General features: G+C 46.1%; 1 protein-coding gene across 7 annotated transcripts; it reads left to right on the top strand.

Annotated features, from left to right (window-relative positions):
• The first annotated feature begins 24,006 nt into the window (after positions 1-24,006).
• RNF152 (ring finger protein 152) lies at positions 24,007-70,366 on the top strand. Of its 7 annotated transcripts, XM_030041887.2 has the most exons (4): positions 24,695-24,741; positions 37,471-37,551; positions 62,688-62,819; positions 65,454-70,366. In XM_030041887.2, the coding sequence occupies exon 4, from the start codon at positions 65,870-65,872 to the stop codon at positions 66,479-66,481; it is 612 nt and encodes a 203-aa protein (XP_029897747.1). In that variant the 5' UTR covers positions 24,695-24,741; positions 37,471-37,551; positions 62,688-62,819; positions 65,454-65,869; the 3' UTR covers positions 66,482-70,366. The 7 variants fall into 7 exon arrangements, with proteins under 7 accessions (XP_029897754.1, XP_029897747.1, XP_029897745.1 ...); XM_030041885.2 differs by lacking the exon at positions 62,688-62,819; XM_030041894.2 differs by lacking the exons at positions 24,695-24,741; positions 37,471-37,551; positions 62,688-62,819 and adding an exon at positions 24,007-24,026.
• The last annotated feature ends 615 nt before the right edge of the window (positions 70,367-70,981 follow it).

The raw sequence follows: 70,981 nt of genomic DNA, 5'->3' as shown, positions 1-70,981 counted from the left end.
CTCTAGAGATCACAGAATATTTTACAAGTCTTATTAGCCTCATTTTCACAGACAGAGATGCTGCGGTGAAGGGAGGGGGTGCTTCCCCCACAGGTATGTAAGACAGTGTCAGGGGCTGTCCAGAGGAAGAGGGCTCTTCACTGAGATTTAAGTCCACAGCAACGTTATACAGATTGAAAGCACAAACTTGCCATTAGCCTAATGTAAATAGCTCTTCCATATGTTTGGTCTGCTCATCCAGCATGTTTTAAGTTACGCCCATCATGCTGCTAATGCTCAGCAATGTTTGTAGAAAAAGCTCAGAATAAAAACAGTGCTTCTCTCCTTGCCCAGGCCCGGGATGTTTCTTTCACGTTCCTCAGAACTGCTCATCGATCTCTAGGAATCTAACTTTGATTCTTCGTCCTGCTCAGGAAATGCCTTGTCAAAAAGGATTGTCTATCGAAGTGGTTTATATCTCATAGTAGAGTTTACAGAGGTCTGCTCTTAAATTGCTTTATTCCAGATGCTCATGTTTGACATCCGTATTTCTAGAATTGGTAAACTTGTATTTCACAGTAGTTCCTAGTGTGTCCTGCAGGTAAAAGTGAGGATTTCGGCGTCAACCCCGAAGCAGCATTGTGAAAAGGGAGCACATTGGAGAAGCAGCTTCCACCACAGCCACTGTAGGCTGTCCTTGCTGGCAGCGTAGGGTTGCCTTCACAGTGGCGATGTTCTTAACAGCGATATTTTGCAGTGTGGGCAGGGTGCCTCAGTCGTTCAGAGTAATGAGTTTATAGCTGCTCTCAAATCCCTGGGTGACTGTGTGTCTCGGAGTATGCATGCTGCTCAGGTTTCACAGTCTTTCTCATCCTTGCTGAGGCATTGTAGGGCGGTTGCCCGCGCTTTCCCCACAAAGCATCCTTCAAAAGACAATTGGGCAACATGTAAGTCACAAGAAATGTTGCAGAAAATTTCCAGCAAAATCCTTCTTCTGTGCTTCCTCTCTAACTATAGACCCAATTGCCAGCATAAGACAAATTTTAAAGTTGATGGGGGTTTTGCTATTGTTTTAATGGTTTTCCAGCCCTTGTTTTAAGCCAGATGCTGTTGTGACCATTTACACACGTGTGGCAGACAGGACCATGTAGTTGAATACTTGCATATGCCTTCATGCTGCCTTCTGTAACAGTAAGGTGGTTTTTCTGTGCATTGATCCAATGGAGATTCTCTCGTCACCCCTTTTTGGTGTGCTCTTCTTCCCTGCCCTTCTGCCACCCACTCGGCAGACCCGTGTGATTCTTCCTTCCCACTCTGGTGCACGCCGCAGCAACCCACCAGCTAATTGCCCTGACCTTGCTTGCACTGCTGGGACCTGACTTGCAGATTCCAGCCGTCTTTACTCGAGGAACGGCAGCCTGGCAGCCCTCCAGTCTGCCTGCTGGATCTGGGCCAGCTATTTATTGTGAAACTTTTGCTCCTCTTGGACTTTGCAGCAATTTTCATCCCCCTGGGTGATTTGCCTAGTACCAGGTAGAGAAATCCAATAAAAAGCCCTGGGAATTTGCTCTGTGCTCAGCAACACATAGTTGCTACTGACTCGAATCCTGTTTCTTCTACAGCAATATACAGGGGACTGTAAAACCAATAAAAGGTACTTCAACGTGTGACTGCAAATATTTTGGTGGGACTCTGTGGCAGGAAAAAGGCTACATATGCTGGGAATTGAGCCAGGCTCCAGATTTGAGTATCAGTAAGAATCATTGGAAGACACGTAGAAGAGCAATAATTTTATTCTCTGCTTCACTTTTGGACCAAGACTGAACTTCTTTCTTTCCCGTGCTTTGCTGAGACTCCTTTCCTTTCCTTTTATTTATTAAAATGAGCCAAACAAGCTGAGTTTGTCTGTTGTTCACACTAGCCTCTGCTGTTGCACCCTGTGCGAATGCTTTCCCCACAAAATGGGGCCATGCTGCCTGCTCTTTGCCTACCCTTTATGGTAGCATAAATGGCTTGAGGGGGTCCTCACTGGATAATTCCCAAGGCAATGGGAGCCAGTACTTTAGATGCATGTACACCAGGTTACAGAAGCAGTGTTTTCTTCGCGCAGGAAACATCCATTTCAATACAGCTCCTCTGACAGAGGAAGCAAGTGTGCGTATGAGCTGTTCCTCAGCATGGAAACTGCTGATGATGATCTATGTCACCCCGCGCACAAGCCACTGTTTGCTCGTATATATATATATAGATATTTTTTTTTTTTATGTGGAATGTGGGAAATTGGTCTGAGGCTGCGGTAAAATGCAAACCTTTGAAGGTAGTGGGTCAGCTGGAAAAACACCTCCCTCCTACATTCCCTAATGCCCGTGTAAAGAGGTGACCTTTTGCCTTGCACTAACCTTTTGCCTTTGCAAATGTGCATTAGGTTGGAGGTGAGGATTCACTCGATTCCCACAGCATTCTCTGTTCAGCCCCTGTGGCTGAACAGTCTGGCAGTCTTGTGGGACCGAGGGCGGCTGTGTGGTCTCCTGCGTAACGGAGACCAAAGATCGGCGTAAGGGTCAGGGCCAGCCGCACGCAGAGCTGCCACGTCCCCGTCCCGAGCCAGAGGCTTGCTGAGAGCCCGCAGACGTGATCCCCGGCTGCAGCTCTGCCCTGCAGGCGCCGGGGTCGGGTCTGCAGAGAGCTTCGGGGTCTGCCGCGGCACGGGAGCGCAGCGCTCCGTTGGTGCGTTGGCTTCTCTTGCGAAACACCGAGCTGGAATCTTTTTAGGGTGTTCTTGGGCACCTCAGTCCCACTCAGGTTCACAGTGCTTCAGAAGCAGCGAATTTGCTGGCACTTTTTACTGCAGCTGTGTTCCCAGTCTCACCCTGAAAGCCGTTTGGAGGGCAGAGGGTTGACACACCTCTGTTGTTTCTCTTCCCGAGCTGTAGTTGGGGGGTCTCCTAAGGGACACCCTCACGTAGGGAGGGGAGCTGGCAATCATTGCAGTGCTGTCCTTCTTGATCGTATCTTGCCGTGATCTTAGACCTTCTTAAATGAAAGGTAGCAATTACCCCTTCCATTACACTTGATAATGTTTTATTAGTAATTGCTGTGATTATCTATAATTGCCTGTGTTAATAGTGTGCCATGATTGGCAAGGTTCAGCGTAAGGTTGATTTCTGCTTTGGGGGGTGGGTGGGCAGGAAATGGCTGTTTAGTTTGTCACTGCCGTCTTGTGTAATAACGCGTTTCAAGTCAACTAAAGCCACAGGTTAGGATGAAGTAGTTGTATTTAGGATGTTGGACTAAATTTCACTTTCCAAATTAAGTCGAATTTCTCTCTTAAGCCAATTGAAGGCTACAAAGGACTTCCAGAAATATCTAGGACCCCCAGGGAGTACATGCTGCATTATTCAACCATGCCTTGAAGAAGTCAACTGTGTTCAAGAACGTGCCCATCACTAACTGTGAGCCGAATTAAGTAACACTCAAGTACCAGAAAGCTTGCCTCACCTGCATGGGGAAGGAATTGGTTCCTTGATTTAACATTTTTATAGAACCAGCCCCAATGTCATCCTAAACTAAGAATTTCTATTTCAGAAAGCCTAGGCAGAGAAAGACGTAGGGCAGCTGTACAAGAGAAGGACTGGCTATTTATCACTGTATGGGATGGAAGAAATCCTGTCCCAAAAAAGGGCTCCATGGATTGGTTTCCTGACAGAAAGCAGTGCACCCTGTGGGCCCCCAAACAATATGGGAATTGAAATAATTGCTACTCGGTTATTTACCAGCGGTGTTTCTGGATCAAAGCCCTGCTACAGCCTAAGCTCAGGGAGTTTCAAGTTCAGATCTTGATTCTCATCCTTGCATTTCTCCACTGCGCTGAACCTGCTGCTTTGAAACTGCTGGAGTTTTGGGTGTGTTAGAAGGAGGGGTTTTTCAGGAGAGAGATGAACATAAAGGCTGTGCAGAAAGGAGTGTGAAAAATTGCATAGATTCAGATGCATTCAGTTCCCTTTTATTTAGGACTTAAACCTGCAGTAATTTAGCATGTATGATGCATTTCTACATAATGTCCTTTCATAAAGTCTGATGGGCACTTTTGCTGTATGCAGACTCACACACCTTTCAAAGCTCTGCTCTCCAGATTTCCCTCCCAGGTTATTGGAACAAGGTGACCCTCTGTGGTTACTAGTCAGAGGTGAGCGACCTGCTTGTTTATGGGATTGAGGAGGACCCAGCACACTGATCACTACTGGAGTGGGATCTGGGAGCAACTAGTTTAAAGCCACTTTAAACTAGCTTTTTTTTCTGCCTGAGCTGACCCAGAGAATAGGGAGCAGTTTTGACCCGTTGTACATAGCCTGGTGCATCCTGACAGTAGTAACACTCTATATCCTGTCCTGCTGGGGACGGGATGCGACTCAAAGCCATTCTCGCAGGAAACAGCCTTGTGCAGCCATCATGTAAACAACACAATATACATTATTTTTGAGCAGGCACCACTGGCTGAAAAGATTTTTTAAAAATCCTTTTCCTGTGTTTATAGTAACAACAGGACTTATTGTGAATGAAGAAAATGTAAAAGAGTTGAATTTGACACGTATGTATTTGCCGATCTTTTTGCATGTTTGCTTTTAATTCTTTTGAGGGTTATTCAATGAAATTTGGCTTCCTTTTCTAGCTACTAGTTTTACTTTCAGGCCCTAGGACAAAAAGGCAAATTTTAAAATATTTTCCTTTATAGTGTTTGTTGGGCTTGAGAAAAGGACCACAAGCATTAGGAGTATTTTTGCTTTTATGTATATTTGTGTATGCATTTGTTGTTTGTATAATATTTGTATTTTCAACCAAGTTTGTCCCTCTGGTGTATCTTTCATCCTATTCAGTCAAACCTGTTTTTTTCTGGATTCTTCTTGTGGTCGTACGGGTGTGTGTGGTCTGATATTTGAAAAAATGAGTCCTTTAGCTGGACATGTATACTAGGATTTCACACGGCCTTGGGTAGATCTGCATTGATGGGCTCAGTCTAAGACACTGTAAAGGAGGCTTGAGCAATTTTAGGAAGTGCTGAGGATCCTCCCTTTGAAAAGCCTGCCTTTTATTTAAGGATGGGTCGGATCAGATGCTTGGGAACTAATGAATCCCTCGTGCTGTACATCTCAAAGCCCCTGGCTTTCCATCCATGACATGTGGTTTTCCCTAACAACAGGCAGATAAAACCTGAGTTAATGGTGTAAGAGCTAAATTAGCTTACAGATATGCGCATTTTATTTAGATAATTGTAGGAGATGCAATATGCTCACTAAGAAATGTGAAGACAGCTGAGATTTACAGGCATGCCTTATGTTCATGTAAAGAAAAATTTGGGGGTAGGGTGTTTAATTTCCTGAAAACAACGACATGAGTTGGAAGCTGAACATCAGAGTAGCTCATGAAGGATCTCAAAAGGGAAAACAAATGCCCCGAGGAACAAATATTCTGTATATATCTTTTTTTTCTTTCTTTCTTTTTTTCAGTGGAGCTTTTATTTAAGCCTCTCTTTGCATCCTAGCTTCTTCACTCAACAACTCTGAAGTGGATTTTAAATTTATACTCTTTTATGAAAATGTCTACCTTAATTTTACTCAGAGCAATTTAAGAAAGAAAATTCCCTGACATCCTTTGATGTATAAAGCGCCAGACTTTCAGGTAATGTTTCTCCCTAATGGCAACAGAAGAGTGCAAGGGCCTTTAGCCAAATCCACTCTGGGAAACCCTGCACCACCAAGGCGTTTGCTAGCACACAGTGGCCCCAGAGAACACCTTACCCCCGCCTCCCCGAAGGAGAAGTTTCTCAGGATCCCTAGAAGGAAACCCTTGTCCCACTGCCCCACCCAGGGGAATTTTTCCCGCGCGCTGGCTGCCCGGAGAGCAGCGCAGTTGGGATGCTGGCTCTCCCCGGAGCGGCCCCGGTGCCGGCAGCCCGCTGGCTGCCCACGCTGAGCGCGGCGGAGCGCCGCCTCGCACGGGTACCACCGCCCCGCCACCGCTGCTCTCCCCAGACATCCCGCCCCGCTCTTCGCAACGCCGCCTCACCGCTGCTCCCCGAGGCGCTGCCGCCGTTGGCCAGGCACGTTAGGTGACAACGATGTTGCTCGTGACTTTTCATGCTCTTGGATCTCGGGCTACAGGTGAATTGCTGCTATCGTCCTGATTGCCAGCGTGCGAAGCGCTGGCGGGAGGGAAGGGGGCAGTGGGGACAGCCCTGCTGGCACTGCCGAGCGGGCTCCCTTCCCAGATGGCTGACCCCGCCGCAGCAGAAAGGCGCATTTATTCTTGATTGATGCGGGTTACCCCTGGAAAGCCATAATACTGCTATCAGAGATACCATTTATCACCACAAAACACGAGATGGCTACTATTACGTACTTTACCTGCCATAAAAAGATGTTCATCTCTGTTTATCAAGGTTTATAAGCTAATGATACTGTTGTTGGCTGCTGCGTGACTTGCGTGACGGCGGCTGCGTGGCCCGGGAGGTGCGTGCCAAGGACATGGCCCCTGGACCCCAAAAGTCATGTGCATCCATGTGACTCGGGAAGGCACCCAAGTCTGGACGTGTTTTAGTATAAGACATACCGTGCCTTTGCTTGTAGGTCCGTTTTGTGCTCTGGGGCCCCTGTGGGAAAGGGCAGTCAGCCCAGCCGTCACACCAGTTCTGGGGGAGCTGATAAACCCCATGGTGTCCACTGGGTCTGGGAACATGTTTATTGCCAGCGTGAGGCAGAGACCAGACAGATGGGGACTGCGGGGTTGGGAGAGAGGGTGGGAAACAGTCCTTTACCCCACTAGTAAATTCAGAGTCAGGTGTGTGGCGAGCTTGTGTTCCTTAGTGGTGTCTCCCTCAATTTTCTGAGGTATGTACGAGCCAGGTCAAACAGTAATAATAAAAAGTATCAAGAATGATTGATTTTTTTTTCCTCCTGCTGAAGAACAAAGCAGGAGGACACTCCTTTCTTGCTAAGCAGGCAGAAGAAGACAGTAAGCTGTATCTTTTTGTAGTACAGTCTAGGCTAGATGAAACTGCTATGTATATTTTCCTGATTGTCTGACCAAGGCCCTGAGATAGTGCTGTGTCTTCTGGCAAGAATAATAATAATAATAATAATAATAAATAGTTTTTTTGTCGCTGGGTATTTTATCAATCTCTTCAGCAAGCTCTGACTTTTAAAGACACGATAATAGGTTTTTGGCTTTTTTTAAAGCTTTCTCCTACCAGTTATTTGGACCCAGAGCCCTGGGTTCAGAGCATTCCAGAAAGAGCCACGCACAGAAAACAGGGCAAAATAACAGTTGAAATGCTGTGTCTTCATGCAGAATTTGTGGGTAAAGACACTGTGAGAATGACCTGAGCCCCTGTCACTGGGGTAAAGCGTTATGAGCCCAGGACTCATAAATACTCAGGCCTTGACAGTATTTGTCCTTGGGCAAGTCATTTGGCCTTTTTGGCTTCTCTAAAGAGATAGCATGATAACACCTCACTTCCCTCACAGGTCTTAGTGTGAGCTCATTACTTAGTGTTCGTAAAATACCTTGTAGATGAAAAATGCAATTGACAGCAAAGGCCAAATTCTGTTCTCATTTATACCAGCCCAGCCGCTATTAAAGTGAATTTAAGCTGGGCCAGGGAAACCCGGAGGAAGATTTGGCTGTAGGTGTAAAGTACCGTGATTGATCTGTCTGCGCAGAGCTCCTTGAGGCAGCTCTTCCGGCAAGCTCTCTGGCCTCTGCTGGCACAGAAGCCCCGTGCTTAATTTATTTTGTTGCTGCTTCTTTTTTAAATTGGCTACTAAGGACCTGGTGCTGCTCTTGCTGAAGCTGGCAGGCTTTGGCTTGGGTCAGCTGGGTGATGTGCAGACGGACGCAACTCCCCAAGTTCCGCGGTGCGGCAGGCGTCACCTTAGGGCAGGCGATACAAAAGTGGCTGGGAGCCACCCGCGTCTAACCCAAACTCCTCGGATGAACCAGCACCAGCGTGCAGAAACAAGCCCTGGAGAAGCCCCGTGAGGCTGGGGCGACCCGGGCTGGCTGCTGTAGTAACCATCTGGTAATGGTCCACTGGATGTATTGAGGTGCAGGTAGGCAGGGTGTGATGGCCAGGGCCATCCCCACAAGGGAGATAAAAAAAAATAACGGGAGACTCTGTCAGCAGGGTGAGGAGGCTTGACTTTTGAGGCTCTCCTCTGTGTTTTTGGGGAGGGTGGCACTGGGTCAGGCAGGGCGAGGGGAAGGAGCCCCCTGCCCCAGCCAGCCGGGTCGCTCTGCAGGGACCCCTCAGCAGCACGCAGCCAGGCTCCACCGCCGCTTCTGGGGTATTTCGATTGTAGTGAAAGGCTGCAAGAGCAAGGGAGAGGAAAAGCTTGCTCTATGCTACATTGACATTTGAATTATGAAATGCTTCTAATAAATTGCATCTCAGGGAGGGGCTTCATCTGACCGGCGTTTGGATGAGTCTGATACTGAAGGAGGTGGTATCCTATAATGCACCACATCTGAGCGTAGGCTACGCTGAACCAGCTTTATTTCATGGCAGTTCATATCCACAGTTTATTGAAGTTGGAAGGGTGGAGCCCAGATGTCTCTTGCTGCTAGAGCACCTGTGTTCTTTGACTTCCTTTACTCCCACTCCAAATGCAGCCTGATGCTTCCCGTAACATCTTCCTTAATTACAAGCAAGGGCTTGAAACTCACCCGTGATCAAAGGCTGCATTTTGACAGTTCAGGTGCAATTAAATGTGAGTATCAAGTAGGGTGCCTGCAGTTTAATATTAAATCTATGCTCAAGTGTGGGCATAAAACTAGAGCCGCAGCACCTTCTTGCAGATCACGTAGTTAGATATCTAAATGGGTGCACTTGCAGACAGAAAATTATGCTTAAGTCATCGGAGGCCTGGGCAAAACCCAGCTAACGCTGAATAGCCAGCCACTCCTATAACAATGTTTTTCATTGGACACAAGTCTCTTAACTTGCTAAAAGGGAGCCAGGGGCAAGCATTCAACAAAAAAATGTCTTCACTCGTGGACCAGATATAAAGGAGCCAGACAGCTGCTGGCTTTAAAGTGGTTTTGAATCAAGTACATTTGCAGTATCCTTGGTATTTACACTCAAAGGCTTCTCTCAGAGCAAATATCTACCTGACCGTGGAAAACGCAGATCAGATGAAATCTGTGCTCTGGTGGATTAGAAACAGAAATGTTTAATCCGCTCTTAAATGGAGTTCCTCTACTTTTTTTTTTAAGTAACGTGTCCAGCGGGATCCAGACAGGATGAATACCAGAAACCTCTTCAAATGTTTGTTAAGGTAGAGAAGAAAAGTAGCTGTTCTCTAATTTCCCCAACTCCTGAAAAAAGCACTCTCAGCTTCTGTTCTTCTTTTATAAGGGATCTTTAAACACGCTCAACTACAAGAGAGTATTGATGAAAACTCCATTAATCAAGTCATTATTTCTATGGGGTTTATACTTGGACATGCTTGGACACTGGAGTGACAGGCAGGTTTCCCCCTGGAAGAAATATGTGGTCTGCTCCATGGCTGTCCTAGCCACTGTTCTTCCTCCTCGTGTCCCATCAGAAAATAATAATTTGTAGTCTCTTGCGAAAGTAATGAAAACCTTTCGTCTTTTGCTGCCACTTCTTATCCTACTGGATCGATGGCTATTACGGACACCACTGATGTATTGTCTGAGGCTAAAACTCAATAACAAGCTCAAATTAGATTTAAGGAAATGAGTCAATAAGCAGAACAGGAAGGAAACACACCAATTTAAGCCTAGAAAACCACATACCGCAGTGTAGCGCAGGGGTTTAATACCTTTCTTTTTAATGTGAAACTGGGGACATGAACTTTCAGGTGCAATGTCTGTGAGGGGCAATGTTCCTACTCTGTCTCAAGTCAAAACATATTAATTACAAAAAAATCAAATTGGCATGAGGCAATTGCTCTTGACGAGGTAAGACAAATGTTAAAACACCGCAGAAAGAAAGCCTGATGAAAAATGTGCTGAAAGGCCAGAGAAGACAGGCAAAGGGAAGATGAAATCGGGACCGAGAGAGTGAAGTGCCAACACCACGCAGAGACCACGTGGCTGGAGAACATGGGGAAGGTGGAAGGGGTTTAGCCCTGTGCTGGAAGTTTCCACCTGAAGTAATAAAAAAGGGGATAGTGTGTCCTGGAAGGTTTTAAATACAAATTCCTGCTCAGCCCATTGCCCAAGAGGTGCAGCACTGCCTGTAAATATTGAAACATAAATTGCCCAAATGGGCTGGCTGAAATGCTACTGCCTGAATACTGTGAGAAATGTGTTTGTCAACATTATTGCAGGGGAAAGTGAGCCAAACTCACAACAACTGCCACAAAAGTAGGGCAAAAAAGGTACGCTTTCCCCTATGTGTCAGAGGCTGACTCCGTGCCAGGCTCTGTCAGAATGTGAAGGGAAACGTGCCCAGAGGCAGCGGAGTCCCCCAACAGACCTTCATTTCCTGCTCTTGGTGTTTTACCACGTTTATATTTGGCCAAGCGTAGGGGGACGGCGATAAGGATAGATCCATTCTTCCATGGAGCAAGGAGGAAGATAAGACTGCTAGAAACATCTCTTTATTGGGATGTGGGGCCTGGAGGCCACTTTGTGTTCTCATGGTCCCAAAACCAGCCATGGGAGCTGCGGGAAACCTCATGGAGCTTCACACCCCAGCGGTACCTTCCACGCAGGGGTTGAAGAAAGCTTAGAAGACTATAAACAAGTTTTCGAATGCACCAGGAGGTAGCTTTTATTCTCTCTGGTTTGCATACTGTGAAACTGGAGCACTGAAAAGGTGATTTTCACAGTTTCCTACTGCTCGACACCTGCATGAAAGGCTGGGGTTTCAGAAGCGCTTGGGGCACTCAGGAGGAACCAAGGGCAACTGCTCTTCCTCATAACTTTGAATAGCAGCCACTTCTTCGCTACATTTGCTAGCATGCAAATGCTGGTGGAAGTCAGCACTGAAGTTGACTGCAGCAGAGTTCTGAATCTGTTCTCTCAGCACTAGATAATGCCTCTCATTATCACTGTGGTTTTACCCTCCCTAATGACTACTGCGCTAGGAATAAATCTGTGACATGCAAACTGGCACGTTTTTTGGCAAGCACAATCGCCCATGAAATTCGTATTATTTTTCTCCTTTTGCCCAGCCTGCCCACTTAGCAGTGTTCCTCTTTCCCTGGGAAACTGATCCTTAATTGGGAGAGTCATTTACAGTACTGGCAAATGACTCAAAAGAAGAGAAGCGTTATGGACCAAGATGTCGCAAAAGGCCAGTTTCATCGCCTGGCCTGTGAATAGGAGACCTGGTTGCTCAGGTTGGGGTTTTGTCTCATGATGGCTCTGGGCAGGGCAGAGACAGTGTTTCTTTGACCCATGATCATGCTAGAATCATCCCAGGTGTAAGTGAAGAGCTGGAGCCACAGTCACTGAAAAGGAGTCGGTGACAGGGAATTTCACTTGCTGTATCTGGTAACGTTTTAGAACCAAATTCAAGCACGCAAACGGCTATGTACTTACTGCATAAACATATATAGGGCGCTCTAAATTTTGGACAGCTGCAATAAGGTGTGTTCTGCTGCTGTAGCTTTGACAGTGTTAGCTCCGTGAAATTACTAATTGCACTTGATGTGCTGAAAACAATACAGCCATATGTGTAACTGCCGTGTGTACTTCATAAATGAGATGGTGCCACCATAAACTGTGAAAATAATGCAGCTGTATAAAATTAGAGTGATGAATATGCATTGGCCTGCAGTTCTACTAGTGCAAGCCAACGCCGGTACCAAACTGTTCCCTCAAAACTGCGGGCGTTTAAACCTGCTTTATAGGGAGGCATTGCTTAGTGTGCCCTTTGATTATGTGCAGAATGCAACACCGGTGGTTTGGTTTTTTTCCTTCCATTCAAATTCTTGATTTTGGTGGAAACGGGAGTGTTAATACTGACATTTCTGTTATGTTGGTCGCCCTCCAAGGTAGGTGGACTTGGCTTTAGTTTTGGAGAAAACCACCCATTCTGGCCCCTGACCAGCTGGTGTGGTCGGCAAGCTCCCAAGTGGAGGGAATGTGAGAAATGGGGCAGAGCGGAGTACGGCACCGGGGAGTGTTTGTCCTTCCAGCGTTGCTTCCCACTTCTAAGGCCAGAGAAAATCCTCGGCTGAGCAGGTTGTCACCACCGCAGCGCATCTGCATGCAGCTCCTCGGGGATGCAGTCTGGGCAAACAAAGGACAAGCTAGAACAAGGGACCGAACAAAGACCTAGGCCATTAAGAGTTGAGGGCGGAAAGACAAGGAACAGGATTACAGTCAGATGACACCCGAGTAAGGAGACAAAGGACCGGGAGTGAATCCTAATGACTCACGGAGGAGGGAGAGGAGACAAAGACCGTGATGGCTATCAGCTCCTAGAGGGAACATCCCAGCCACATCCCAGCCTTCCCATGGTTGCCCCGAGGGAAGAAGCTAGGAGAGATGCTGAGGACTGGTTAGGGAGTGAAACTTGTCCTCCTCTTGGTCACTGGGAAACCTGGCCAGCCTGCAGGGACATTACCTGGAGGAGATAATGGTGATGAGAGCAAATGAATTTTTTTTTCTTTTTTAAATAAAATAATCCGCGGCTGCTACAGTATTGCAACATTGAAGATGAAGGTTTAGAAGCAATTAAATCTCTGGCCAGTGTGACTACACTCCTGGATGTTTCCCGAAAGAGGCACACTCGGGATAAGGGTAGTTAAGCCATCAGCAGATAAAAGGAGGTTTGTCAGCTTCCACATCCTGAGCAATCTCTGCAGGCGTGGGTGCATCACTGGGGAGTGACTGCCGCTGTTTATCGATCTTGATAAGTATACAGAAACCTCTGTGGATAAATAGCAGCCATGGCTCTTATCACCAGGGCCATAAACTGGAACTCCCCCTCTGATACCACTCAACAAAAAAACCCCCTACATCCCAGAAGTGGTTAGCAGTGTGTGAGAGACTTGTCGAAAATACTGGTGGGTCCATATGGAAAGCCCTATGCCATGGCACACTTTTCTTACCTAATAAGCTGCAGGTGGCCGAATGAAATGAGACTGTGCGCTACATGTACTCTGCAGAAGAAGACCACACTTCACAGATAGCCAGAATAACCTCGCTCTTTAAATATTCACTTTTTAAACTTTCATTTTTCATGCTGTGGCAACTCCATTGCACCCCCCCATGCCTTAAAACAGCGTCAACAAGAACGAACCCGCTGGTGAGGCTGCGATGGTTCTTCAGCTGCAGACATGACTACATAGCATCAGCTCCAGAGAGAGGTTTGTCATGCTGCCATCAGCACTTTCTTGTTATATGGGATGTCTGGACAGGTAGGAGAAATATTAGGCTCTGGCAAGCAGCAACTTGCAACTGCAGCTGTTTTCACAGCTCAGAAATAATCCAATGCGAGGCAAGAATTGGCTGCACTGAGAGCAGCAGGAGCAAGGGACCAGAGGCGGGCTCCCTCCTCCCTTCAGATTTACAGCTTGGTCCTCCTCGTTCATTTGAGCATTTCCCCCGAAGCCACCTGGCAGTCTCCTGGAGCCACTGTTGCATGTCAGAGAAGTTTTCCTCATAAAATGAAGGGTAGAGCGAGCCAGCTGGGGTGGATCTGGCTGGAGCAGGGTGCTGTATTTGTAACACGTCAATGATGAGGAAGGTGGTTATGAGAGTTCAGGCCAAATAATATACTTTAGAGTGGCAGGGAAGGAATTATGGCATGTGAGGTGAAAAGAAAAAAAAAATAAATTCTAGCATTGAGAATGACACTGCTCGATCTGACTTTGATAAAGCCACAGCAAACAAGATCAAAACTACCTGGGCCGATGAGTGTCCCGTGGAGAGCAGCCCACTTTGCTTAAGACAGCTATGATGGCTAAGAAAGGCAAAATCCCAAGCAGGGCAAGGTTTCAGTGAAGTTGATCTCTCTCTCATGATTATGTTTGGGCATTTGCCTAAAAGATGTTGATCCTGAATTTAGAGCCCGCAGACCACTGGATTTTTCCACTCCTGCTATAGTCGTATCACACGGAGTAGAAAATCTGTCTCCTGTCATCTGTCACTAGCAACACAAAAATCAGCATAAAAACACATTCAGAGAAAGCAAAACCCTTCCGACTTTGAGATGCAATTTTGCTCTGCCACACATAGGTGAATCCTGCTTCGGAAAGCTCTGCCTATAAATATTTTCTTTGTATTCATTTGCCACATTTTTCTTTAGGCACCATCGTCATGTAATTTGGAAGAGCCAGAGTCTGCAGCTTTCAGCCAAACTCATAGTCCTTTAGCAATGAATTTCCTAGCGTGTGTTGACTGCTATAGTCATAACTTACCCAGTAATATCCTTATTCACTGTAAGGGTTGGGCACTTGTGATCTAAGCATGGAGCTATGTTGCTGTCACTTCTCCCACAGAGGACCTTTCCCTGCATGGAACCTGCCCTTGGGTCAGTGGCAAGCAGCCCGGGAGGGACTTCCAGAAGAGGGTAGTTGCACCTCTGCCTCCAATGGTTTTGGAGTCAAAAGCTTTTTCTTTGTTAAAAGTTGGGAAGATCAAAGAAAACATTTGCAGAGAAAAGAGTGAGACAAAAAAAGAGGCTCAGAGGTCTGCAAAGTATTGTGGAGCTGTGTCAGAATGGTTTTAAAAGAAGACTGAAAGAGAGAAATTAGTAGAAAATTAAGCAATGGAGGGGAAAGACATGCAGATAAAGTGAAAAAATGGACAAGCTGATACAGAATATGGGGAGAACATGTGAAGACACCATGGGAAAGAGAGAATGAGAAGGCAGAGGATGCTGCTCTTCAAAGAAAAAATGAGGACAGAAATATGAAGAATAAGGAAATAATAAAAGAAACATGGGAAATGATAGACAGACTGGCAGAGAAACAGAAAATGGTTGGAAGGGAATTAAAACATTAGAGGGAGAGCGTGAAGAAAGCCATGTAATATTAGGACTAGCAAAATGTATTTTATTTATTCATGTTCCTTCTGGATTATTTTTCCTTGGCAGCTGCTGAGGGTCCAATTGCCATGCACTCCCCTCCCTCCATGGAGGGCAGCCAAGCACTTCTCTTTGAGGATGATGAATGCCCAAAACAGTCTTGAGTGCTTCAACTTTAAACAAAGTGCTCTCCAAAGCCCCCTTCTGCCTTGGGCAGCTTCCCCTCCAGCCTCCCTGGCAGAAACCTGGCAGCTTTGTTACAACCCGCATGTAGGCTCCCATGAGCAGCTTTTGCATTTTGGTCCATTATTAATGCTGAAATTGGGATGAAATAACTGAGAATCAGGCTAACCTTCCTTGCAAAAAGGAGAGACGTAATTTACTCCCTCCTACACATCTCTCTTTACCATTGGTGTGCACAGTGCATACACGTTCCTTGCAGATGGGCTGGGACGTCAGCTCTAACAGATATTTAGCAACTTCTTTGTGGGACCATCCAAATCCTATTGGAGTCAGTGGAAACTCCTCCACTTGTTTTAATGGGAATTGGTGTGGCCTTGCAAGGCTCACACCCTTGAGACTCGCACCCTTTGGCCTCTTCAGAGAATTTGATTTCCTGAGCAATTTAATCAGCGGGAAAGTTGAGAAAGGCAAGATAAGGCCTTAAATCCTTTTCTTTCTTCCCCTGAGTAAGGGGAGGCCTTTTCAAAGCCTAAAAAGGTATATAAAAGAAAAACCTTTCTCACAGGTAATTTTTATCAGTCCAGACAGTGACACAGTAAATTTTTCAAAAGCTTCCTAGTGATTTAAGGGTGTAAGTTGCATCTGACTTCAGAAATTAGGCTTGGGCTATTTTTTGCCCTTCAGCCACATCTTCTTCCTCTTCAGCCAGATCTCTAAGGAGGTCTGCGCTCCTTTAAGGGAGATGTGAATATGGGGTTTTAAACAACTCTTTTTAAATCGGGGGCATATATAAGAGCTGACATGTCACAGGACTGACATTAGACACATGGATCAGGCAAGTCTCACAGCCCAGAGGTCTGAACTAGGAATCTCCATACATATTTTCTGGCAGCAATCTTAAATGTGATATAAGTGGCATTGTGCTAGAAAACATGAACACACTTGACTGGTGCTCTAGGAGAGCGAGTATTAATGAGATGGATCTATCAGCTTAATAAAAAGCTTATTGCCTCTTGGACCATAAGTAGGTTGTTTGGAAAAACACATACTAACTGAGCAAGGCTGGGAAAAGACGGAGTGTTTTAGAAAGCTCTCCCACTGCTGTGGTAGAAAGGATACGGCTCTGCCACATTAGTGGGAGCCCCAGCAGTAGGACCCCTACCAGCAAGGGTGTCTGCACCGCTGCAGCCGCAGTGGCTTTCTACCTGGTGAGGTCTGAAATGCTCTCAGCATCGTCTTGGTTTTAGGAGCTATGGACAGCCCGTAAGGACACACAGCAGCAACTGCAGTCCACCGGACTCTATACACGCTGACATAGGTTTGAATGCTCTTGCGTTGGCGGGTCTGGTCCTGAAGACGTTTGCTTGTATGACTAGTCTTCAAATTAGACACTGCTGAAATCCCCCAAGCTTCTTCCAGGGGCGCGAGGACTGCGGGATGGGGCCCTGAATGAGAGACTGCTGTGCAAGGGTAGCCTCAACCAGGGCAGTCCGATCAGGCATCTCTTGCGGGGACAGCATTGTCTTTGGTGTACTTCCCGGCCACCACCAATGCCATCCCCTCTGCTGAGGTGTGGACAGGGTGCTCTCATTTTCAGAAGCCCCAGTAAAAAACCATATTTACTTCATATTCATATACTTAACTAGCCATACTGTCTATCCCAGGAAATCCATAGGATTTCCTAAAGAGCTTTGTTACTTAATTCATTTTAAATCGTGGTGAATCTGCAGCTGTAGTGTTAATTATAAATGATGTCATTTTCAGGAAGCGTCAGGATGAAGCACGTTCACTGCCATGCTAGTGCTGAGCACATGAACATCCCAGCGTGCTTTTTTTTCCATCCGTGCTTCAGATCTGACACTGAAATTCCAGCCCTCGTCCTAATCCTATTAACACTTGACTATATGAGTAAAGTTACTCAGCTGACGATGCTTCAGTGTAGCTTCTGGTGCAGGTAATGGCTGGCAAGATCAGCCAGCGGTTTGCAAATGTGTAGTATAAACAAGTCAAGCAAACAAGTCTGCATAAACAGAGACTTCCACGCCTTGCTGTATTTTCTCTGCTAAAGTACATGGTGGGACCTGTCTTGGTGATTGCTGGACTTTCATTGTTGGACAACAAATTCTGCCTGTGGTAACCATAGGTTTTATAACACCAATCAAGGGGTGTAAAACACCCTGAAACGGCTGGTTTGTTTGGTCCTAATGGACTATGTTTAGAGTGTTTACACAGCGCAGCACGATTTCATCTTCTCAAGGCCTGTAACATGAACTGTGGACTTATACTACCCTAAGGGTAATATATGTGGTACTTGTGCTAGGCTAGAGAAAATGACCTTTCTCCTACTCAGTTCTCTTTAATTAATGTCGGAGTTGAGTTGCACCACTTTTTTTGCATATTCTGTGACTTGTTGAAAACTTAACCTTTTGGGCTAACATTTTCTGTGCCAGATGCCTACCTCAGTCTGATTCTGGAGGGATATTTCTGGCTGTTCAGCTCTTTCTAGGAAATTTTTTCCCAGAACAGCTTCTTGTGTAAGATGTAGCACCATTGCACTTTGGAAAGGGAAACCACGATCAGGCAGTGATAACGTTATGTGGAAAATCTAGTTTCATTCATGCGTCTGCAAAAAATACCTAGATTCAGCCAAGTTATAAACCCTTGGAAAATTGCAGTTTGCATGCACCTGGTAGAGGCTTGTAAGTTTGGCTGCTGATCTCTTTGATGTTTCTGTCTGTGGAGACCGTGCTCTAGTCTATGGCTGCAGGGACTGAGCGGGAAGTTTTTGGCAACGCTCTTCTTGGTGCCTCCTGGCACAGGCACAGAGACTCGTGCTCTGTGCCATTCACCTCCCGGACCCCAAACGGCAAGGAGGAAGGGTCCTGGCCTTTATTTGTGGAGGTGGCGTAAACAGGTGGACTAAAGCAGCCTAGAAAGATTGAGGCTGGGGACTAGGAGTGGAGAAGATACTGGGGCCCCGCTGTAAGAAACCTGGTCTGGGAGTTGGGGTGGGAAACGGGGGCTGGAAACTGCTGGAGTGTAATGTGACCAACAGCCTGGCAAGGAAAACCGGGGAGATTGTGTTGAAGAGTGGAAAGTGGCCTACCAGGGCTGGAGACCGGGGGCGAGGGCACAGGGAGCCCGCGACATGGAGCGGGGGTGGTGGCACAGGGGGAGGTGACGGGGGAGGTCAGCGGTGGGGAGCGGGATGATGGGGTCGCGCTGTCGAGATCCCACGCGTCGTGGTTTAAGCCCAGCCGGCGGCTAAGCACCACGCAGCCGCTTGCTCGCTCCTTCCCCCCGCCCCGGCCGTGCTCCCCCCCAGCTTCTTGTGCACCTCCTCGCTGGCAGAGCATGGGAAACTGAAAAATCCCTAACTTAGGATAAGCGCTACTTAGCAACAACTAAAACATCAGTGAGTTATCAACATGATTCTCCTACTAAATCCAAAATACAGCACCCTACCAGCTACTAGGAAGAAAATTAACTCTGTCCCAGCCAAAACCAGGACAACCACCACGCAACTGCAGGGGAGCCCAGGATGCTCTGAAAAGCAGCATACATTCATGTAACTGAAGCGTATGATTACGTCAGGAGGGACTAGCCCAGTCAGCCTTAATTCGGGGCGTTTTCTAATTTTGAATGCTTGTGTTTGCAGCTTCAACTTTCTTTTTAATGGAGTTTTTTGTCAGCGATAGGACTATCTGTAGTTATTCTGTAGTGAGCTAGTGCCAAAGGGCCATCATGATGCTCTAGTATGCAAGTCCTGAACAGTGATTGCAGTAGTTGTTGCGCTCGGTAAATTATGATGAAATATCTCCATGTCATTTATTTGTGTTGTGTTTGTATATGAGGACTGCAATTCTCTTAAACCTCGGCTACTTCAGAGGAGGAGAGTGAATTAACATGGATGAATGAGGGGCTGTCTAACTAATGGACTTTCAATATAGTTAATGCCCAGCAACAAATTCAACATTGCTTTGGATAACAGAAGAGTTTTGGTTTTTTAAATAATCAAGGTTTGGTAATTGAAATTCACTGATATGAGAATATTTTTCACATAGATGTTTACTCTTTTGTTTAATATACAGTGAGCTATTAATTATTGAGAAGATACAGGTAATGGCTCTTTCCTGATGTACGGTAAAAAAGCAAAGGATCAAGGTTTGATTCATATCAGTGTATTTTTCTAAACAATGCCTTGTGATGGGGTAAGGGGAGATAAAAGTGCAGCTCTGCAGAGAATTGCCAGAGCTCATAAACACTTTTTTCCCCTCTTTCATTTCTTGACAACTGCAGCAGCAGAGACAATATCCAGGACTGTACAGAGAGTAACCGCTGCGGTAGCACCCCTGGTGTGTTTATCCAGCGCTCTGCGCTGGCAGTAAACGTTCAAAACGCAGCAGGAGACAGCCCTGAGCGCCCTGCCGTTGCTGACCCTGCTCTGAGCCGGCCAGGAGGATCTCCGGAGGTCCCTTCCCACCTCAGCCATGCCGTGCCGGGCCGGGCCGGTGGCCGGGGTGCCAGGTTGGCCCATCTCAGGCGCATCCGCACGGGCTGCCCAGGGGCCGGCGGTGAGGCAGTGCCGCAGAAAAGACCCCGGTTGGTGGGACACAGGGTTTGTGGCTCCCCCGAGGTGGCTCCCTGAGACTGGTTTAGGCTGGACCACCACTTTGAAGGAGGCAAAGGGATGCATCAGCAGGCCCAAGTGCTCTCCTGGATTGGGAGCCTCAGGGGACTATTCGCGCTGCCTATCTTTGGGCACTAAACTTCAGTGCAGGAAGCTTTTTCCCCTGTCTTGTCTGCGGAGGGAGATTAGCTCAGGCAGAAGGTGACCCAGAGCATCCAGGCTGGATTCCTGCTCTGAATCATCTCCTAGGACATCTCCCCATTGGTTGTAAAGGCAGTGTGCCAATACTGAAGGAGCAACTTCCCTACATTTTGTACCTAAAGATGTCAATGCACCTTCACTTTTAAGGTTATAGTTAATAGATGAGCATTTACAAACTATTACAGGAGAAAATTATTGGTCAAATTTCTGTGGCCAACCCAAGGACAAAAAGTGGGCTGAATGGCATACAGATGAATACAGAATTTGTTGCTCTTCCATGGTAAGCACATTGACCATCTTCTCCTGCTTGAAGCCTTTAATGTTAGCACAGGGGCGAAGGCTCTCCTCCTAAGTAGAGATTTTTTTTGAGAGAGAGAGAGAGAGAGAGACTGGGGGTTCAAAGCAATTTATTAAACTGAGTTACCACAAATATGTGGCCTTTTTACACGCCAATTTTCAGGTTAGCAATCTGTAAAAATACTCACTCTGCTGAATATTTTAAAGCATGCAATAAAACAGTGTTTTATGGAAGAGAACAGCGGAATGTGTGTGAGCCTGTCAGATTTCAATGAGCCAAAATGTTCGTTGTCATTTTATCACAGGGTATCAATATGAGGAGTGACAATTACCTGTGATCAGTGGGGCTTGAACCTGCTTCCACTGATAGATGCCTTTTTAATCTCTATGGGCTGCACTTTTGCCTCACAGTTTTAGGCAACAGCCTTCTGTGAAGTTTTTGTGCAAGGTGTGAGGTTTGACAGGCCCTGATTCAGTAGAGATTTTAATGGTCAATGTAATTTTTTCCCATTAGTCCCAGAGGTCTTAGACTGTAGAAGTCTTCATTTTTTTCCACTGAAAGATGTCTACGTGAGCGGGGGTTATTATGAAGTTTGGTTCAGTACTGCTGTCTCACGCATGCGTGCTTGCTGGCTGCTGGACCGAATGGAGAAGCGCTGAGCTCTCCCTGCCTCTTGCTTGGCAGGGGTTAAAGAAGTTTCTTTCCTCTATCCCATTAGTGATTTTAAAAAGAAAAAAAAAAAAAAGAAAAGACTAGGGACATTACTGTTCCTGATTTGTCCTCATCTGACAGCTTGGCCAAGGGTTTCAAAAGCAGCTGAAGGAAAACAGGAAGACAGGAAGATACACAGACAGCATGATATAAACTTTGTTTCTCTAGGAAACTAGGCTAAAAAAAGTTCCTAGGCCTCTTAGTAACACAATAAACCTTGGGTATATGATTTAAGTCTCCACGTGAGCTCAGGAAAAAAATGGAATGGATCCCCAATGTGCTGATTATTTTTAAAATGCTCAGAAGCTCCAATTCAGTTTTATAATTATTTGGTGACTCGCTCCCGGCGCTGAAAGTTTGACTCTGAGGTCTTATAAATATATTGCCTATTAGAGGTCCCTTAGGTGATCATAATGGAGAAACCTGGAGTTAGTTACCTTTGTTATGGCATCCCAGTGCTATCCCAGCATTTGTAGGGATTGCTTCTATTATTCCCATGAATGATGGGAAATCCCACCTCCCCATTACGAGCTGTGCTTGAGTGAATGTGTCTGAGAGCAATTTGCTCTAATTGACTGTTACGTATGATGTCCTTATAAAAAATGCTCAAAAAATCCAGATGGTAAAAGAAAGGTCCCTTGATCCAACCAAACTGGTGAGAGAATAGCAAAGGGCAGCAGAGCAGAGCTGCCTTTGCAGGGCAGCGCGCAGGGCTGTCCTTCTGTCTGTCCTTCCACGCCCCTGGCGCTGGATGCGCCCTTTTACTCTGTTTTTATCAGGTAGGCACTGAAAAGGGCAGTGCCAAAGAACTTGACGTGTCCTAGTGAAAAGAGTTTTATCGAAATAAACCGTGTGGAGCAACCTGAAGCTGAAATCTGTTTCCCTTCCTTTATTTCAAGCCCATTGCTGGGAACTTTTCAAGATTTCTTCCCTAGAGATTTTAAGACTCTTCTTCTCAGAACAGGTGCAGCCTGGGGGATGATGGCGGCAATGCACGAATCCTCCTGGGAGTAATTACGCTTCCTTTCCCCTTCCCCTTGTCTGCTGCATCTATCTGGTAGCGCTTCTGCCAGGAGCTGTGCGCATACGTTAACTTTAAGCCATTCAGTAGAGGGAGTCAGATGCTAAAATCTAAGCACGTGTGCTAGCCCCTCCAGGATCAGGACCTTGTATTTGCATGCAGGAGCAGAAACACTTGATTCTTTGCTGTCCACTTAACCTGGAGACGGGGGTGTACGGGGGTGTCTTGGTCTCAGCTGAGCTGTCTAAAATCTGCTGTAATGATAAAACCACAGCAGCAACAATAGCGATATAATTAACCAAGTCATCGTGCCAATGCTCTTCAACACTGCCTTGCGGGACCCGTCTCAGCGAGCGGGTTATCTTTCTCTACATCTGTGTAGTCCCTGGCCTCTCTGGTGGACATAATTTGCAGCAGTGCTGGCTGGTGCTTAGTTGGAGGGACGTTTGTTTCCATTTTGTAATAAATTTTCCTCTCTCGTGACCATGGAGATCTGGTACCGTAGCACTGCTTGTGGGCATTAGTTCCCACTTGTTTTCTAAGGAGGAAAGGGGGAACTCATCTAGGGAATGGTAGGGGCTTGGCACACAGAAGCACGTAAGGAGTTGTGCCTCCCAGACTTGGTGTGTTTCTTCAAAAAACAGGATGTTACACAAATACCCAATGTGAATTTGCCGTAAGGATCTCCTTAAATTGTAAAAACAACTGTGCACCCCCCGCTCCTCGGCATCTCAAAGGCTTTTTCTGAAAAAAAACTGGAGAACCTTGAACGGCCAGGGTGGGCAGGTGTGGGCCACGGCCGGTGCCTGAGGGCACGGGGCAGGGATGGCAGGCGGCCCCTGCCCAGCTAAGGGAAGCCTCGGGAGAAGCAACTCAACCATTTGCTCTTCAGATTAGTCCGGTGGGCGGTGGGGGGGAAGGGGAGAGCAGTGAAATCTTTCGCACGGTCCTTCTAGCTGATCAGCAGAGAAGTGAAAGTCGGCAGCATGTGCTAAAATGATGCCTGTGGTGTAGAGCATGTCGTGAGAGGTCAGGGATGGTAGCGACTTCGGAGGCAGACACGAGGGGGGAACCAGACTCAAACTGGTGGCTGAAATCTGGCCTATATGACTTCTCCTGTCTTACCTCAATTATTTGATGATTAGGAAGGTTGGAACCAAGAAACACTGTGGGATGCGAAAATCTGCTTTGAACATTCATTCTGAGAGTGGTAATTGAGTTTTAAATATTTATGGCAGAACCTAGAGTTGTACTAGTGAATGCACTATAGACTCTCCCCAGTGGTAAGCCTGGCTTGCTGGAGACCCTGCTCTGCAAATAGCCCCATTGCAGAGCAGAGGGGGGAGAAGAAAGGGGAGGAAACCAAGTAGACTTTTGTGAAAATGATTTATTTTGCCAATTATAGAGCTCTTACTCCTCCACAGGCAACGCTTTCAGTGTGGAGCTGCAGAGGCTGGGGAGGAGAGGGCTTTTCTAACCAAAACCAGCACCTGGATAACCTACAGGTCTGCTTTCACACCGCTTGCAGCTGTTTGCCCCAAAACAATGCTGGCTCTGCAGAAAGACAGGCAACGAGGAGCAGAAAGACGCTTGTCTGCCCTTGCCATTTGTAGCTCTTGCTGCTTGCCATTACTGATCCCATGTGAGACACTAGGAGGTACATAGGCATTTTTTCTTTTACTGCTGATGTAAATAGGATTATTTTCTCTGCAGGCAGCGCAGAAACGAGTCCATGGTCCTGTGCTCTCTAGCAGGCATCGGCCTTGGTGCAGTGAATAAAAGGGAGGCCTTATTCCCTAGCCCAGCCCCGGGTCTGCTGTGGTAAGACAACATGCCACACATCCCTATTACTTACTTCAATGTGCACCAGTAACACAGCTCTAAGCCTCCGGCTGGGATCGAAGGTCTTCAAGGCTCAAGGCACCAGCTACCTGGAGCCTGAGAACCTGCCTTGCCCGGGGTCTTTGACAGCCCCACGCACCTCGTGGAGGCGGCTGTGGTGGGTGCGCGGGGCTCTGCCAGCCCCACCAAGGAGGACGCGCTGGGGTGCAGTTAGTTATCCCTCGCCTGGTGGAGTTAGTTATCCCTCGCCCGGTGCAGTTAGTTATCCCTCGCCTGGTGCAGTTAGTTATCCCTCACCCGGTGCAGTTAGTTATCCCTCGCCCGGTGCAGTTATCCCTCACCCGGTGCAGTTAGTTATCCCTCGCCCGGTGCAGTTATTCCTCGCCCGGTGCCGAGAGGCAGAACGAGCTGCGTCTCCCAACGGCAGAGCCCTGCCCAAGCACCCGGGAACCCCCCACCTCTCCCGGCGCTGCATTCCCCTCTCCCCGCCGGGCCGGGCAGGGGGTGCCCGCGGCTCCCGCCGCCCTCGCTGCAGCGGGGCCGCCCCGCTCTCGGCCCGGGCTGCCGGCTCTCCCCTCCCGGGGCGGAGGGGGGGTATGTGTGTGTGTGTGTGTGTGTGTGTGTCCCGGCCCCGCCGCTCGCCCGCCGCGGCCGGCCCGGGGTGGGGCTCACCGGGGTCCGGGGCGGCTCCGGCGCTCCCCGCCGCCTCGGCCCCGCCTCGGCCCCGCACCCCGGCGGGGGGGAGGAGGGGGAACGGGGCGGGGGGGGGGGGGGGCGGCGCCGGCTGCCGGGGCGAGGGCGCCGGCTGCGGCGGCGGGCGCGGGGCTGCCACCCCGCGGGCAGGCACGGCGGCGGCGGCGGATGGCGGCAAGGTCAGTGGGCGCCCGCTCCCCGTCGGCGGGGCTCCCCTCCCGGCCTGCCCCCTCGGCGGGCGATGCTGGAGTGCGGTAGATCCAGCGGCGGGGGCGGCTTTCCTTTCCTCTCCCCCCCCCCCCCCAAATTCCCGGCGGGGAGCGGGGCCGCCGCGGATGCCCCCCGCCCCGCCTCCCTCCCTCCCTCCCGCCCGGGCGAGGGGGAGCCGCGGGTTTCGTAACCGCCCGCCCTGCCCGGCCCCGCCGCGCACGGCTCGCTGCGGGCAGAGCGGGGCTCGGGCTCCGCCGCCGCCGGTTCCCGCCGCCGCCCGGCGCTCCCCCCGCGGCGCCCGTGCCCCCCCTCCGGCGGGGAGGGCGAAGGCAGGCGCGATGCGAGGTGCAGGTGATCCGCCGAAACGTGCGCGGGGCCGCCCGCTCCCCGCCGCGTCCCGGGAGGGTGGCGGGGCGCGAAGGTTACTTTGAAAGCCGGCGGGGTTTGCGCCTGCATCGCGTCGGCGCGGGTTCGAGCGGAGGAGGGTTATCCGTGTGCTTCGTGAGCGAGTAAATCCAGCTAACTTAGAGACGGGGCTCTGGGGGGGGTCCTTTGTTTCTGTTGGAGGTTTGGGGTCGGGTTGGGGTTTGGTTTTGGGGTTTTTTTCGGTTGATTTCCCCTCCCTTCCTTATGCTGGCAGTTAGCGGAGAAGATATGCGGTAACTCGGGTGCTGTCATTAAGTGCTAGACATCTCGCTGGGTTTTTAGCGAGCGGCTTTAATTTTGGTAAGCAGGCAAGAGGAGAGGCGTGAAGCCCCCTGCCCGGGTAGGATCCCCGCTCTGCAGAGCGGCAGCATTCGGAGTTTGTTACGGCGTTAGCTGCAGCCTCCCGGCTGAGGTCGAGCTGCAAAAACGGGATTTACGAACCCTGCCGGCATCCATCACCCCAGCGCTTTGTTCCGACATGCCGTCCGGTGGAGGGACTTCTTCGGAAACAGCTCTCTGCCTCTTCCGAAATGTGGATACGCTTAAGATGTGTGCACCGGGCTGTTAGCTGGGGAGGCATTAAGGGGGTGTGTTTGTGTAATAGGTGTCTGAAAAAGAAAAAAAAAAAAAAAAGAAAGCAAACAGGCTTTTGATAAGGTCCCATTAATTGAACTATAAACATAGTAATTCCTCTGCTCTTATTTCCTCGCTGAAACTCTTTTCCTCCTTCCCACCGATACGGTCTGTGGTTTGTTTGGGGTTTTTTTTATAGTACGTTTCAGAGATCTTTTCTTTTGATGCAGCTTTGCTCAGGGTTTGGGTCTGATTGAGGCCGTTGGAAAATATTTGTAACCTTCCAACTTCTGATGTATATGAAGGTCCTGTTTCTAGCCTTTCTGCACCCCGGCTGGGGTCACAGGCCTTTTGGAAATGCCCACTGAGTCTGAACTAATGCAGAGCTCACGGGATGGTAATAGTAGCCATTTAGGAAAAAACCTTCTGCTGGAAACGCTATTCTTGGCTATGTAACGGTGTGCAACTGGATTTCAGCTTCTTGTTTATTGCGTGAAAGGCAAAACGTAAAAGTAGCCCTGGCCGAGGACTATGGAGCTGGGACAGCCTTGTGCTGTTGCTGTCCGTGGCACTGGTGGCACTGGCGTGTCCGTGACTGTTGGGACAGGGCTCTGTGGAAAATTCCTGCCACGCACACGCTATTGTTGGCAGTATAGTTAAAAAGCCCAAACCTCTGGTTCAAACCTGTAAGGTCTGTCAGAGGGTTTGGACAGCTTGGCAGGTATGTGAAGACAAATGAAAAAGATGCTTTCTGCTGCTTGTCTTGGGGGAGGAAAGTTGGTTGGGCCACACCTGATGGAAGTCTTAAGACGCTTGTTATGAAGTCTGTTTGGGAGCACTGGACAGTGCTGTGGAATATCCAGATTAGAAATGCCAGCAGGACAATAGATATTATTTCCGCCTTAATATAGTGTGTTTAAATTATACATGCAAATGCTATAACTCAGAACGAGCCGCTCATCCAAAGGTGTGCTATGGCTTAGCAGAGCACGCAGGGAACGGGCAGGTAGATGCTTCTGGGCACTGCTCACCCTTCCCCAGGTGACTCACTTGGGCCTCCAGCTTTGCCAAAATCCCTGGGTATGTTTTTGTCGTACCTGTTCCTGGCTCCAGTTCAGGATTCTTCACCTTGACCCCTCGGTGAACTGGAGCAGGATCTCCTTCAGCCACAGTCTGACAGAGGCTTCAGCGCAGTTTTAACTTTAGTCATGCGTGTTGTCCCAGCGAAATGAAAGAGGGATACTCACAAGCAAGCTTTGCACGCAAAGGTTTTAAGCTTAGGGCTGCCTCTCTCTCACAAGCTTTCCAGGGTGTGAACTGCACCTCTTTTTTACTTGCACGCTGCTGAGAACAAATGCCGTATCGTGTTTGGGTTCAGTACAGAATAGCTGACCTTACTTGGGACCAATACCCACAGAGTAGGAGCCGTGGTGCTTCTCTGTTGGAGATTTGTGGACGATTAGTTTGCGCTTGGGACCTGAAGTCTTGCTGGAAGCTAATGAAGCTTATACTCTTAAATGCTCAAGCCATCCTTTCGAGCAGAATTTAGTTTTCTAAGTCAGTGAAGTATTTTTCAGACCGTGACCCCAGTCGGTTGGTGGTACCTGGAGGATACAGGTCTAGAGGGATGTATGTGATCTAGATGATGCCCCGATCAGTTGGCGTGACTCTACCAAAGACCTGGTGATTTGCGGGTTTGACCACATGGCCATCGACTTTGGGACCTGGCCTAGGGCACCGGCCTTTTAAAAGGGTGGTCTCACATTGCCTTCTGTATACCTGTATTTATTTGTCAGCCAGTTCTGCAGCCCTTCTGCGCATCAAGTAGCAGTTGTTCAGGCAAGTAATTCCACTGGCTTGAGCGTGGTTATTCAGCTGAGTAAATGGTGTGCAATCCGAGTTCAAGGTAGTGGGTTTTGGGCGTGAGTGCTCTCTTTTTGTGGGGAATGTGGGAATTAGTTTATTCCCAGAGCCTGGAATCCTGGCATGCCTTAAATTCTCTCCTGTTCTTACGCTTTGCCTCTATCTGGTGGGTGGGTGGGCTGGAAGTGAGATGGGAGGCTGGACTTTCCTCCCTGTTACAGTAAGCAGCTCTTCCAGAGAAATTCCACAGCTGTTTCTGAGTCTGTCCAGAGTTGTCTGCTTGCTTTGCTGATGCTGTTTTCTACACAGATAGCTTTTCTGTTGCTGGGCTGGGCTCTGCGAAGGGAGAAGAGGAGCCCATGGAACTGATGTAGCTCTGTAGCAGAGTCTGTCAAACCGAGTGGCATTAGAGGAAACCCTTCCAGCCCTCATCAGCACAAGCTAATTGTGCAGCATCTCCCCATGTCCTAGGCTGGCAAGGGCTCAGCATTTGCTCATCGGACCGCAGCAGAGTTGACCCCTGCCTCAAAGGCACCCTCTTGGTGCAGGTGGCCAAGCGCCAGCAGTGTGGGCTGAGGGACGCTGGGGATGGCGAGGACAGAGATGCTGAAATCTCTGGGATGAGATCACCTCCAGGGCTGGGGCTTGTGAAGGAGAGAGGAGCCCCAGCAGCTTCCACACTTAGAGCTGAGCAATAGTCCTTCAGCCCTGACGAGGCATTTCACCCCTTCCAGGTGCAAATGACTGTCCCTGTCTTCCTGCTGCAGAAATTACCTCTTCAGGGTAACCTTCAGATGTAAATGAGTTTGTTATTTGCCCCTTCCTGCTCCAAATGCATAAAAGCATTACAGAGCTTAACTGCAGTGTGGGATGTGCAGCTCGCAGGCTTGATCGAGCAAGGTGTCGTTTCCTGGGACGTAGCAGAATGTGGAAATGCCACTAATCCAACGCACCGTAGTTTTCATCTGGCTTTATTTTATTTCATTTTAACTTAGTTTCCCCAGGAAATGAGTGCCGTCTCTCTCCTGCCCTTTGTGTTTGGCCAGTTTCAACCAGATTGCACCAACGGTTGGCAGTCTTGGAAGATCATTAATTTCCCACTTGTTTTTTGTTAAGATTAGCGACCGGCTTGGAATTCTTTGAAGCAGTGCTCTCTCTGAAGAAAAGGAGACTGTTTTCAGCTGTTCTCCATCCTGCCTGGTAGCAGCTGCCCGGCCAGGCATTGCACGTGTGGTGGTCAAACACGCAGCACCTTCGTAGCCCTGGCCACCTCGCGAGGTGTGCGTGGTCTCCAAGGCAGGGGTGGGCATGGGGTAACATCGGAGGGAGCTGTAGCGGCTGCGACGGAGGGGCAGGAGGGCAGAGGGTACAGATCTCCGACAGACGGGGCCTGTTTGTTACGCCTCCTCGCAGCGCGGCTACCCTTTTGTTTGCCAAGCTAAAGCCACTTCGATTTAGGAAGGCTGGCAGGCTGACAGCCATAGCTTGGAGACTGCTTTCCTTGACCTCCGGGACACCTTGGGCTGAACAGAGGTGAGCATCAGAGCAGACGGGAACGTGCGGCCTGGGCAGGACTTACGCAGAGGTGTGTGTGCGCAAACTGCACGTGTGCAATGGCAGCGTGATTATCTGGGTGTTCGCTGGTGTCATCCTGTTGAATTCAATGATAATTTGAGAGTGATGAAAAGATGGCGTTCAGCGCCGTACGTTCCTCCCAAAATAGCTTCCATGAGTGAATACAATCTCCGATTCCCACGCAGCTCCCTCCCCACAGTTACTTTAGGCAGGTGTGTACTTGGCCTGATGCAGTGCTGTGAGATGTCAGGGACGTGCTTCTGTATTGCTAAGTGCCCCGGCGTAGGTGCAGCTGGTCTGGCATGGGTGTCTTGGGTAGTCTGCCTTGGAAATCTGGGCAAAACTATACTAGGCAAAGAAGTCTTACCCTCACCCAGGCTGTGCCTGTGCTAGAGAGCTTTTCAGTATAGCTGTGCTGGGTGTGGTGGGCACGTGTCTTCCAAACCGGGACTGAAGGAAAAGACAGGCATCTGTTCAGGCAGCGACATAAGAAATAGGAGCGTCAGGGTGTCGAGGAGCATATGTGGGATGCACATGCAGTTCCTCAGCCAGTGCATGTTTTGCTACCCTCTCTGTTGCTGCTGGTCTTCAGGCAATACATGCCTGTTGTCCTGGGGCATAGAGCGTGGCTCTTCAGAGATTGCCAGTGTCACTCTCTAATGTCGAAATATTAAGTGTCACTTTGGAGGGCCGAGCTGAATCTCAAACACCCGTATGCTGCTCCTTTTCAGACAGCCTGTGATGCAGCTAAGATCAGATGCATCTGTCAAGGTGAGATGAAGGGAGGAACTGTGTAGCTGGCTCTCCATCATGGGTTACGGCGGATGCGGAGCACCAAGCCGTGCCAACAGGACAAAGGGGGACGCTGTTTCCCCCCACACAAACTCTGCCTGCCGGAGACGGGGCTGGGCACCTCTGGCATCCGAGCGTAAATCTCTACGCTATTAGAGATGCGGCACTTCGTGAAGGAGAACGTCTCTTGCTTCCCTTCCTTTCCCCTCCACGGGCACCAACAGGTACCACTGGCAGTGGGGCACAGCAGATGACCGTGGTGGCTAAGAATGGGCTCTTGGACTTGGACCAGGCATCCCGTGCAGGTCCCTTCTCTGACGGTGCCGGCCACCCAAGCGTCGGTGGGAGAAATCCTGAAACAGGCACTCGTGGGGTAAAATGTTGCTGCTGTAACATTTCTGCCTGTTCTTGTTAACTGTATCGTGCTAACTATATATTTAGTGATGGTGTAGTGCTTTCTCTTGTTAGGTTTGAAACCAAACCGAGTGGGTTGCATGCCAAGAGGGAAGGATTGCAATGTTTCCACCACCACGACGGACTTTTCCACAGTGGAGCTCTTCCAGAAGATGGGCACTGGAGAGAGCTGGTGTGGCCTGAGTGCCTGGGATGCTGCAGGCTCTGACTGGCTGCACCTCAGGGACTTGATAGCTCTGGGTTTTGCAGGCTCTGCTCTCTGAGGATGGGGAAAGATGGAAGCGAAGCTTGCTTTGTTAGGAACAAAAGAGCATGTAAAGCTTGTGGTAGTAGCTGCCAGCACCCGTTAGACAAGGTAAAAATACTACTTAAAAGAAAGGGGGGTGTGTGTATTTACAAATGGGGGCATACAAAGACAAACAAGACGTTTTAAAAAGCACGAAGCCCACATAGCGAGCATGCTGTCAGCCACACTGCCTCTTGCCAGCTAATATCATCCACAAATAAAACAAGTTAGGTTGTTGCTATTGCAGCTGCTTTCCCTCATGAAGCAGGGTGAGCCAGACTCATCTGACTCTGAGAAACGCGTTGGCAATTTGTCTGAAGTCCGAGGCACGCAGGGTAATTTACTTAAAAAACCCAATATAACAGTTACCATCCAGGATGAACACATACAACCATAACGTTTGCTTGCAGTTGTATTTTCTATGACACACTCTCAGAAGTTGCTTGTTGGCTGCATTCACCAGCAAACACAGCCTGGAGGTGATCGGCTTCTTCCCTGACCTGCAGTTAACAGCCATAATTATACTCAAACAAGTTTTAATGTGGGAGGTAGGAGGGATTCAGCGGCTTGGGCAGAAGGCTGTCAGTGGGGTCATTTGGGATCCAGGCCTTGGGAGCTTTCCTTCGACCTTGGGCAAAGCACATCAGCTGCTCAGTGCCTCTGCTCTTTAAATCTGATCCGTTACAATTCGTTTCAGAGCAATTGATTGATATTGGTCTTGGTTTCCTCCTCTGAAGCAACCCCAAAATCCCCAAATATTTGTGCATGGAATTGAAGTTTAAACATAAAGTCTCCCTCTCTCCTCCCTGCTCTTCACCTCAGATAAAGGTGGAAGAAAAAGAGTCATTCAACAGCTGGAGGCATCAATCACGCTGGGAGCAGTCTGCCAGTTGTTCCACACGTTATTAATGATGAAAAGATATAAACATATGAGCTCATAATTATGTTGCGTTTCAATTACTTACAAAATAATGACATTAGGAGAACAATGGGGTTACAAAATCAGGCGGACAAAAGCAAGGAAGTGCCAGGACTGACGTTGCATAGCTCCCCTTTGCATCTGCATTGTGATACAATCTTTAATTCTATAATTGCATCATTTTTTCCCTTTCACAGAGTCCCTCTTTCAGTGGATAGGTAATTACTGCATAATTCATTTTCTCTTCCCCACATTTACTTTCTGCATGTGTCTCCACATCTATTTATTTTACACCCCACCCAAACCTTGAACTGAGCAGTGCTGCTAATTCCCTCCCGGGGGCTTTGCAGGTGGGGAAGTTCTTATTCTTGTAATGTCTCAGGTACAGGTACTGTCTTCATTTTCATAGCTGAGGAATGGAGGCAAAGAGCAAATAAAGCTCAAATAATTGAAACGCCTTCAGTTTTGGCTGCCTCAAAGAGATACTTGGGGATGATTTTATTTTTCACTCACCCCAGAATACCTGGCATGATGTAGCAGTTCGTCTGCTGGAAGCACAAGGGTGAGTGACCTCAGCTGTGTCTCGGCACTCTCACAGGTTAGCCCTAGATGTCTTGGCTTTGCAGAAGGTGGGGACCCCCGTTGAGGGTCACCTGAAGACAAACTGCTTTTAGGGACTTACTGAGCATTTTACAAAGACTGTGGAGCCAAGAGAGATGTAATTCCTGCCTGCAGGTGGGTATATCCAACTTCCTCAAGTAAGGTGGTCGTCTCTTTTTCTTCCTGCGTTGCCTCATTCGCTAATCTTCCTGACCTCCACTGAGTGAGGCAGGGTTTGAGAGACAGCCCTCGCTTTTATCACACAACCGCATCTTTTTCCCAAAACAGTTGATTTCCAGGGCTCAAATGACTGGAGACAGAATCAGTGCAGATGTATACAGGAGCTGGGTGAAGGTTGTATGGGCAGTCTTCATTATGATACTTCTTAATTTTGGAGTGCGCAAGTTTGCAGTCTTTGTATTAAAAATTTAACATAGCTAGGTTTAAACGTCATTTTATAACTGTACAAAGGGAAAAGGGAGAAAGAAGTAAAAATTGCTCCTGTCACATGAATCTGCAGTGACCCGGGTCATCCAGAGGGCGTAGACCTTTGGGCTGTAGCATTAATTTCTAACCCATGAGATGACGGCCTGCTTAAGAGCACTGTTTGGCTGTGGATTGTGGGAGTTGCCAGAGTGGGGTGACATGCTCAGCAGCTCATCTGCTGCTGTGTTTGGGGTTTTGCAGCCCAGAGCCAAGATACCCTCAGATCCCATTTAAGGATGGGGTGGGCAGAGCTCTGGTGCTTCCCGAGTCCTCTCTGACTTGTCTGTGTCTGTCCTGCTCTTCCCTCTGTGGCAGCCTAGCTTCTCATCCCCTTAAACCCACCCTCCCCAGCTCCCCTCCTTCCCCTCCATTCCTGTGCATCCCTAACAAATGCCACCTGCTTCTCCGATTGTTTTCTGGTACCATCGCTCCGGCCCATCTTTTGTTACTGCCAGTGCCACCTATAATTTTCCAGAGGTCCCAGATCTAGATAGGGTTGTGTGCAATCTTGAGTCCAATTTAGATCTGTAACTTTTGCTTGTTCAAACTGTACGTAAAGGCCAGCCCAATACCTTTGAATGAAGCATTTTAGGGGATTCACCTTCCTTACTTCTAGTCCAGAGCCATTACTGTGGGCATCCTCCGAGATCAGGCAATGGCTAAATGGCTGCTTTCGGCCAACCCTATAAAAACAGTTTACATCTAAAGAATATGCTGCATTCTGCCCTGTTTCTCAGTGTTTTGTTGTGTGCAGTCTTGCTTGGTCCCACCTACCTTCTACAATTAAGCCTAGGTGGATGTGCCATTTTATGGGGTTGAATATAAGACTGAAATTACATCAGTTCATAGAAGAGTGCAGAAGACTGGCCGCTCGTCCTTTTTTTTGTTTTCTGGGAATGAATAGATACATGATAGTGCAAGCAAGAGTGTGCAGGTTCTAGAGGCTGGGCTTCCAGCTGAAATGCAAGTTCGTGCAACTCAGCCGCTTCCCGGAGAAGTGATGTCTGTAGTCCCAGCAAGCCTTTAGATGCTTTTGGCCTGCATGTCAGTCTTCTGACCAATTTACAGTGAGTTTCTTCCTACAGCTTTGTTCAGGGGAGGGGAGGGCGGTTAGTATAAACCTCACGCTGCAGTAAGAGGACAAAGCAGAAATTTCTGATTATGTTCAAATGAGCATAACAGTTGGCTTTCTTTATGTACTTTGAGTTTTGTTTTTTTTTTTTTTCATTAAACTAGATGAGGAAAAGTAGATGATACCAGCAAAGAAAATACATTTGCCAGCAAATCTGGTTTTGGAACAGACCAGGCTGACCTGCAATGAAACAGTCGGGATGAGAATGATTTTAAAGTCAGACTTGTGTTCTTGGGAGTTTGTGATATAAATCATGGCCATGATAGATATAAACCATGTCAAATTAGATTCATAAAATAATGACAGAACAGTGTGTCTTAAAAAGTTTCGGATGACTCAACGGATTGTGCACCTTTACAAAATAATTAATAAGCCAGATGCTAAAAACTGGCACCGACCAATTCTTCCTGCATTACCACTGTGTGTAAGTCCAAGAGCTAGTATTGGAGTACTGAACTTCATGTATTTGAAAAGGAGAGACTACTAAAAGGAGCATGGGACTGGTTTTCAGCTCTGGTCTGAAGGCACCTGGGGGCCAAGGACGTTGTCTCATCTGTGAAAGGTAACTGGGAGAAACGGCTTGAATCAGTGGAGAGATCTACACATCTTTCAGAGGGGGAAAAAAGGTTTTGTGAATAAAAAAAAAATTGCACATCACTGGCCTACCCATCTCCAGCTTGGAAGGTGGCGGTGAGCCTGCATGCCTAGGATTTGGTCTCGAGTTTGGGTAGGCTTCAGTTAATCTCTGACACAACCTTGTTCTCTGTATTTTGCGTGTGTGTTTTGAGGTGAGCATGTTTGGGCAGATCTTCAGGCACCGTAAGTTGCCGTAGCTGCCCTGGGAAAGAAGTGGCTCCTCCGTGGGGTGGCCCCCATGCCGGGTGTGCCCTGCTGGCCTCCCTCCACCCCCGGTTTGCTTCCCCCTCTCCTCTTCCTCACCGCATCTGTGGTCGGATGCTGAGAGGCAGGGACAGGGCTTTGAAAAAGCTGGCTCAGCAGAGGAGGTGGAGAGCCAGCTGATGCCAGTATTACTATTCTTTCAAAATTGATGGATGAAACGATTATAAAATTGCAGAGGGAAGTGAAACTTAACAGAATCCATGTTTTAATTGCATTCTGGATTTTTTTCAGCAGCCAGCTTCTGAGGTGCAGGACAGATTGAGCACTTTTGTGAGGATGTTGATGTAGACTGCACAATGTATTGCTTTTAAAGAAAGAAGAAAAAGCTTGGGCCAGTCTGTTTTCCACACTCTGCTTTCAGTCTTCTTCAGTTGTACCGTGTGGTAGCATGCTGTGTCTAGACAGTAAATCAGATCTGAAATACTGTCCAGATGCAGCTAGGGAAAAAAAGAGTCTATTGCAAGCACCTGTGGTGTTGAGGTGCCCAAGCCTGCGAGGGGTATCTAAGTGCTGGACTTGTAATTTCCCGTGTGCCCTTCATCCCTGCGGAGAGGAGTGAGGATGCTGGAGCTGTTTGGCTTGCGGTGACCAGCAGTGTGGGTCCATATTTCCTCCACACTGCATGCCAGCCTTCTGGCACTGACGCCCGCTTGCCTCTAACCTGGTGAAGATCCTTTTTCAGCTGAAGAAGCCCCCATGCTCAGTCTGCGAGTAGCACTCCTAAATGGATGGCCTGCCTTACAATGGAAGGGTTCTTGCACTTCAGTTTATACCCTTCCTTCTCGTTTTCCTTGTTACTACTCTGGTCACTGCTAGGAGGAATGCCTTCCTGGTCCCTGGGAAGAGTCTGCACTGAATGTCAGGTGCAGACACACTTCGTTCATGAGCAGGGATGGAGGCTGCATGTATGCTGCACCCATTGGGGCTGCTTTTGCCCTGGTTAGCTCCATGGCTGGGCTGTTGTCACTGGTACAGCTCCCTTTGCCTCATGGGTCTGGCTTTTGAACCCCACAGTATGCAGAGACGGTCCAGCAAGTATGCGGTGAAGTGTGCTTGTAGGCTCTTCATGAGACAGTGGTTCATTTTTTATTTGATGCCTTTGCCAAATGTCATTCAGTACTTTTTGTAGGCTGGCTTGCATGCCTAGAGTGTCTATGTGCCATTTTTTGTGGAGTCCTGATAGCCACTGTGGTCAAACGCTTTCCTCTAAGGAGAAGTAGTATATTTAGGTGATCTGCAAAGAAAAGGGGAAGGCTATGACAGCAGGAGAAGAATGGTCACGATTTTAGGCATAATGGATGTTGGTGAACTGGAGGCAGTGGATAGCTAACTTCTAATGAGTGCTATCTTGAAAATATGGCCCAGATGTTTGTGTGCTGCATGAGGTTTTCTCATGGACGGGTGTTTTGCTTGAGTATGCTTCATCCAGGATTGGACCAACACACTCTCCACCCAATTTTGTTTTTCTTCAGACTTTAACAAAAACAGTTTTCTTTGTAGTATTTTTCCCTAGCCTGCCTTTCCTCTGGGACTGAGAACTTCTCTCCACGGTCTCTTTAACCCAAACATAACTTGCCCTAATTGTGCATGTTTTGAAAAAGTACATGTGTAGGTGGTTTAGTTAAGAGGAGAAAGCATCAGCCTTTTCTCTTGCGCCCTCCTGCTTTCTCCCAAGTCAAAAACTGAAAGGAGACACCTTTCAAGATGTTCCTGTTCAGGAGTGGGCTCTTTATTAAAGTCCCAGTCTTACGAAGTCCTGGCAGCTGCAGCAGATGAGCCTTCTGCTCCCATCAGCTGCAGGTGAAGTTGCATAAGAGGAGGTATGCTCAGGGGCTTGGAGGGCTGCTCTGTTTCTAAAAGTGAGTAATTTGGGGTGGAGACGGTCTTCTGCCCGAGTGCTTTAGCATGCCTATTTTCTCTACCTCTTTCATGCCTCCGGAAGGATTACTGGGGTCTGCTCGGGCTGTGAGGAGCAACCCCATTTTCCTCTGCTTATCTCCCTGGGGCAGCAGCTGCAGTCCGAGGGTGAGGTTTAGAAATTAGTTCCTCTTGCTGCGTTTCCTGCTCTGGTGTTGGTTGGTATTTTAATGGCTTGAAGCTAACGTTAGGGAGTGTAACGCACCAAAGAGCCAGACTGCTGTGAGAGGAAAACTTTCTTCCCTTCTCAAAGCTGGTGTCCTCGCAGGCGGTAAAATGGGCTCATGAGATGTGGTTGCAGTCCCTGTGAGTTACAGAGGCGTCTTAGCTAAGCAGGCGGTAAGTAACGAAGGTGAGCGGCAGATCACGATGGCCTTCTGACATCCTAAAGGACCTGAAATCTTTGCGGTGTTTACTCTGAAAATATTCTCTCTGCCTTTCCAGAAGTGCACTGTTTACACAGGCGCAAACATTGAGATTTTGCAGTGTACACGCTTGCGTTTTTTGTGCTTTGGGCACAGCTGGTAATGCTGATAGGAGGATGTTTATTGTACAAACACTTGCTGCTTAGAAGGTAGAAATTTGCTGAGAGTGGCACTGGAAGCCCAGCAATTCTCCCTTCAGCGAGGAAGGGAAGTGCCGACGGCTGAGCTGGGCTCGGCAATGTGTGCGTGTGTGGTCACAGCAGGACCAGGGGTGCTGAAGTGCTGGCGTTGTTATTTGGAATATTTAAATTCGTTAAGCCTTTTTTTTTCCTAGCAATGTTTTCCAGATATAATTATTTAAAAGTAAACCTGAAATATGCTATTTTGCAGATGCTTGGGAGCCTGTTTTCTTCCTTTGGCCATGGTAGATCTGTTAACACCAGTGACTACAGCTACAAGTTGCTTGTCCAGGTATAGCTTGTCTTCGCTTTTGTGGGATCAAGGCCTGTTTGGTATTTTTTGACCTGATTCTCACAGGATTTCCTTTTGTTTGCTGCACTGTTCTGTATGCCAGTTTCCCTGTAAATGTTATGAGAACTGGCAGTATGGGCCTGATGCCAAGGGTAAGGGGCTAATACAGATACATTTCTTTTTATTTTGGAAGCTCTTGTGATCCACACCTCGCTGGCAGGGCGGTGACGATGTTTCACAGAAGAATGCCTTTCTCATCCTTTGAATTCAAAGTGCTCTAACGGGGTCCATCCACAGCCCAGGCACGGCAAGCGATGCACCAGGGCCAGGGTCCATCCAGCAGCAGGAGGCAGGGACAGAGACGGGGCTGGGGACGTGGCTGCAAGCGTGAGCCTGAGGTCCATCCAGGGTCGGGGCTGGAGAATAGCACTGCTGCGGCATCCCTGGAGCAGGGAGTGATGGCCCTGGGGGGACTAAAATGAGGTCCCGTCTCCATTTTTTAAGTGCCAATCCAGTGCTGTAGCCATTCTGCTGTGTTGCTTATTCAGCATTTCATTTTAGGAGGCCTGAAGGTATGCTGCTGTAGCTGAACGACGCTTCCTCCGCGAGATGCCTGCATTTGCAATATCTGGCTGTTTTGCGTGTGCAGAGCTAGGGACAGAAGTGCTCGAGAGCCGTTACGGTAGCTGAGGGCTTGCTTAGTCTCCCGATCCGTGGCTATGCTCAGCAGGCTGCTGCCCGCTGCTGCAAAGAAGCGTGACGTATGTAGCGTTGTCACGCCGAGGTTTTTTCAGAGGGACGTGGCAGCTTTTGCACCCAGGGCTGTGCAATCTAAGGGCACATTAAGCCAGAGAGACACTTGATGAGAGGCCAAGGTGGTTATTTGCATTACTGATAAGGTGATTAGTGTTCGTGGTTCTCATTAGAGACCTGTGGAAGATTGGGATCAGACAGAAAGGATTTGTGTGTGTGTGTGTAATTTATGAGGCCTGCTGGTCAAACCTCCATTCATACTCTTATTTGTATGGACACTCACACATGTATGTATGGAGGAAAAATCAAAATATATGGATATTTCTGACTTAACAAAAAAAGGCTAGTGAAAATCAGTGATTTATGTAAATTTACTTTTATGAAAAAAGATGCATTTAGCAACTTGCAGTAACTTTGCAAGTTACTCCACTTTGTATTCTGGTGGTACATAAACATGGGCTTGATTCTCCACTTTCTTGCCCTTACTTATCCTTTTCTAACTACAGCACAGTTGCACTGATTTAAGACTGGTCTAGGGTATTGGATAGCCATGTCCAATTTCTGTTAGCTCACTAGCTTTTTTTTTAAATATTAGTTAGTACCATAGGTGGTAGCAACTCCTAGCTCTGAGGTGTGCTGTGCACTTCGAGTGGCCTGACCTGCCTGCTGCTTAGCTGTCCCTGCATCGCAGTTCAGGAGCCTCTCTTCTCCATTTTGTTTATGACACACGGGTCTGAGCAAAAGCCAGCAACTCACTGCTTGCAGAGGGTCTGAAGTCACCGGTGTGATATGCTACATACTCTTGAGATTTATCAGCTTCCCCCTTTTGCAAATCAAGTCAAAGAGGGTAATGTGCAGATCCTGTTTTATTTCAGCATGGCTTGCTTATTCAGTGGAGAGAAACACATGCAGTCATCTAGGTGGATGAAACCATCTTTTGAGTGTTTCAGTAACGTCACACATGACAGAAATTCTGAGCTTCTGTGTGAAATAAATGTCTCTTTCAAGAGAGGAAAATCCTTGACAGTACTTTTAAAAGTTATTGGGAAATTGTGGGTTAAATAACTACCTCTATGACCACATTAACATTTTATTTTCTTTTCTTGCCACTTTTCTGATTGGAGGCAAGACATGCAGGCAGGAAGCAAAAAAGGAAAAAAAAAGTAAGATAAGAGAGCAGTTAGTTTGTTTAGGGTTTTGTTTGTTTTACTTCTTTACTGCATCTTTCTTGTCTGCATCTGATCCGTGGCAGTGTTTTGTGACCTCCAGTGGATCCCATCAGTGTTCTCCATTCGGAGCCCCCTGAGCAGGCAGAAACCTACAAGCCAGAGCACTGAAAGCACTGAACTGCCCGAAAGGAATGCATCTTGTATCAGCTCTTCCTCTTTTCTCCCATGTTGGTGAACACTGGGGGGAATTGTTTAAACCAGCTGAGCTTTACTGCAAAACTAAAAACGAAAACACCACCAAACCATCAACATTTGGAGATGATTACAAAGAGGATTGAGCACTACTATTCCTCCTCGGGACACTCCCACATTCATTGCTGGCCTTATTTTAATACATTTTTAAAGTTTCTGAAGATCAGTTTCAGCTGAAAAGAGAACTGTGATTTGGTTGTAGTGCACCTAGGAAGTGGGTGTTATTCTTGTGTGTCAGGATACATGCGTTTAGACTCTCCAGAGCTTGAATATTCGTGGAATATTCTTGAAGTGAAAACTGGGAGTCACCTAGGCATTAGCTGAAGAAGAAAACGTCTTAGGCCACTGCAAAAATCACAAATGGAAGAAATACAAGTTGCAGTTCTTTAGTGCTACATAAAAGGAAACTGCTAAACATTTCCTTGGTAAGCAAACCAGTTTGTGAACTGTATTGTATTACTTTTTTTGTAAATGTCCCCATTTCATCAGCTCCTATTCTACGATAGATTGCTGGCACCTTACTTTTTGCAACCAAAAAGCTAGAAGAAAGAGCTTTGTAGGAGTAGCAATTTCAGGAGATTGCTTGGAATCTCAAACTGCTTATTAGGTTTCTTTGAATTACCCGGTGATGTGTTTGGTACCTGCTATTTTGTTTCAGAAGTGCATAATGTAAATAAATTTTGTTAGAATTGTGCTCATACACTTTCCGTAAGTCTTTTGGCTGGATTTTCTAGCTTGGTAAACCACAAAACTCCAGGTATTGGCAAATTCTCTTCTGTGAATGCCTTTCCTGTGAAAAGCTGGTGCAAAATATTTTTGTTCTAGCAAAGGGAAAGACTAGTCAGTGTGCTGCACTTCCCAAATCCGTACAGGTCTCTGTGCCGCTTTGAGGATGCATGCACATGATTTAGCCATTCCTTCATCACAGTTCAAGAGTCCCTCTTTCACTGTGCCTTGGTTGCAACTGCATGGCCCGCTTACAGATCTCACACCGGCAGAAGAAAGCAAACGTAGCATCCACTTGCCATACCTGTTAAGAAAGGATGCTTGGCATCTGGGAGGCACAAATGCCATCTTGCAACCCTTGCTCTCCCCAGGAAAGCTGATGCAAATCAGCAAGAGGTAGAGAAGCAGGGTCCTGCAGCCCACACATTGTCAGCTTCTTAGGTCTTAAGAGTGTGGTGGATGTTTGGAAGCGATGAAAATAGATGGCCATGTGCCCAGTGCAAGAAATTATTAACTCCACTGTATTTATTTTTATAGTGAAATTGCATTTTCACATCTCCATGAGAGGTACTTTAGCAGGATACAAACCCAGCAAAGCATTTCTGTTTGTGGACATAGTGACTTTGGCACAGATGTGATGAAACTAGCTAGTCTCTTGATGAAAACACACTGAGCTGGTAATACTGCAGTTTTGCATCTTCTCTAAGGAAATTTGGCAATGCAGCTGTGGTGGATGGAGGATGTATTTCTTTACACTCCAGATTGCTGTGCAGGAGAAGATGTGTCAGACAGGCATAGCTTTAGCAAAGTTAGGTGACTGATTTCAGAGTGAAACATGGAATTAATAACTACCTAGAAAATAGGGTATTATTTGAAGGAAATTTGATTTCACTTTTTAGTGACTCAGGAATGTGAACACTTAAGATTTGAGTCATGTTTTTTAAAGGTGTTTTAACAGGACTTTCAAAGTTATGGGTATGTTTCACTGCATTCAAATTAATATGCATGTAAAAGCTTGACAGTGCTAAGTCTGTTTGTGCTTGTGAATTGGGCAGTTAGTGGCTTGGCCACCTGCATTTTGTGTCTGCATGCAAAATAATTTGCATTAGCAGTAGAGCATTCCATGTCCATATAGCGTGTGTCATAACTAATCTGCACGCAAATAAAGTGGGTCTGGGAAATGTAGGAAGCCACGCAGGTAAGACTGGATTCTTGCTGGAGGCCACTAAATTGTGTCTTGTCTTAAAAACAGAAGGGAAAAAAAAAAGACAGAGCGGAGAGGGTGGGGGCTACCTGGTTATTGTAGTTAGGATCCAGTCCGCTTCAATCAACGCAGTGTGCTGCTGATGTTAGAGAATTACTCAGGGCTCTGTTTCAACTGGTCGCCAAAATGACTCAGTGTAAGAACTGACAGTGAGGTCATGTGGATTTTTTTTAAAGAACCTGTTGGACTAATTAGGCTATGTTATGTGGCTTAGTATTAGTTAAACATGCCCAGAGTTACTGGTAAGAGTTCAACCTTTAATTTTCTGCTGGAAGCAACTTCCCTTCAAGATTCAGAGATGTACAGAAGTTGTCATTAGAGATTGTAACATGTTAAACCCCAAAGCACTGTAGAAACTATGGGGGAAGGAAAGAAGCTGCAGAAAGTAGGAGGGAAATTAATTATATGATAAAGGCCACACTGAACAACAGGATGGCTTAACACTCAGTGTTGCAGGGAGAAGATCAGTTGTATCAGTGTTTAGTAACTACTTTCACTGAGTTGTTTGTGTGTGTATTATATATATCTATAAAAATTAGTGGCTGCTGTGATTACATATAATGACTTATTATGTAGTTGTTTGAACAAGGCAACAGAAGAAAGTAAGACTTCCAGACTCTTAGTTCTTTTACTCATGACAAACATTCAGTTCCTCTCTCTCCAGCTCCGGGCACTCCAAATGTTGCTCGCACGTTATCTGTATTTGCCTTTGCTTCCTGCTCGCTCTCTGTCCCTACCCACCTCTTGTTCCTGCCCTGGCCTCCAGCTCCCTTAGGGAGTCCTGTGTCTTTTGTCGTGCTGCTTTCTGCATCCTCTCCGTACCCTCCCTAATCTTCAGTAACACAGACGTAAATCAGGCAGATTTTTAGTTTCCCCTTAATTTCTGTAGCATATGTAAGTTAGAATTTTTTTTTTTTTAGATTAAGAAAGGGTCTTTGTCCAGTGTTCGTTTCCAGATACTGTAAATGATGGTTAGAGACTTTAGAAAAAGAGTATTTCTACAAGGGAACTCTGAGTATAAATCTTGCCAAACTTTACATGGCTGAAAAAATCTTCATCTCTTGACCTGTAATTCCAGAGGGGTAATTTTATTGAGGTTCAGACTACAGGTTTTATATCGTAGAAAGTTTGTGTCCACTAAGGAAAAGCCTTCATCTCTTGTATACTGTTGACTGTTTAAAGTGCAGAGGCAAAATGCAAGTCTGGAAGTGTGAGGCTGTGTGCCTGAGGGAGGGCTCTGTCTATCAAAACCGGGTCTTTGTACTGCCAGACTGTGGGGCAATATGGTCAGATTAGCCAGGACATGCAGTGGGGTGTTTTTAGTGATTTTTGCCAATTGCAGGAAGACAGAGGGCTACCTGACTGGTCACAAAGTCTGCTGGGCAAATGCATTTAACCAGCGAAAAGAGTTTGAAGCGATGCTGTGTTGTATGTCTGTGGTATCTATGAAAGGGTGTTGGGTGCCTCAAGACCAGCTTTGCTTTTCTGTGACACGTTGGCCGTGTGCTGGCAAAGGTTACAGGGTGGCATTGGGAGTCTGTTTGTCCCAGCATGATGTTCAGCTTGGTGTTCTTCCTCCAGTACAAGACTGGCTTGTTTTTCTGGTTGGATTTTGATGCAGAAAAAGTAAACCCCATCATCAGTGAACCACTGGGTGGGTACAACGTGTATGTCGTACATGACGTGTCCCAGAGCATGACATGACATACCCAGCTTAGCACTGGTGGCCAGCGTTGGGTCCAAAGCAGTTCTTTCCCTTTCAGCTGTGTCTGGTGTTGGCACAGCCTAAGCTAAACTTAAGCCGCCTGAATACCAGCTTAGCTAACTTGTTGTTCTTTGGGACTATTCGGTCTTCCCAGTCCAGGCAAATGTCACTTCATTCCCCCTCTCCAAAGGCTGTTGTTACTTGCTGTTTTTCTTTTTTTTCTTTTTTTTTTTTCCTTCCACCAGGACTAACAACTCTCAGTGGCACCTCCAGTAATGTTTCATTGCCATGCAAAAGGAGGAAAGCACTTTGTCAGCAGCCTACTTCAGGCAGAGAAATTTATATCTGTGAGAAGCATATGTACAGAACAGCAATTACTCAGATCATCAATATTTATACAGCAGATAATAGTCATCATGGACAAGATGAATATTGTCACAACAGCAATAGCTGCTTGGGGGGGGGGAATGCAAAATATAATTGCTAGGTTTCTTTAAATGGGATAATTATTTAAGTTTCAAGTGACTGGTGAAAATAGCTTAGAGTCTGAATTAAATGTTCAGTGGGAGTTCATCTGCTTCTAGAAAGTAAAGGAAATGCCCCTCCTGTCTACCCTCATGTCACACTGTGAAAGCTGCCTGGGATGTCGTCCTTTACATGTGGCTTTTGCTGAAGGCAATGCCGGTGCCAGTTGCTGAATGAGGAATCATAAAAAATAACAACAAAAAAAATCGAGCAGCTCATTTTGAAAATGAATTTTTGTTACTTCCGCTGTGGATGGACACATGTCTGTGGTTGAGATGGAGGCACAGTTGCATATGCTTTGATTTTAAAAGTGGTACCCCAGTGCCCAGTGGAAGGTGGCCGTCCTTAGGGGAGGTTTTTTACCAGAGCTTTCCAGCATCCCGCCTGCCAGCTGATGTGATGCTGGTCACCTTGGTGGTGCCTGGCTGGACAGGCAGCCCAGCGAGTCCCCGTCCCGGCTCCTGCTCGACAGCCGGCTGGAGGGACTGCACAGGTGGTGGCTTCCTGCTTGCACAGGAGATGCAGCTCCTGATTTCTGCAAAGAGAATGCCTTCTTCCACCCACCATTTTTAACCTTTTTATGGTGGTGTGATTATTCAGAGGGCTTCCCTAAACTGGCATGAAAATCTGCTAGGTTGCCCTGTTTTTGAGAAGTATTAAATCAAAAACTACCTGCATGCAAGCTCTTTGCTACAGATAATTTACTTGCTGACTATTTTCTTCTGCTTGTGAAATGCCTCTGAATAGCTCCATTTCTTCTTTATACTGAGTGGCTCTTCAGATGTGACTGTCTGAATATTTGAAGCCCTGCACGCCCTTGACCTCTTTCAGTTGAGGGAGAACAGTGGATGGGAGCGTGCAGCACTTGATGTTCAGCGTTTAGCTCAGTTGGGTTGGCTGTCATTTGCAACGTCAATCACACCGCTCAAAGTTTTCGAAACACCAAAGCAACTCAAGAACTTTTTCAACAGAGTAGATCCACAAAAGACCTTAAGTACTGTGGTATCATACTTCCAGGCACTGTATTCTATGGGATGCAGATAACGAGGCTTCTTGTGCAATGCCGGGAGAAAAGTTGGCCCAAGAGTGGGATTTGCAAAAGCTGGCATCCCAAATAAGGAGACACAGGAGCTGGCTACAACAACAGAGAATCAAGAGGAGGTCTTTTAAGCCGGCAGTCCTCTTTCTTTTCCAGGATACATGCTGAACTACTCCTTTTTATTCGTTTCTGGAGTTAGGTACCTTCTGCTGAGATGTAAGCAGTGGAGGAGCTAGCGGTTGCTCTCTCCGAGTTAGGTCTGATGCTCAGCCCGAAGGATGCTAAGACTGAGCTCCCACCTTTGTCTGGCGGCATTTGATCATGGATCTTTTTCTCTTCATAGGTAAACCCATTAGACTGCCTGGATCCTAGCCCTTCTCCAAATGAATTTTTAATATAAAAGAATTAAACATTCATTGGAGCAGGGACAGGAACCCAGGTCTCTGCCTTCCCCTCATACTCACTTTTCCTTTCTGACCTGAATATTGAATTAAGCACTTCAAAGTGGAATGAGGTCAGCAGGAGGCATTGGTGGAGCTCTGCTGAGCTACTGAAATTGCTGGTACTTAAAACTTCCATCTGGGAGAAGGCAAAAGAATATTATTATTTTGTCAAATTCACCCTCAGTGAATGAAAGTTTCCTTCTGCCATGAGCATACCCAGGTTCTTCTGTGGCTTCACTGAATATGCCACTGGCATGTGGCTTGGGGAAGTCCTGACCCTGTTGCATGCAGATTAATTTGGACAGAAGGCTTGCTCGAAGCTAAATTTAGGTCAGTTTAGATCTTCCTGATGCAGGTAAAGCTGAGATGTCCAATAATGGCAGTATTAATACTTCAGGTGCTTGTCCCCAGTGCATAGCTCTTAATAGAGATGCTTTCTAAATTGCAGATCACAGACCCAGTATTGCAACTATGCGTCTTTAAACTTTTTCTTAAGTAGTACCCCCTAATTTTTTTACTGATGGTGGTGTAATCTTTGCTCAGAACTTAAGCTTGTAGTCAACAGACTTACTTTTGTAGTTACCTTCCCCAGATCCCTTTGAGGCAGCCACTGTTGAGACTGTTGGGGGACTATCTGCAAAAGTGTTAATTCAGATGTTTTCTTCTGCCTGAGGTTCTGCCTTGAGGAAAGGTAAGTTTGGAGAGATTGCTGCAATTCATAAGCCAGCCCCTTACATAGGTGAGCCAGCCCTGTGATAGACCCATGCTTGACACATTCATTGCTCCTTCAGTTGTATTGCAGCTCAGAATAGTTTTTTTTCAGAGCAAGGAGAAGAACAAGGGGCCATTGACGAGAGCAGGTAATCAGCACTACTGATATTCCAGATTATTGAATTGTGTTGAAATAATGAGTTTTTTCATCAGGCTAGATTGTTTGTACCTTATTCTCTGAATCTTTTTTTTCATTGCAGTAACTTGCACGGCGGTCTGGAGGTTATGAAAGGGATTGCTTCCCCTCATGTTTAATGGTGTATTGTGTTTTGGCTGTCTTGTCCCATTGCTAAGCCCAGACCCATTTATATTCTAATTTGAGGATGTTAGCAGTGTGAGGAAATGGCGTGCTTGCAGTATCCCGAAGCTGTGAGCCCCTCTAATTCCGTTTCACTTTAGTGTCAAGCGCTGGGGCACCACTGTGAAGACTGTAGATCAAGGTCTTTCTGTCACCCTGGTGCAACGTAGCTAAAGCCTTGGGGTTTTGATGAATAAAGGTTTAAAGATCCAGTCCTGTGTAGTAGTTTTCTTTTAAAACTAAAAAGGGAAAGAATTGTGTGGCAGAGGATGGAGTCAGGCATATATTGCTACGAAGCCTCAAGAATGTTCCTGGAGCAGAAAATTCCCTCCTCCTTAGCTTCTGAACGGTAAAAGGGTGAAGCTGTTTGCCTCTTCACTTGGTTTTACAGCAGATTTAAAGATTTGTTCTGCATTGCCTTCTGGAGGTTTTTTCTGCATCCTAATTTTGTCAAAGTTCATTGGTTTATTTTATGGAGGGGAAAAAAAACCCCAGATCTCCTTTCACTGAAAAACGGGACTGAAGGGTTATGTTTAGGAATGCTAGCACCATCTCCCATGGGAACTGTAATTAGCATACTTTGTTTCCCCATTCTTCCCTCGGGGCTTGGCTTTATGGCTGGCTTCCATCTCCTCTTTTCATGTTGAGTTGCCATTGTGGTTATGGGAGATGTAATCTAGCTGGGAAACCCAGTCCGTGTTGGAGAATGGGAACATGGGTCATCCCATATGCAAGTACCTCAAGCTGGTATAAGCAGCGTTTTACAGTTCTGAAAATGGGTTGCCAAATTTCCAGTATGTAGTAGAAAGGTAACGCTTCCCTTAGTACAGGTGACATAGCTGTTCATTTCACTTCATTCATAAGGTGTTCATTTGAAACCGCAAATTTCCATTAAAACTTACTTTTCTCTAATTTTATTTTAAACCAGCATCTTGGCTTAATTTGCAAGCGCAAAATACCATTTTTTTAGGGGCTTGCCCTGCAGTAAGTAATAAGTGTGATACTAGGATACTGGAATTTGTTGTAAGTTCAAAGTACAGCAAGTAGGAGATGGTGATTTGATTTGCCCGAGGAGACTTCTCTTGCTGGTCTGGCATAAATATTTCTGAAGTGTGGAATGGAGCTAGACTGGGAACAGGAATAAAGTACTCTTCAGACTTCAGATTTTACTTTCTGAAGTAGATTCCCTTCTTAAAATAGAAATCAACAGAAATACTGGAGTTGTGTTGGTTGAACAGACTGATACATAGTCAAGTTTGTGGAGTGGGAAACGTGTCAGTGTATGAAGTTTAAGCATGCCTATGAGACAGAAGCTGGTCAGTAATAGCAAATTGGTGAGAATTCAGTGAAGTTGTATTGCTCCCAAATTTGCTTTTAATAAGCAGTGAGCTATTTTTACAGGGACACTGTTGCTAGTGTTAGAGTCAGCTAATTAGCAACCCTCCTTCAGAAAAAAACCCTGATGCTGCTGAAAGTCTTCAAGTGTACAGAAACTTGTTCTTTTTATTCTCTCAATTTCACGGTGTCTTCTGCCTTTCAGTTTACAACCTCTTGCAAGCTGCCACTCTCCATGTTTGTGTGACTTCCACAGAAAACACAAGTAATAGCAGTTGAAAGGGAATTTTAAAATAGATCAGGAAATCTAGGGCATGTCAGGATGATTTTGGGGTGGTCTTAAAAATCCAGCAGTTGCCTTTTTTGAAAGCTTTTGCTGAATGTTTTGAGATTTAGCCTCCCTCTTCTTTATCTAAAGGCCGGGAAGAGTGAGGCTTTCCTCTCAAACAGAGCATGTCACATGCATTGGCATTTGGAGGAAGCAGGACTGCTTGTGGGATGACCTGTTCTCCACTGGAAGGATTTCTGGGCAAGTCTGGCCCAAATCTGCTCTTGAGAACAGTTATTGTGAAAGAGACTTCACCCAGCTCAGTGGAACTGCTTCATATGGAGGGGTCACTGGCACAAAGAAATGCTGGCAGGACTGGATGCAGGCTGGTTTTTGCAGCTTTAAAGAAATGAGGCTTTAAAGAAATTGTTTATCTGCCTGCAAAGTCCTTGTGATTTTTTTTTTTAAAACTCATATATAAATTTATAATTCTTTTCATATGTAAAATAAATTAATTCATACTATCATACCGGTGCTCCTGAACATCCTTGCAAAAGGGCAAGGTAAGTCAGTGAAAAGGATTTTGGTAAGGAAATATGCATTTTAAGAGGATATTATGTCCATGTTCAAAAATAGTTTAGGGAAAAAACCTCACACTGACTTCCCTCTCGGAGTCCAGGTCTTCTCTTCTGATGCAGCCACATCCCTGACACAAGAAGTTGTGAGCTAGAGGGCTGCTAATGGTCTCAGCTTGGTAATGAGGAGTTATTTAAAGAAAAATTTTGTGACATGTTTGCTTTCTTCCTTATGTCCACTTGTTTGGAATCAGCATGACCTAAAAATGAGTGGTGGTGTTTGGTGAAGGGCAATGGAAACATGACCCCAAGACTACAGGAACTTTACTGTTGTAGCCCTTGGAGGAGCTACAGCAAAAACCCCTTCATATTTTGAGGAACCTGACTTATTTTTTCCAATGTTACAGGGTTACATTCCTGTGCTACTCCTTCCTCTGCTGGCTGAAACTCCTGTATGTGGTCCATTGGAGAAACTCTTTATCTTTTTATGTTAATGGGTGGTTATGAAACAAGAACAAAAAAATTAAAGATCATGCACTGGCAATTTAATGAAGTGATAAGAATCTACAATTTTGTTCTTTAATAAGATTATAAAACTGTTGCTTTTTCAAATGAAGAGAGGCACAGAGATGGCTGTAACCTGTACACATGCAATTTTAAATCAGGATATCATGCTGAGTTGAAATTTTTCAGTTTGCTCCTTTAAAGGTCTCATTTTCTAGCACTTGTGCTCATTTCTTTTGTGTAATTTTAAACAATATACAATTGTTTATTGTATAGCAATACAAGCAAAGGCCCGTGCATTTCAGTGACCTTTACTGCTTTCTTTAGAGGGGTTATGCAATCAGATGTAAGGGAATGAAAATATTTAATGATTTTTTTTTTCTCCAGAAAGGTCTTATGCCTGTATCCTTATGGTTGTACTACTCACGTTTAAGCACCTGTGTTTTGCACCTGCACTCTTATTTTGAGGAGCCTGAAAGTCTACTTGCAAAATCTGAGCTCATTTGTGAAAATCAAGCTAAGAAAAGCATATAGGTGGACAGAATGATTGTTTTTAAAGCAAGAAGCTTTCGTTCTAATGTTCCTTCCCTCTTTGGTCTCCCACCTCCATTAAATATATTATATTTTCTTCTAAATTTAAATTCAGAACTTAGAAAGGGATTGACCCTTTTCATATCTATCAACTAGTCAGTGCCAGAGAATTTGCCGTGCCTTTCTGAACCCACTCACAATGCACTTGCCTACATTTTCCTGCTTGGGAACATTAAAGCTCCCTAGAGTCCACACTAATTGCAGTCTCCTCTATCAAGAGAGGTTGCTCATTAGAGAAGGTGTAGTTTGTTGTACCTAATAGCGAGGAGAATACCGAAGCCTGGGCACCCCTTAGTTCTGCTTCCGGATCAAGTGCGTGGAGTATCAAGGAGAGCATCCATGCATCTGTTCAGGGAGATCATGGAAACAGGAGATCCAAGTAAGTTCTTACAGCAACAACCGCGCAACTTGCTAACTTGGAAATATTTCTGATGTCTCATGATAATCACCAGACAGTTACATGCTTCATTGCTGCTCAGTGTTAAGATTGGTATGGGTTACAGTTATGCTTCGTGACTTGCTTTTCCACAGGTGAATATTTTGTGAGCCAAATCCACACTGGGATAGCAACTAGGAAGGCAGAGTAAGCAAGAACAGTTGCCCCATTCTTTTTTCCATGCCCTTAGCCCATCTTTGTGTCTTAAAAGATACTTGCTCTAAAAACATGTATTGAGCAAACTTTTGTGCAGTGCATATAGTACATAAACCTTGAGCTGAATCATGCCTCTTTTAGTGGGTGATGTTAGTGAAGCATCAAGAAAAAAGATATGTGTTTATTGTGTGTGAGGAAATGAGTTTGGAATTGTAGATATAAATTAATTTCCTAAAACACAATGGATATCATGTGGCATTGATTGTGGACCCTCTTCTGCAAAAAGGGCACATTACTTTGCCTGGTTTTACTTGGTTTGTGTGTTGCTCATATCCACAGATGACCTTAAACTTTTCCGGTTTTGTGTCTATTTATATTTGGGGTCAATTTGGGGGGGGGGGGGGGGGGAAATGCCAGTGATCCACTGACATATACAGGAAAGGAAAGGAAATTAGTTTCTGACAGATCTTTTCTGCTATTTCCACATGAGCAGATGGATCCCATGGTACAGGTTTGCCTTCAAGGAGAGTTTAAGCAGTAAATACTTCTGTGTTTTGCAAGAGGGCTGGTTATTTTCCATGTTTGTATAGCTTTTAGGTAATTCATAAAGACTTCTGATAAAAATGCAGGCTTTTTTTCCACCCAGTTGTATGACCTTCAGTGTTTTAAACTCTAAACTTTTCTAGGGGAGAATGATGTGGGAATTGCCTCTTTGTCAACTGAGCCAATTCATTACCTCTCTAAATGTTGACTGCTATGCTTGATGCCGGGAGTTGGACAAACAACTGTCTTCTACAGTTTTTCTTTAAAATTTCATTTTCTAAGAGAATAGCACAATCTTCCTGGGTTTAAGGGTACCTCCTCCTATCTCCCCCACGTTGCACAGTGTTTGAAAGGGCCTCATTTTGAAGACTGAAGGGTCGGGAGGGTTTCCAGCAAGAGCAAAACAAGCGATTGCTCTTACAGTTGGATGAGAGTTGCAAAGACCAGGTGAGCCACAGCTCTTTGAGGTGGATTTATTTCTTCTGGCTGACGAGACTACTAGACAGAGGCTTTCCTGACAGTCAGGGTTTGATTGGAAGAAGTGCCAGTTTGACTGACTATGCTGCAGGAGGAGTGTGAGTGTTGGGGCAAGGCAGAAGGCTCAGAGGAGGGTGGGTCTTCACCGCACCTTGAGGAACCATCTGTAGTGACGCTTCCTAACCATGCAAGTGAACACTGTAGCTGTTCTGTATGCGTAGATCATAGCTAAAAGTAAACAGAAGGGAAACTGGTTTCCTAATCGTTAGGGTATGTTTTTTGTTGGTGGTGCTGTCTTAAAGCAATAAAAGCAAGCATTATTTCAGCTATATCCCAGCTTGCTCCTTGTTTGGAGGAGTGTAGGGGAGTGGTGGGAGGCAGTAAGACGCTGCCACCTCTCCGTGCAGAATGTGGGAAAGAACTCAGCCTGCCCTGCAGGACCTCTCCCCTCAGTCAGAGAGCAAGTAATGAGCTCAGCACTTTGGGTGTGCTGGTGCCCTCCTCTTAGAAATGACTGTGCAAGGTGCATCTCACCTTGCTGATGTGTCCCATTCAGCACCAGGATAGTCTTATGGTGCTAAAAGCTGGGACTGGCAGCATTTGTCCCTGCTGTTAGGGAGCGGGAAAGTGGAGACGACCATCCTAAACCAAACCAAACCTCCTGAAGGGTGCTAAAGCAAGTTAGTGGGACAGCCAAGCAGAACTGGCTTTCTTGGTCCTGCAAGCCCTGGTGCTTAATGCTTTATGTTCTGGAGTGCCACCTGCTGGCACTTGCTCTCTTTGCTCTCTTTTCTAGAGGCAGCTGCTCTAGAAGATGAGAGCTCAGACCAAAGAGCATGGCTGTTAGTAATAATAATAGTACTAATTATTTGTATTGATCATTACATTATTTTTTAAATTGTCATAGCACTTAAGGGCCCTGTTTATTGGCAAAGACCTCACTCTGGCAGGTGTTCTGCAAACTCAGTGTGGAAGAAACTGGCAGAGGCTTCACTGAAAGAGTGGTTTAAAGAATAGAAAATGATTTTTCCAATTCATGCTGTTATTCAGAAAAATATGAAGTATTTTTTTCTTTATGTCTTGATTTAGTAAAATATTTTGATCATTTCTGTGGTTGGCAAAAAACGAAAAGCAGTAATCATTAAAGTGAAAGACACCTGACAGTGAAGTGACTGAAGCAAAAGTTAGGAAAACACTGACTCAACTCTAAAAAGTAACAATGATACCAGTAAACTAAATAATTCTGAAAACCTTTTGGCTGGAAAGCAAGGGATGTTGTAGTTTGTGGCACAATGCAAATCTGGGTCCAGAGCTGACATTTTTTTCATCCTAGTTGAGAACTTGTTTTGGCAGTAGAAAAGAGGTATTTTTTGAATCTGTTTTATAACATTGATTTTCTGTCTGTGGGCCAAATCCTCAATGGGCATAAGTCAGTGTGGTTCATTTGGCATTGGTTTGGTTGTGTGCATTGACGTTTTCAGTGTTCAGTGCACCACTATAAGGCACACATATAATACTATAACAAAAATGGAATAAAGACTTCAGCTGAGTGGAATCTGGTCGAATCTTGCATACATACATAAAGATGTGTGCATGCACACTGTGTCTTCTTAGATCATCTCTTCCAATGCAACACTTTCTAGAGTAGCAACACAGATTTTTGGCCTTTCCCCCTTACTTTTAGCAGTCCCTAAGGCATGTCTTTGGTTCCTAACTGCTATTCTGTGTGATGCTACATGGAATAGAATCATAGAATTGCTTAGGTTGGAGAACACCTTTAAGATCATCGAGTTCAACCGTAAAACTAACACTGTCGAGTTCACCACTAAACCATGTCCCTAAGTGCCATGTCTACAATGTCTTTTAAATACCTCCAGGGATGGTGACTCAACCACTTCCCTGGGCATCCTGTTCCAATGCTTGATAACCCTTTTGGTGAAGAAATTTTTCCTAATATCCAATCTAAACCTCCCCTGCTGCAAGTTGAGGCCATTTTCTCTCATCCTATCACCAGCCACTTGACAGGAGAGACCAGCACCCACCTCACTACAACCCCCTTTCAGGTAGTTGTAGAGAGCTATAAGGTCTCCCCTCAGCCTCCTTTTCTCCAGACTAAACAACCCCAGTTCCCTCAGCTGCTCCTCACAGAACTTGTGCTCTAGACCCTTCACCTGCTTCGTTGCCCTTCTTTGGACACGCTCCAGCACCTCAATGTCTGTCTTGTAGTGAGGGGCCCAAAACTGAACACAGTATTTGAGGTGAAATACATGTTGGAAGTAAGTGGTGAAGCTTATCTGATATAAGTCTTCAAAAGCAATTAATGATTTTGGGATGCACTCTTGAGACCATTGGGATGAGTGTGAGGTTTTTCAGAAAGCCCTGAATCACCTGCCCTTTCAAACTAAGATCCTTTAGATCCTTAGCAAGAAACACCTGTAAAAACCAGAAATGCTATCAACCACGTAGTCCTCTTCAGGCTTCGATCACATCTTGGAACGTGACTTGTCTGTTGAAAATGCCTCACGTTGTGATTTTTTTTTTTTTTTTTTAAGCCAACAACCAAAAAATGCTGAATAACAGTCTTTGAAAACATGCTGCTGTGAAACTGTTGCTGATAGTTGGAGTGTATTTATCTCATTTACTTTTGCTAGACTGGGAAAGAAAAAGAAATCATGTTGTATTCATAGACTTGAGCATTCCACATTCAGCAGTAGAGCCATTTAAGGGATACTTCCGGCTCACTCAGTGGCTGACCATGTCAGAAGAAAAATTACTCCAGAGTCAGTACAAAAAGCTTTGTTTGCCCTTTGTGTTACCTTTTTATAAATTTCTTCTTCTGAAAGAAAATAGTCAAACTGAAGTGAAAGTTGAAATGAGCTGACATTTTAATGGAAATTACCATTTTTGCCTAAGGAGAAAGTATTTGTTTAATTTGATCTGAAACTGCCAATGAATTTGTTCACCTCAAAACTACATTTCTTTAGTTAGCTCTACTCACATGCAGAAATCATGAGACTGGCTTGCAAGACAGAGACTAAAGTTTAGGGGTTCTACCTAACTGGGATTTGGGGCTTCTGAAGTTCATGTTTTCAGGCTTCTCTTCAGAAAAATGGGGCTATCAGCTTTCTTTTTACTGAGTACTCAATTGATTGTCCATAATCCTGTGAGCCTAGGACTCACTGTGGCCATATACTATCAGGATTGTGATTAAGTCTTGAGCATTAGGAATATGATGCTAGTTATCTTTTCTAAGTTTGTTCTGCTGTTACATTGCAAGGACTGCAGAGCTAGGCCTAAAATTAAGAGGTAAAGCAGTTTGCTTCATTTTGGTTGTTTTGCTCTAATGTAGCGTAACACAGTCCTTTCTGAGCATTTGCACTCCTTCATACAGCAAAAACGCTGTATGCTGTTAGTTAAGTGCTGCCAAATGGAGGGTATTTTCACACCAGGATGTTTCAAAACCAGCCAGACTTTGACTGGAGTAAGTATGATGGGTGATGTCTGGCCCAAACTTTGAAACTCACTGTAAAGTATGAAATACAACCTGACAAATCTTGGCAGGTCTGATAAACTTCTTGCAGCTACAGAAGGTGAGTGGCTCTAGGAATTGAATACCATCTCTGAAGGAAAGCAACTGTAGATTTCACATAATACGGGCCAGAACAGTTTATCTTCCTGTGCCTGAGCATTTCAGCAGCCAATTGCCAGTCCCCATCACAGCATGGCTGCCGGAGCAGAGAGGCTAGCAGCTCTGCAGCTTGGAGCTTAGTCTCCCAGAGCCGTAATTTATCTCAGCCCACTGGAGAAGGTTGTGGTGGTGCTAACCTGAGTTGCTAACCTGAGTTATGGTTGTCGCCCTCGAGAACACCGCATTGCTTAGCTGCAAGACTATTTTTGTCTGCAAATGGTGCTGGTTCATGTGAGGGAGAGAGTCGATGCAAATCCCCTCACTCTGTTCTAGGCTTCATCCTAGAAGTCCACCCTTGGGAGTCGTCTTGTTTCTCTCGTGGGCATGCCTGTGTCCATGGGCATGAAGGAGAGAGCTGAGAGCCTTTCGTGGTGTCAGTTTGTTGTCTCACCACTAGTCTGAAATTTTCCCTGGTGGTCCTGGGACTTTGAGTCATGATGTGGAGCTGGTTGGGTTAGTTGATGTGCAACCGACTGGTTGAGTTGCAGCTGTTTTGGGAAGGTTGTGTTGTTTCCTCAGGTTGCACGTTTTCAGGATGGCGCAGGGGGAGCGAAGGCATCTGTACTTGGAGACTACCTTGATCTGCCTGCGGCTGCTGACACCAGGTTCTGTATTGATTGTGTTGATGGATAGTGTGTTAAGTATGTAAATGTGCAACTGACCTCAAGAACATGTGTCATCCCATTAACTTCTGTGGCTAATGTCAGGCTATGCACTTCATAACTTGTATGAACTCTGCTTGTGGAATATTTATAGTCATGGGTAGAAATGTGTGGTTTGGAAAAGTATTGGAAGAAAATATTTATCCGGTATAGCCTGCTAAATCTCTTTTGGAGGATTTTACTGATGTAAAGACAGTGAGAGAAATCACAAAATAGGAAATCATAAATATGTATGCAGTTCAGGCTTGGTCTAACTCTGCTTGTGATCCATATTTGCAGTGAGAGTTGGACTGTTCCCAAGATTCAGGAAGTGTGGGTGGTATTAGTATTACTAGCTGCCAGAAGTGTTACAAGATGAATGATTAGTTTCCAATAAGAAAGAAGCTTTTTGATTGGTTCCAGTTCCTTTTGGTGTAGTCTGCAAACCAGAATGACCAGTGCCGTGACCTGGTGTGGCTGTAGCACTTATCAGAGACCAAAAATGCATGAAGATCACGATTTGTCTGCATTAGGAAATGACATAGCAGTTGACCTTGAGGAAGCATATTAGTTGGCTATCTTCCGCTCTTTTGTGAAGATAAGCTCTTGGAAGTGGTTCTATCTATGTTAGGACATCTGTTACACCTTTTCTTTTGATAAACAGGGGGCTTGACGCTCTTGTGCTGCCCACTTAGCAGATTTCAGGAGAAAGGTAAAAAGATGAAAAAAGCTCCCCCTGCCCCATCTAATCTCCTTCAAACCTTATTCTACTTCTTTACAGTCTATGAAAGAAAAGAATTTCCTTGTTGTTGTGTGGCTTCTAATAAAATATTTTCCAATTTCTTAATCCGATCTATTTCAATGTAAAAAGGATGTATTATTTTGATTCCCCTGGGTCTGTTGTGCTTTTTTTCCCATTTTCTGAAGCAAAACAAGAAACAACCCCTTCCCACATGCAAACAAAACAAACCCCAAACCATCCCAGCCCTTGAAAGCAGGCGTGTGAAGGTAGCTGTTCAGTGATGTGGGTCGCAGAATCACATCCTCGGGAAGCCGTGCTGGGTGAGTGCAGAGAGCGCAGGGCATGTTAAGCAGGCCGGGGTGTATAAGGTGGGAGTGCAGAGCAGAGTTGCAACAATTAAAACTCTCATTTGAAGGACTTCTGTTTCCTGAGGTAAGTGTGAAATTGAGTTTTCAGTTTTTGCATTGTATAGGCAGTGTATGAACGTGTGAGTATCGATTCCTTTCCTCCTCTGTTTGGGCCCATAGGCAGGTAGATTTTGACTTAGTTTTATGAAAACCCACTCAATGACCTCAAGAGAGCTGTAGCATTCTCTCCTGTAATTATAGACTGGTGTCTTAATACACTAATTCAAGCTGATTCCCACTCAATCACCTGCTGACCTGTATCAGTGAGAAACATCTGCATTTGAGCTTTATTTAAAATTACTTCCTTTTTTTGAATAGTGTATTTTGTAAGTCTAATGCCAAATCCTCAGGGGACGAAAGAAAGATCTTTTAATTAAGTTTCTCTTCAGGTATCAGGCAAATTCTATCAATGGCAGATGAAGCATAAAGCTCTAATGGGAGAGCAAAATTTGTCATTTAAGTGATCAGGTGCTTCATGCTTCTCTCTCAAAGCATTTTGAATGCCACAGAATTCTGTCATGTTGCCATAAATGAAAATCTCTTAGAAAGAAGATGTTGCATTGCATTTAAAAGCTGTTACTGAGAGCGACTTTAACACCCATAGCTACTCCTGTAAGGTTGTGGGATTTTGGCCTTGGTGACTTAACTTGTAACCTCACTTAAAGTTAGGGAAGCAACTTCTAAATCTGTCTGCCAGCGACCTAACCACCTGCTCCTTATGTCCTGGTGATAAATAACTACTGGTTCTGCTTTTATTCAGGGGTGAGGGGTAGTTTTCTTTTCACGCTACACCTCCTACTCCCATTCCTCTTGATGTCAGTTTGAATGGCAAATGGCTCTCTCACTTGGTAGTGGAAAAACCTGGCTTTCAATTCCTCCCACCCTGGGGTTTAGGAGTGAGTCAGGCATAATTAAGAGCAGCCAACAAAACTGAAGAAGTGCTAATGGCCCTGCAAGTGTTGTGCTCAGAGTGGGCTGTAAAAATGAGCACCATCCCTTGGGATGCTTTGAATGCTGGAGATATTGTTTATTTGCAAATTAGGGGGAACCTTTTAATATCCTGTGCTGGGAAATTTTCAGATTTGGGATGTCTTAGGACCACAATCAGGTCTGTCATCCTGTCAGTGCACCCCTCATGCAGGAAGAGAAACGCTAGAACTTAGGGACAGCAGAAGTGGTGAGGAGTACCTCCACACTCCTTCTAGCAGGGCAGAGCTGCACCTGAGGGACCCCTGCTCTGCCAGGCTGGAGGGAGCCTGGGAGATTTAGGGAACCGTAGCTCTGGGGCAGCTTGACAAGTGACCTTGTCAAAAACCTGCAGACGTGTCAGAGTTGGGCTGGTGAGGAGCAGGTCAGGCTCCCACCGCCTGGGCTCCAGGACCACCTTCATGGAGGACCGCCGAGGGGCTGGGTGGGCAGGAAAGCTGTCTGCTTTCTGTCTCTGCCTGTCTGAAATGGGCATGTTTCTGGGGAATATTTTGATTTCAGATAATGTTTCACACTGCAAAAGCACCTCGCGTGAAACTGTCTGATGAGTGTAGCTGTACTGTTTTGACTCAGCAGTAAGAAACTGTACCCGTCGTTTGCTGACCTGGCATGTTGCAGGTGATTAGTAGTGTTTGCTGTTGGAACAAAGTGCAGCTTATCCTGGTCATATTTGACCAAAATAAGGTCTTTGGAGCCAGGGAATGTGGACGTGTCAAAGTTTGCAGATAAAAGGAGGGAGCAGCACAGCTGGCGACATGAGTTGGAACAACGAGCAGCATGTGAGTCTCCCTCTGCTTTCTATAAACACTAAAGGTTGTTTTCATCTGATCTGGTTTTGCTCCGAAACCGTAAACTTCTACATTTAGTTACGTTCCTGTGGGTGACCTTTCTGCCTCTGTCTCCTGTTGCGAGGGCTGGCTGGTGACAATTTCTAAGGTAAATGCTGTGGGATGAGACCTTGCAACTAGGCGCCTTTTTCGTGATCCACCTCCGATTGCTCAGCTGCCAGAGAGGCAGGACAACTGCTGTCCTGTTTGATCTGCACTGTTGAGATCATCCCAAGCAGATTCTCCCTCCATCAGCATGGATCCCCTGGCGCTGGTTCATAGGATGTTGTAGACTCATATATCATGGTTTCATTCAGCTTAATTTTTTGTGGCTTTATGCATCTGGGAGTGTGTACACCTGATTCTCATCTTGGTAAGGGCTGGACTTAAGCTAAAGGAACAGTGCCAGCTTGCACTGGCTAAGGATTTGGCCAAATTAAAACACTTTTGTTCTGCAATATTTCTGTGCAATTGTGAATAACTAAATGGAAAGGATGATGGGTGTAGGCTGCTTGGCTTAGAGGAAGGTGCCTGGAAAATAGGTAATTCTGGACAGAAGAAAGGATTAATGTTGCCATCTTATTGTTAGCTTTATGTCCCTTAAAATGCCTGTAGTCTCTCAGTTGTAATCTACATGGTGGATGAACTGTGTCCATGGCGATACTTTAACTTCTGGATCACAGGCTCTCATGATTTTCATGGTCTGTGGAAAAGCTAGTACGTTCAATGAAAGCCACAAAAAATCTCAGGCATACCATGGAGATGCTGCCAGCTGGAAGAGATGGGGATAAACGGGTGGTTTTCTGAGCTTTGTTGATTCTCTGTTGCAAAAAAGAATCTGTCCAGAATCTGTCATCTCTGCTCAGTGGCTCATGAGGTGAAAAGTGGAGCTGTGATGAAGTTGTCCAGGAGCTTTGAGGCAATCCGGGCGGTGCTTGCATGACCTTGGACCAACTGCTTCATCTCTCAGCACTTCTTTTTTTAGATGATGAAAGGATATAATGATGATAATACTTCTCTCTTAACAAGGGTGTTGTGATGAATAAATTAATTAATCGTTGTGCTGTTCTCAGTTACTATGGTAATTAGTGCTACAGAACAGCCTAAAAATAAATAGGATCATTTAGTGAAGGATATTCAGGGGAATTCAGGTAGTACATCCTGGGCATTTGCAACAGCCCCAGTGTGTTTTGTCCAAACATGAATGTGTTGAAAACATACACAAATGCTGAATTGTGTAGCAGAAATGCTTCCAAATATTAAATATGTTCCTTCCTCCTCACTATGAGTTTGAAGTGACTCTAGCACACATTTCCATCCGTATCTGTGGGCAGATGATTCTTGCAATTAGTTCCCCTATTGAGAACAGCACTTCCCCCTCCCCCCATCTCTTTCCAGCCTGAGGGCACCTGAAATGAATGGATCTTTCTTCATCATAAATCATACATACTCAGTAATACTGTCAAAGAATTCTTAATATGTTTGGGGAGTTTACGTAATGAACCTTCCCTGAGAAAGGTGAAGTATCGTCAATGCACTGCCTTGCTGAAAGTCTGTTATTAACCTTGCCGTATAGCAAGTAGAGCATGCCTAAATATGTGCATAAGTCTGTGCAAAGTTTTTGAGGCTTTCTTTCAGTGATCAGCTAACTACATCAGCATGCCCCGAAGCCAGTCTTTAAAAATGTGATGTGATGTTTAATCTTCTGTGAATTGTATTAGATTCCACAGGCATCATTAAAGTATATTTTTGGGGCTTTCAAGTTAATATAATTTTGGGCCCTAATAAGTTAGGAAGTATGTGTGAAGATAGTTCCGAGTTCTCCAGTGGAGGCAGCACCCCCTCAAGGCCGTGGTTTCCATTGCTTACTATCACTGGGGCTGGCCTTATGTAGAAAAAATAGGCAAGGATTTGCTATTACTCTGTTCTCTGACTTGTTGTCCAACTCCGGTCATGGATGTTCAATGACTTTCTTTGCACTGGGTTCCAAAAATAGCTGTCTTTTCTGACCTGGCCAGTTGGGGACCACTTTATAATAGGGTTTGTGCAGAGATTTCTCTGCAGCAAACCTGTGCTTTCTTCTTTCTCTCACTGTCTGTAGCTGTGCTATACTAGCTGCAGCAACCTTCATCTGTTCACCTCCTGCAGCACCTCCCTACGGTGTGCTGGGAAGCTATGAATTGCAAGAGAGCAGCAAATGCCCCTTCTCCCTTCTTGGGGAGTAGGAAGCTCATGCCTTTGCACTCCTGACCTCCTGATCACCCAAAAAAAAGAGAGCTTGGGGCTCTGCTGTGGCCTCCGACAGGGTACTGGCAGAACAGATAGCGTGACTGACAAACAGCTGAAATACCTGTTTTATGCTCCAGACTTTTATTGTGCGAGTCATGCGATCATATCTGAAATCTTAAAAACTCTCGGATTGTGCAGAGAATAGCCCAAATCTGCAAGGAGGACCTTTGTGCCATGCTCTCGGCCACCCGGCTGTACTTTGATCTTCTGCTACAAGGGTCATCAGCGTTGCAGGTTCCTCCCTGGGTCTCTCTAACTGCTTGTGAATCTCATCTCGCCGGCTAGCGGCAGCCCTGTGGATGTTGGGCAGACCCACAGCAAGAAGAGCGTGTGGGGGAGGCAGAGAGGTCTCCTGATGCTTCTTTGCAAGGCCTGTCTCTTCTTGCTTCCTTTGCTCCTGCTGTACCTTTCTGACATTTTGAGTTTTGGAGCTTGTGGATTTTCATACCCAGTTAGTTTTTACTTGTGTTACTACTTAGATCTCAGCCCTGAAGAGCTTCTGGTTGCTGTCAGGTTTGTGCCAGGCAGAGTCACTACTCAAAGTTGCAGTTGCCTCTGTCTGTCTGTATGGTTTCACTGTCATAATCCCCAGCCCTCCCTTCCACATGTGTGCTCCTATCCACACATACAAATGCGCTGTCTCTCTTGCGGAAACCTACAGATATCCCTGACATTCTTTTCTGATCCACCCGCCGCTCCTGCCCGTTCTCCTGTCAACAGTCCCCTCGCCCCCCTTGGGTGTCCCTGAGTGATGAGAGCAAATAATGACAAAACAATGTTTTTGGCTGATGCTTGATATCAGCTGTGCCCTCACGTGCAATCTGGCTGCCTCTTGGTCTTTGTGCTCAAAGTGTTGGTCTTTGTGCTCGAAGTGCTGAGAAAAGTCCAATCTGAGTAAGCTTTGAGCAAGGTGTTCTCCTGTGGTGGCTCAGTACCCCCAACTGGTATGGGGGTGCATTGAGCACAAACTAGAGAGTTCAGTCCCCTGTCCAAGAGGAGGTCTGCCGCAGTGTTAAATCTTGGCATAGTTATTAAAGTGAAGTGGTAGAAGAGTACTGAGAGCGCTCCCGTGGCTTTTTCCTTCCTAACTCTGTACTACAAAATGAATCAAATGGATATTATGCAGTTTAATTCTGACTGTAGATGGTGGCTTGACTTTCTTTTATCCCCAAACCGAGCTGTGGCAGAGTGTAGGGTGGTTGTGGGGCTTTTAGTACGGTTGGAAATAAAGTTACATTGCACCCATGAAGCTACCCATGTCCAACCTTTGAACAAGGCAGTGTCAGCAAAGGCCAAGGGGGTTAGATGGCTGTGGCTACTCTTTAACTTGTCTTTAGACATATTCTGAAGGAATCGTACTGACCTCTCTGCTTGCCAGTTGTTACCACTGACGTGTCAAAATACACCTCTGATCATTATTTGAGACATTTTGGGAAAGTAAGAAATGTCATAATTCAGCATATATGCACAATGCAACCTTGTTACTCGAAATACTGTTTATAGTTGTTGTTTTGCGGGGAGGGGGGCAAGGAAAGGAAAAAAGTGTAACTTCAAGACACTGTGAATGTTTCCTTGATTCAGCACCAGGTCAAAATGGGGTTGTCACTATATTTACAGCTTCTGCAAATATATCCACGCATACCTGAACAACGTGTGTCATGTAGGTGGTAGGCCCTATCTTAACCTTTCAATTTGGCTCCATTCTTTTCTTTTTTCTTCCTATAGATTGCACTAATGCTTTAAAACTTTGACCTCCTGGAGAAGTGCTTCGCAGCATTACTTGGCATTCAAACCAGCCGAGGTCTTCTTGTTGGGATGGATTTTCTTCTTTTTCCTTAGGGCGCTGGTTGCCTAAAGGTGACTTTTGTTTTATTCTTCACTTCTGAATACCTCATCTCATTCTCTCCTAGCACTGATCTTCTACTGTAAGGATGTCACTGGGACAGGGGTGAGGGGCTTGACAGTGCATGAGCGTATGACTCCTGGACAAGGATAAGCGGTCAGAAAAATTATCTTGATCCCAATCACATTCATGTCAATAGAAACTGGTTTACCTTTAGCACTGTAAGTGGAGAGAGATGGTTGTAGGTGACAGCTAAATGAGGTCAGAGAACTTCACCAGTCAGTTCACTGACATCCAAAATGTGGAGGGCAAAACTTCTATGGAGAGATAGGGATTTACATCTACAGGAGTACTTCCACTCTGTTTTTAAACATAAGCCTTATGTTCTGAATTTCCTGGCATTGGGGCTTTTTCTCATAATAACACTGCAGTATTGTTATACCTGGCTTTTTTGGATAGATTTGCAGATACAGCAGATCAGAGTTGCGTCTTGTAATGTCTGAGCTCAAGTTTGGCTTGAGCAGTGTGTAACTGTGAAGATTTTGTATGGATACTTCTGTGCAAGATATAAAACTGTTGGGTTGCTTGTGGCTGAAAATTGGATCTTATGGCTTCAGTGATTCCTTCCTGAGTTCCTGTAACTAATTTCTAATCTGGCCTTTGTCTCTTAACGTTTTTCAGCTGGGAATTACCTAGCACTGTGGATAGCTCTCTTCCATTTTTGTCTCTCAGCTGCACGCTAGTCTTTTAACGACCCTTTCTGACAGTCTTCCTTTGTGCCTGCCTGCACCGTAGGGATGTGGAGATAGTAATGGGAAGGAGAGGATAAAGGAGATAAAACCTCTACTCATTTTCTTCCACTTCCCTCGGTGTGGCTTGCACATAGGTGGTGAATGCATAGCCCTTTCTGCGGTGGTGTTAGGCTCCCTCTGCACGTGGAGTATCAGTTAACGCCATGTGTAATACATGCCAGTGCAGAGCCGGCGCTGCACGGACCCGTGCTGGCTTCATGCTGGCTGGGGTCTCTCCCAGTGGTGGCCTCTGTGCCGCGTTCAGGCAAAGCATCCCGAAAGTGCCGTTCGGGCAGCTGGCACGCGCCGTTTCCCACTGCAGCCGTTGCGCACGTTTCACAAGCTGCTGCCTTCAAAACTGCAGCCCCTGCTGCCTCCTGAGTCAGGATTGTCACTGCCTGTTTGTTGAAGCGTGTTGTGAGCCAAAATCTACTGCTGTTACAAAATCAGCAGCCGGGCTGGTTCTGCCAATGTCGGTGATATCGGTCGTTAGCATCTGAAGAGATGACGTGTATTTCGTTTTCCCTATTCAAATATAGGTAACTGCCAGAAGCAGGATATGGGACAGTGTGGTCCAGAGGGCTGTCCTGCATTGCAAACCCCACATCTATGCCTGCTTTCTCTTTTTGAACTACGTTGTTTCTGTTCTACTGACGTCACCCATCGATTAGCATGTTGCAACCTAGTTGGTATGATCCGGAGAGAAGAGCAAGAAATAATTGTATGGAAAGGAAGAAGTCCTCTGACAGCTGTGGTCCTCAGGTGTTAACTCCATTTTGGGCATAACGTTGCAATAAGAGAAGATCAAAGGTCACCACGCAAATATTTTGGGTTTTCTTTATTGTATTCTCTGGATGCAAATTCAGGCTGATACTTCTTTAAATACAGCAAGGAAGGCAATGTAAAAGTTTGTAGAAATGTCACCCCTTCATATTTATCATGTGTTGGAGTGAGCAAAATCAAAGCTAAGCAACTCACTGTGAAAGTAAACACAGCTGCCTTTTTTTTTTGCATAGCTATAAGAAATAAGTGGGGAAATACAAAGAATCCCTTTATAATGAATAGTTTAGAACAAGGTTAGTAACAATTTGCCTTTAGTTCAGTGCATTAACAGATTGTTCTCTGGGGCATTCTGTGGTCCTGGGTCTAAACAGAGTCTTTTGTCTCGGGTGAAGTTTTCATCAGTGAGAAGGTTTATGTTTCAGAGGGCCATGTTCAACAAGCTGCTCATGTAACCAGGCAAACAGTTAATTTGACTGAAAACGGTGTCATTCCTTTTCGTTGTGTGCAAATGTGGGTGTTTCAGTGCAGTTACTTGGTTGCTCATTTGTGCACAAGGGTAAGTTCAGGAGCCTGTGGAAATGCATCCGTTTAAAAATATTTTTTCTTTCCCCCACCTTTCATGCAGACTTAGCGGTTGAGCCAAATAGCTAAAAATCCTCAAGGGTTTAAAGGATTAAATGAGAACAATTGCTAAGGTGCAGGAAGGGCTGAAAAGTCCTGAAAATATGACAGGAGGTAGATGCTGAAGGACCTGCTTAGTGAACTACAGCCTCCCCTGTTACGGGTATAAATATAACTGTGAGTGGTGGACCAGCGGGTTGGTAGGGATTTTATAGCTGGGGTTTAAAAAAAGAAAGGCAGGGGGGAGATGTAGTGATGGCTGACCTGAAGGTTTGCCTCTGGGCAGTTTGGTGAAGCCAGTGGGAAGATGCTTTCTTGTTAAGGGTCGCAAATTTGTTTCTCTCACCAGATGACAAAGTCAGCGCTGGTTTTCGTGCCCCCTTAGCTGGACTCTTTTGTTCCCAGTGCTTCCTGTACGTAACCTCTTCCTTCGCGTTCTTCTGTTTGTCTCAGGTACTGAAAGGTTCAGGCCGGAGGTTTTGCTGTGCTCTCCATAGCCGCCGCCCGGCGCTGCCCTGAGGAGAAGTGGTGGTGGGAAGGCGGGCGCTGCCCTGAGGAGAAGGAGAAGCGGTGGCGGGAAGGCGGGCGCTGCCCTGAGGAGAAGGAGAAGCGGTGGCGGGAAGGCGGGCGCTGCCCTGAGGAGAAGGAGAAGCGGTGGCGGGAAGGCGGGCGCTGCCCTGAGGAGAAGGAGAAGCGGTGGCGGGAAGGCGGGCGCTGCCCTGAGGAGAAGGAGAAGCGACGGGAAGGCGGGTGCTGCCCTGAGGAGAAGGAGAAGCAGTGGCAGGAAGGCGGGTGCTGCCCTGAGGAGAAGCGGGGCGCCGGGGTGAGTCTCGTCGCGAGGCCCGCCCTGCCTCCCTGCGCCCGCCGCCATGGAGACCCTGTCCCAGGACTCTCTGCTGGAGTGCCAGATTTGCTTCAACTACTACAGCCCCCGCCGGCGGCCCAAGCTGCTGGACTGCAAGCACACCTGCTGCTCCGTGTGCCTGCAGCAGATGAGGACCAGCCAGAAGGACCTGCGTTGCCCCTGGTGCCGCGGGATCACCAAGCTGCCGCCGGGGTACTCCGTGTCGCAGCTGCCCGATGACCCCGAGGTGATCGCCGTCATCGCAATCCCCCACACCTCGGAGCACACCCCCGTCTTCATCAAACTCCCCAGCAATGGGTGCTACATGCTGCCCTTGCCCCTCTCCAAGGAGAGGGCGCTACTGCCGGGAGACATTGGCTGCCGCCTCCTGCCCGGCGGCCAGCAGAAGTCCTTGGCGGTGGTGACGATCCCGGCGGAGCAGCAGCCGCTGCAGGGTGGCCTTCCCGCCGAGGGGGGAGCAGAGGAGCCGGACCGGAGAGGCGTTGTGAAAAGCTCCACCTGGTCGGGGGTTTGCACTGTGATCCTGGTGGCCTGCGTCCTGGTCTTTCTCCTGGGCATCGTCCTCCACAACATGTCATGCATTTCCAAGCGCTTCACGGTGATCTCCTGTGGCTGAGGCGGGAAGGGGGGTCTGCTCCCCCGGGGGTTGGGTTGGGTCGGTGGTGGTGGTGGTGGTGGTGGTGGTGGTGGTGGTGGTGATGGTGGTGGTGGTGGTGGTATCGAGCAAGACAATTCACCACAGCTTTGCCCAATGACTGCAGAATGCCGTGCACCGGGGCAGCGGTGCGCCGGCCTGGCTGCGGCCCCCGGCGGTGCAGCATCAGGCCTCTCAGCAGCGTGCGGAGAAAATCACGTCCCGTGTCTGGCAGCAACAGCACTGAGGAGGACTGCATGTCTCACCATAATCATTTATCAAAGGGACTGCAACTTACAGTGATTTTTTTTATCGTGTTACGAGATTAACGGCCTCTATGTAGCTGGTTATACTGTAAAGTATATGGTATGAGCTCTTCTGTAAACACAGTAGATTAAAATCAAAACTGCTCCATGTAGAATTAAAGGAGAATTGGCGCGCGACTCTGTATGAGGTGTTCAATACCAGTCCACACATGCGTTATTTTTTAGTGGGGGGAGGGAGGGAGACTTGTAAAACTAAGGAATCATTTAGCTGGTAAGGCATTTTATATGTTTTAAACTGCACATTAATTAAACCAAGTTAGGGAGTTGTACAATAGTTTTTAAAAGGAAATGTTTTACAAGCAATCATTTCATTCCGTGGTGCGTGTTTTTTGCCTCTCTGTTTTTCTCCATTTTTTTTCAACTACAGGGAAGTGGCACTTCCAGCATCTTTTATTTGAAGGAGCTTCCAAGCTGGGAAGCAAAGTGGGCTAGGAGGAATACCTAAAAATGCAGTCAAAATACTTCTGCCTAACTGGCTTCACACAAAGGATGGCTTTGAGTGGTAAACATTGGACATGCTGTTTTACTTCCAATCTGGCAGTAGGGCTTCCTGACAACCTGGCCTTCATAGCCATTAGTGAAGAAATGGGTCATGAGAAGTCCTAGGACTCCTCCTGCAAGGATGTCATAGCAAATTATTCTTCTTTTTCTTTTTCTAGAGGTTGGGTTTTCTTAATTGTTTTTAAAGAATTTAGACCTATTTTGCCTCCCTCTTTCCTAGGAGATGCAACTGTGCACCCATGGATGGTGTGACAGAGGAGTTGCTCTAAGGAAGCCTCACCATCCCAACTGAGACCAAGGACCCTTATATGCAATCATCTAGTAAGAGGCAGTGACATAGCTGGGAGGAGAACCCAGGCCAACCTAACCCTCTACTGGGTGGGCTACCCCTCCTAAACCACTGTGGCTGTCCTGGTGTCACAATGTCTGGGTGAGCATAACAGAGCATTTTCCCACATTTCAGTCTTATAAATGTTGGTGTTCATAAGGACAGATTTGAAAAAAAAAACCCAAAAAACACAGGAAGTGTCTCCCTCCACCTGTGAGTGTCATGAAACCCCAGCCATTTGCAGTTCACTTCTTGGAAAGAGCCAAATTCCTGAACCTTCACTGCAGTAGCGCCTTGCTCTAAGCAGTCCCACTAGCGCTAGTAGTACTGCTCATAAGTAAAATAGAGCTTAGTGTGAATTTGGGTGTTTGGCAAGTCTGAAAGCTGAAATTTGTGTGAGATTTAGGGATTGGATCAAGGGGCACGTGACAGACCTTTAATAAGATAGAAAAATCTGTTGATTTGCACTGCTTCTTTTTGCAAGTACAAAGCGTAACCTCCCTGAAGTGTGACCTCTTGTTGTCTACCTACTGCTCTTTCTAATAATTAATTAGAGATTGCTCAATGCCATATTATACCACCGGAGAACATAATTTTGACTATGCAGTGCCCAAGTTGGCCCTGTAGACTTCGGTGGTTTTCTGGTTGTCACAAAATCCAGATGCTGGTTCACAATAAACATTCGCAGCTAGGACTTCTGTCAGGAACATACCTCTAACTTCGTGCTGGATTTCTTCCCTTCCTTGTTCACAAACCACCATTTTCTTCCTTGATTCCTGTTAACTGAAGAATAGCATATATGGTGCTTAATTGTTATGGTGTGTGTTGGGTCATGTATGGAGAGGAACCATTGTGCTGATTTTTATCTACTGTCATATGTATGCATAGCACAGCAAAAAAAAAAAAAAAAATCCTCAGATAACACATTCAATGCCTTTTTTGTGCAAGGCCCCTGTGCAGTATGCCTTGAACCTGGCTTATGAGTATTGTAATTACACGGACACCTCTCCGCAGCATGTTTAATTTGGTTGCAGTAGGGAACAGCAGGTATTCCAAAATGTGTCTTGTGAATGTGCTAGTCTCTTGTTGCCAGTAGGTAGCCAGATTTCCACCGACATCCATGCTATGCTGCTTATTGTGTACAGGAAAGCCAGTTCACAAAAAAATCTTGCCTTTATAAGACTCTTGAGGAAGTGACCAGATACAGGACTCGACCCTCTACTGCCTTATCCCCTGTAGCAATTGCTGGGTGTACCTGGAGTGTATAGCACAGCTGGAAGATGCTCCGAGAACAGCGCTGATGCGTTTTGCACCAGCTTCTACATGTGTTTATCAGAGTTGTCAATGACTGCACAAAAACACAAGGCAGTCTAAGAGCAGGTCCTGGAGATACAGTGCTGACAACGATAACCTCCTTCCAGCCGTACCTGCCTGAGTGAAGCTCTTGAGGCCAAGGTTTCTCTGGCATTGCAAATAACGGCTGTCTTGAAAACCGCCCTCTTCATCCCTACATGGAGGAGGGTGCAGTATGAAAGAGAAATCAGAAATTAGGTTAAAATACCACACTGCATAACACATTATGCAACAGGCAGACCTGGAGTTTATCCGGTATTAATGACGTAAGTATTATATTAGCAGAATACCATCCTGTATTACGTAACACAGTACATTGTTTCATTAATATGAATTTTGTGTACTTTTCGTGCCTGCTCAAATGCATGTTTGACCTAATTTCTGATCCAGACATTTGCCTGCTCACAGCCTTGTGTAAAAGCAATAAGTAAAACCTCAAGATTTTTGCCTGCGTGTGCGCGCACGGTGTGTACGTTCATTCCTTTTTATAAATAGGAGTTCTGGAGATGTTTTTGTTCTGGCTTTAGACTGTGACTATCATTTTAAATTTGCAGCTGCCATATCATGTTGGATCACCTAGCTTTTTTGCTGACTTGTGTGGAAGTGAACTATATAGTTTGTTGTAATGTACAGTGTTAAAATGTTTCTCAAGTATGTCAATAGTCATACTGCTTTAAAAATGCAGTGCAGTCTGTCCCATTCCTTGGTCCAATACCTGGCATTAAAAAGTGATTCTGCTATATACACCTTTAACTTTTTTTTTTTTTTAAACTTTATTTTTTTTAAAAACAGCCTTGGCTTTGTAATTTTTCTTTATGGGGAAAGACATTTGGACTTGTGTCAAAATCTGGGCTCATTTTTGTTCTCTGAGGTCCAATAAGAAATCACTGCCCAGTTCCACCAAAAAAAAGAAGGAAGCTTACTGTGACACAGTACTGTTTGAGCAACCCAAATTTATGCTAAAACTTGTGGGTAATTACTCAAGCACCTGCATTTTTAGAGCAAATTAATCTGTATGAATGTGTATTTATTTGCTTGTTTAATGGGAAGGATGTGTGTGTTGGGGTCCAGCTTCATTTTTTTTCCTGGAGGGTCCCAACTTCCATTCTTGGCTTGTGCTTTCCTGGCAAACAGACTTTAGGGTTCACTCTGTGAAATTTTGTTTAGTGAATTTTAAAAATTCAAAATATGCAATTTTGGTATGCAGGATTTTTTTAGGAAATTGTGTTCAATGATTGTTCATGCTTAACCAAGATGTAAAGGAGCCTGGATGTTTTGTAAACATGGAGCAATCATGAGTCCAAAGTTTCATCTTTATTAATGAAGCTCAGTCTGAATAAAACATTAGCAGGAAAAGAATGATATCAAGTGAATTATGGTACCTCTGTTACTTTGCCATCAAATGAAGCGCATGGAAGGGAATTTGGCAGAATTGCTCTGTATTTTACAAGGGGGTGGCTGAAATGTGGCTCTCAGCTTTTTAAAGGCAAAGTGTTAAGTGTGGGTTGTGGTAAATAATAAAAAGGTTGTTCACGTTTTAATTACCTTGGAATACAGAATTATAGCGGATGACTACTGAGCTACACAACATTTGTTTTTTCTTTTTTCTGTTTTAATCATGTGACTTAAAAGTTATAAGTAAATATATTGTTTATGGAAGTGAGGGATTATTGGCCTTGACTTAAACATGTATTGTACAGACTGGCACGCTGCCTTCCCCTTCCCCTTGAGCCCTCCTTCCCAGTCCCATTTTTATTGCTGGAGCCCTGGGCGGCCAACCTTTCTAATACGGCAAATGCTTTTCTGGAATAGAGATGGCTGACATTGCACTGGTTTTGTTACATTCACAACAGGGCTAAACCAAACCCAAACAATTCATACATGATTTGAGCTCTTCTGTAGGTGTCCCAGTATCAAAGCCCCAGGCACCAGTCTACTGTGTAAACTGGTCCAAGCCTCTATATTCCCTGGATC

Source organism: Aquila chrysaetos, chromosome 18 (genome assembly GCF_900496995.4).
Source record: "Aquila chrysaetos chrysaetos chromosome 18, bAquChr1.4, whole genome shotgun sequence".
Lineage (NCBI taxonomy): Eukaryota > Metazoa > Chordata > Aves > Accipitriformes > Accipitridae > Aquila > Aquila chrysaetos.
The sequence above is the reverse complement of the archived record's forward strand: the minus strand, read 5'-3'. Positions and strand labels throughout refer to the sequence as shown.

Coding starts and splice junctions, on each gene's coding strand:
- RNF152 (XM_030041894.2), top strand. CDS start 65,870: ATGGAGACCCTGTCCCAGGACTCTCTGCTGGAGTGCCAGATTTGCTTC.